Here is a 72,089-nt window from a genome sequence, read left to right on the forward strand (position 1 = left end):
ATTATGAAAAAGGTAGTATAGTAATTGTTTATATTCTTCAAATATGTATTGCAATAATTCAACATGTCCAATTGTAGACATATGAAAACTCCTTTGAAAACTTAATTGAATTTGATTCAACAAAAGAGACTTGTAATGATGAACCATATAAGAAATTAATAGGTTTATTAACATCTTTAGCAGTACTAACTAATCCTGATAAAGCATACTCTGTTAATCTCTTGAGTCAATTTAATAATTATCTCATTATTGAACACTGAAAAAGTGCAAAATTCATTTCAAGATGCAAGTAAAAAAAGATCATTGTTCAAGTTTTACTTCAGTCAGAAGATGTGTTCAGTATTTGAAATGACTGCCACTATTCCTATAACGATTGAAAACTTTAGTGAAATAGGTAACTACATGTTTATACGAGTTTAATCATTCATTCATGAAATGGAAAGTTTTAAAGAATAGTTACTTTTTAAAGTATTTTATACCTACATTGAATTGCTGGAAAAGTGATACCAATTTCAAAAGTAACTGCCATGTTGGAATTCTTCATATACTGAATGATCCTTTAAATTTTATTTCTGTCGTAACATTTTGACTAGTATTTCAACTGATTTTTTATATGTATATCCTAGTATATATAGTTGAAATTATTCGTATTGAAGATTTCACAACGATTTGACTTATTCATTATAAATTCAATAGCACTGCACTCAAATTCTTCAAAAACGGATTGATCATTTATATTTTTGCACTCTTCTGTCGTAAAAGTGTATATTTTAGATATTCCAAAAACACATGGAAATTTTTGAATGTCATCTGACTAACTTGGCTCTTTTTCCAGTAATAAAGCCAATTGTGAATTATCTATAAGGAGTTTTTCTATCTGTTTAATACATGATCAGATGAAGCTTCTGTTCTCTTTTGTAGTTCCATCTTCTGTCGCAATAGATTCAAATTCTCACGAAAGAGAATGTAGTTTTATAGTTTGTGGAAAATAAACGAAAAATTCCTGAAATAAAGTAATATTCATCCAATTGAATTATACAAACACTTAAAACAAACCTGAACTGAAAATGCATTCGATGATATCAATGTTCATTTCCAAATTTTGACAAATATCTATCGAATTTTCGATTCGCCGAAGACTTTGCATTTTATCTGTCGGCATTTATTTAAATATTGAATAACAATTTTGGAAACTGCAAACTTTTTCAAGAACTTTCATATATCGATATGGAATATTTATTATTAACATGACACTGACAGCCAAATTGTCCACAGATACCACAGAAATATGGGACTTGAAATGTCAAAATGATCCGAAACACCCCGTATACTCGAAAACCGCGGGGAGAATCGAAGGTTTGGGATTTTTCCCGGGATCTCCAGACGATTTTGAGGGGGGTCTTATTCTTGTCATTTTTGCTCTAGATGGTCCCGTTTGGGCTGTGATTTTACGTTTAAAGTTTGACGTATATGTGCAAGCGGTTTTATATATACTTAGATTTATATTTTTTGAACACACAAGAATAACTCAACTAAACCTTCTAATTACTTATCTAAGACTTTCTAAAATTATTATTCGTTCGATGTCCTTTCGAATTAGGTTTGTTTCTATCCAATTGCTCTTTATCTTGGGAGGTACGAGGTACCTCTTGCCCTAGAGCTCTCGCAATTGATGAGCGTAATTCGTGAGACGATTTGTCATTTTTTAAACGACTTTCCATGTAAGGCTGGGTCAGCTGCTTTGCAAAAGTTTTCATGAACTATAGTCGTGCAAGGTGATGTGATGTTTGTATGGGATTGATGAATTATGAAGGCATTCACAAAACTCATGTGCAATATTCGGAGGAATTTAACCATTGGCCAGCGCCTTGAACGACGACTTGTTGAATAGTTACTGCATTTTTGATCCACCGAATCCACGCCTCCTTCAGTATTATTATAATACATCACAATTTCAGGCTTCCTTGTATCATTATCAACTTCACTTGTGTGATGCATCGTTGAAATTAGAAACACGGCCTTGTTTTTTTTTTTTGGGAACATAAGATACCATAGTAACATCTTTAGTGAATCCAAAAAGATAGGAGGGTACTGCTCGTTTGGGTGATGTCAGAAATTTCTTAGGAATTTACTTCTCATTTTTCCAACTAAAGTGAGAGCTGCTTTTCCCTGAGGATATTGGCTAACTCTAGGGATGTGTTCCAGTTGTCAGTGGTTATGTTCCGATGAGTTCCAAAAATGGGTTAACATAGCCGTAAAATAGATTGTGAAGGAAAACTGTATTTCATCTCATTCTCAGAAAGGGACAAGCCGTCACTACCTTTACCACAGTACAAGTAGGTATTATAAACGTAACAGGTGCGGGCATCTGTCAAACATTGCATCTTCAAACCATATTTGGCAGGTTTAAAAGGCATATTATACATTTTAAACTTACAACGTCCATGAAATGCCACCAACATTTCATCAATAGTTGCAACTCACCACGTTTATTTATGTTGAATAAACATTATCCCCGACTTTTGCCTATACGCGTAGGATTTCTCCTCGCCGTCGGCTTCTCACTCCATGCTTAGAGGAAACATTCACTCAATCCCAGATATTTAAAATATCAGAAGGGTAGAGCTCGGTCGTTTTCGGTTCTCGTCGAACTTCTGGTCCTCTTACACGTGATAATTGGACCTGTCCTCTGCTTCCTAGGAATTTTCTCACCGTCGTTGCAGTACCTAAAAGATCAGCTTTTTGCATTATATTACATATATACTCACTAAGTCCCAGTTGCTTGATATTCCTCTTGAGATTTTTGCATCTGCTTTTTTACGCTCATCACGATCTCTAATATTATCGAATCGCAAACAGTTCAGTATTGTGGCAAAGCGTTCTTCAGAAATGGCCAGTCTGTAAATTTCTCTACCAGTTCCATCGGTCGCAAATAGGAAGATATATCCTCACGATTGTATTTGAAAACAGCAGTATAACATAAAAGGCCCAAAAAACATTTGAGCTCAATGAATGATAGGTTAGGTTAGAATGAATGAATTGAATGTACACTTGACTTACCAGTCATAGATATATCATAAAACCCTATGGCTATGTTCTGTAACAGTATAAATTATAACTAACCTTTAATATAATATTCATTAAGACACAGCAAAATGTGTTGCATTTTGAAGATATTGTTGGCCACAGTCTAGCAGTCAATATTCTAAAATTACCCAACACATTTTTGGCTTTATGATTAGTTGAAATAGCTTGCAAGTTTCTTCGTCAAAAGTTGTTTTTCTTAATGGCATTGTTAACTCCCTTAGATATCTTCATAGTAGTCGTGCCGTGAATATTATCAGTATCAAGAAGTTTTTTATACAATTCGAAACTTTTATTTCATTTCTTTTTATACCCTTCGAATAGAAATCAACACTGGAGCCATATCCGAAAAATCTGTTTACTTAGAGAAAACTACCAATATACTCCCATTCGTGCAAACGGGATCACTTCATAGTTATCGCCACTTACAATATTTTCTTATCGAAACTTATTTTTTACATATTTTACTTGAATAGCCCTTCAAAAAATTACAAAAAGGCATGAAGAGAATATCAAAAAATTTCTTTTTATTAATTTTTTTCATTTTTCACTTATTCTTTCATCAATACTGGATTTCATCTGTTATAAAAAATCATCAAAATATGATCAAAGATTCAACTAAAATTAAATTCTCAAAGTTGAACATGAATGTATCATGAAAAGATATAAAAAAAAACAAAAATTCATCAATCATCTAAGGATCCATTCTATAGATGCCTCCTCAATATAAAAATTTTGGAATTGATCTTCAGACAAAAGTTGATGAATTTTCGATAATTTTTATTATAACAGGTAAAATCCAATATTGATGAAAACATACTATCTTACAGAATTGGCATTGAATCATTAATATGGTGTTTTGAGTCATAGAGAAAATTCGGAATATTTTCGAGAGAAGGAAGATATTTAACATCAATTACAATCATCTTCTTGTATGTAATTCCTGTAATCATTGATTGAAAGTACGGATACATTCATATAAAGTTGGTAAGAAATGTAAAATTTGTTTCAATTTTTATAATAGAATTTCATGAATTTGACTATATAAATTCCGAAAAATCATTCCCGGGATATATAATTTCAAATTTTTTTATAGAATTCCTGGTTGGACAGTCGATCAACTTAACACATATGCGAATAATAATAATGAATTCAATTAGACCTCTGAAAATTTTCTTTTCTTTCTTTAGGAAAGAAATGAAAATTACAGATTATGAAGTGGTATTTTGGAGGTTAATCGATTTGAAAGCAATGAATTGTTAATTTTATCACATTTGATAATAGACCAATTTCTTCACTAAAATTTTTCGACTTATTTGAAAGTTTGTAGATGTGTCCAAAACTGAATAAACTATAAAAATATAGGAATAGTTGTGTGTGCTGCTGTTGAAACCATTGTACCTTGTTCTAATTGAATGATTACATACTAAATATGGTTAGTTTATTAGATATAAAAATAAACTTTCTTCTCAAATTAATACGAATGAATGAACTGTTCGGAATATTCTGAAAAGGAATTGTTTACGCTGTTATGAAGCAGACAGCCCAGTATATTTTTCACGAGGACCCTATTAGACGGATGGGATTTGGTGAGACAACGTTGAAATAAAGAATGAAAATAGTTTTTTTTCGAATGCAGATATTTTCTGATTCTGGTACTTTGAACAGAAAACCCAATCCATCCGTTATTCGATATTGGTCCCGGAGAAATCAGCATCGACGTACTCAATATCCCTAAAAACTAATTAAATACTTGGTTTTTAATTTCCAAATGGAAAGGGATTTAAGGAGAGCGTAATATAGTTCCATTTTTATTTTTTGAACGAATCCAAATATTTGGAACCGTTACGAAACCGAATTATTCCTACAGTTCAGTAACATTTCATTAATTTTGAAGATATTTGGTTCAACAGGTTAGAGTTGTCTAAGTTACAATACACGTGTAATATCTACTCATAGAACGATATTAAACAGGAGTTATTTTAGTTCCTTCTGTTATTATTTAAATAACGATTGTTTCGCTGCGCAATGGCTTCTTCAGATTTTGTACATCTTAAATAACTTAAATAACAGTAACTACCAAATCAATCAAATATTTATGGTATAATTTCGTGACCCCCCAAATACCTCTAAATAATGTTGAAATGTTAAAATGTGTGGCAATATTATGCCAGATCAATATAGCTGTTGTTTAGGGCAACAATGAGGTTTGGTTGAACAAACTATTATTTTTTTTAGTTACGTTTTTTATCGTTTATATTATATTCCGCGAATGATTTTTTTGAATCGGTACTTTGCTTTTTAATTTTCGAATGAACCAATCAATTTTTTTTTTCAAGTAACTCAATGGTCGTACTACTGATCAACAGGAAAGTGCATGACCTGAAGATTTTTTGTGGTATTAATATTTTCAAGAATCTGTGATTTGATCATTATCCTCTAATATTGTAGAAGATATTTATTTGTTGGCGTAGCACCTGAATTTATTAAAGACATTTTTCATTTTCAATGAAATGTATAATAAAATTCCTGAAAAGGAATAATATGCCATATAAGTATATGAAATATCAACTAGATTATTCCGAAGATTTTTTATTTTTTTTTCATGGAAATTTCAACCTTCATTAAAGATAAACTCTTCTTGCATTTTTGGAAGCATAAACGTTTATTAGTTTTTCCATATTTAAATTCAAAAGAGATGATTCATAGATTTGTCTCGAGCGTTACAGCGCTATTGTCGACCTTAGATAATATTTAACGTTTTTTAATTTGAGACTCTTCTAAACCGACTCAGAAATTGATTAAAAAAATATTCTGAATTATATAAATAAAATTAAGAAAACTAGAAAGTAAATTGTTTTTTATTATATGGGTTACAATATTATAATATAACATTTCAACAGAAAATAAGTTTCCGAATAGTGTAATCTTGTTACCTAATTGAAGACCATAGAAATCACGTAGCGTTGAGGGTCCTGCATTAAAAATTCGGATGACGTGCTGGGCATCTAAAGAGAGCATCGGCCATATTGGTAACTGGAGTGGGGGTTATGATAGGGGGTTCTCTAATCCATTTAGGCTTGGGAGTCCCTCCGAGAAGATATGTGTCAGAAATTAACTGGTCATCAAGCTTTCGTCTCCTCTGTGGTGCATTCACTTGATCATCTGGTATAACAGGAAGCATTTGTTGATCGTTCCTGTCGGTAACCTCACTCTCTTTTCCGTTTCTTCGTTTTCTTGGTGATCATTGGAAAACACCATATAACCCTGCTGCATATTATTCGGCGTCTTCTGTTTTTGCCGAGATATTAATTTTTTATTTGCTTTTTCTTGGGAAACTTCTTAGTTTGGAGTGGACGTGATTATTTGAGCATGCTGCTTTGCACCCTTTTACTGTCACCAGTCTTAGGTTATGATGGTCCTGCTATTGGTAAAATTTCGGGAAATGACTTTCCAACGTGAGAATTTTGTGAATCTGAAGGATCCATTGTTTCATAGTGTGTTTTGCATGGAAGTTGACTCTGCTGAGGGGGTGGCGTGTTGCTCCTTTTGGGAGTTTCTAGGCGTTTATGAGTAACAGGAACGTCGTGAATAGAACCAGTAGAATCGTTTAAACTGTTTAGAGTTGTCTAAAGTTCAACTGGCTCTATGTCTTCCTCAGTGAACATATCCCAGTGGGCACACACACGTAGAAAATACGTTGAGAAGATGTTACATAACCAAACGTTGGGAAACAGTAAAAATGTCGCGGGAAATAACGTTTCCTTGCATCGAGAATTAAATTATTTATAAACGTTGTCTTTCAACGTATTACTATAATATATCTTGAGCGCAATCTGAACGTTTATATATAACGTGTACGTATACTTTTCTGCCATAGAAGTTTACATGTTTAATCAATAACGTATAAATAATGTTTATTTCCACTATCACTTATACCCTTGATATACGTTGTCTTTCAACATCATATTATAATGTTTCTTGAGCCTGATCACAACGTTGATATAGAACGTGTACGTATAATATACGACCATGCAAGTTTATATGTTTAATTATTAACGTATTAAATATTTTCAATTATTAACGTATTGAATATGTTTAATTATTAACGTATTAATAATGTTTATTTTTACCATATCGTATATACTGGATAAACGTTGTCTTTCAACGTATTATTATAATAGATCTTGGGCTCAATCTGAACGTTAATTTATAACGTGTAAAAATATGTTACTACCATACAAGTTTATATGTTAAATCAATAAAGTATAAATAATGTTTGTTTCCCCCTTAATTTATATCCTTAATTAAGGTTGTCTCCCAATGTATTGATTTAATATATTTTGAGCATTATCTGAATATTGTATTATAACGGTGACCTGTTGTGTATGTTTCTTGAGCAGAAAGTCATTACCTTGATAAACATCTTCCAACAGAAAAATATCAATGTTGGATAAATAATTCAAATGTTGAACTAAAACGTATAGTTATGTATATTATACATATATATCACATAACCTATATAGAATATATAGCATGATGAACAAATTATATGTTGTCTCAACCTTAAGTTTTCACGAATACTGATGAATTATAATTGTATCAAAAGTTACCTTGTGTTTCCAAATTGGTGAACCGCAAAGAAGTAAATATGTCTGGTTATTATAAAAAAATATATTAAAAATAAAATATACACTCTACAAGGTGTCAGAGATAAAAAACATTCTAAAATAATTATTTGCTGTCCCTTGATGTTTTCTTCAGCCGGGCTGAGGCGAATTTCAACCATTCTTTCATTACGGTACAAATTCTGTATTCATCTATTTCTTTGGCAGGAAAGGTGATCTTAACAGCCTCTATAAATTTGAAGAATAAACTTTAGACGCAAGCATTTTATTATATCGAAATAAAAAAAAAAATTATCAGAAATCTACTTTCCTGGTTAACACAACGATATCTGATAGATTCTCAATTTTTTTTCAAGAAAAGTATTATAGAAAACTAGGAATTTTATACCAATACCACTCATGAAAAGAGCAGGAGGAGGAACTGTATATTGATATTTCGAATAGACTCGCCCAAAATCAATGAACTTCAATCTAATTCAGAGTCAGAGATTTCAATTTGACCCAGTTTTCGAAGTGAATGTGAATGCTTTTTCGAAGAAATGTTTTCGGTTTTTTTGTCTGTGGTGATGGCAGAAGCATGAAATATATTTTTCGTCAACAAAAAATTTATTGAAGGCTGATGTTGATGCATCGAAGTGATTGATTTTGGGGCCAGTCTCTTCAAGGTATCAATCAATAAACAGTGGCTTCTACTTTTATTCATTGGTGCCTGAATGTAAGTGAAAATTTCACAACAGTTTTCTCAAACAAATCATATGTGATTCAATGTTAGTCGAGGTGTTAAACAGGAGAATCATTATTTTCTGAAAGATTTTATAACAATTTTAGATAGTTTCATGTTGAGTTCCTTAGAAGAAATTTCTATATTCTTATCCTCAGGTGACTGATATAAGTTCTTCAAATGAAAATGATAATATTGAATTCATTTAAGAACATCCCTTTTCCATTATTTCAATGGTTGATTTCTCTGTGGGCAAACAACGCAATATTGAGATTTCAATAGAAATACTGGATTATGATACTAAAATATATACTTTACCCAGCAACAACTCCTTTGTTCTGTAATTTTCAAATGCGATCTTATCTCTTCCTTTCCAATTGAAAAGTTTGGCCACATTGTCTGAAAGAATGTATCGGAGCATTCGTCTGGTTAGACTCACTGTCCCAGATCCTCCAAGACTTGCCAATCTCCTCATCTGGAACAGATATGATTTTTCACTAGTGACAGGAAGATTTTCACACAAATATTCAGTTAAATGTGATTTCTCAGAACAGTCCTACTAAAACCTATATCTTTCCAAGCTCAAAATGCACTAGAGAATTAAGTGAACTTATTTTTAAAATATACAAAAGGTTATTCCAACCTATGGAGATGTCAAGTATGAAATCTCGGGCATCTATTTGAAAAAGAGTTGTTTTTCTCATGTTTCAAAAATATTTTACAGAAATGAACATCCAAAAAAAATTGTTGACTGGTTTCAGGAGTTTTGTGAAATATATGTTAGTAGATATTGAATTAGTTTTGTACAATGTGGAGCACATCAATTCATATGTCCAACATTTTTCATATACCTAGCAGAATATTCCAAGGTTGGCTCTGCAATTGATAATTAAAATAAGTGGACAGGCCTCTGAAATAATGTTTCACATTGTTTCACAGTAGTGACACATTTTTTTTAGTTAGCTGCCATTCTCATTTCCTGATGTGAACATCTATTCAAAACAAATTTCAGGATCAGATTTTATCAGGTTTAAAGTTAGGGTTTTCATAATGTCTATAAGGTGTACTTCAATGTCCAGAGTGCCATAGTGGAAAGGAAGTAGTTGTTGTCTGTTAGACATTACAAAGAGTGAATTTAAATTTTTAGTCGTACATCTTTCCAAACAAGAATGTTTCCTTGTTCAATTTTGTTTATGAATATTATTTTCCTTGAAATGGCAATTCTACAAATATTGTTAATTGTGTACTTACCATATAGTCCCATACCATCTTATCAGTCAGTTTGTTCTCAAACTCTTGAAAACTGGAAAGCGTTTGAAAAGGAAAAGAGTGTGACATTATGGACTCCGGTGGATTTAAATTTTCTGAGCCTGCCAAACTCGCTCGTCTATTCATTTCAGCCAAAATAATTGAGTGTTGGTCTATACATGTCGATATCTTTGACAGGGTACTCAGAACAACACTTTCAAATTCTGATAATATAAAAAATAAGTGATTTTGAAATGCAATGTGTTATTGAATAAAATAATATTTTTTTGTTACGAAGTATCAGCAGACACATTATGAAGTCTTGGTTTTTCAGGTATAAAACTCGAACTTGATAGAAATAATATAAAATGGAAGCACCCTTATAAATCATACATTTTTCGATGGATTTGAATGGTTTTTTTTTCACTAACTACACATTCCAAAGTCCACCAGAACACCAAATTTCACGGATGTGTCTGAATATTCAGGGCCAACTATTAGTATTCAAAATCAAAAGTAGAAAAAAATTAGATTTTCAAGAAAAAAAACTGTCTACACCACTGAATTCACGATGGTTCGAAATGAATCATGTCAAAATGTCGTTGGCATGGGTTTATCAATAAAAAAGTTTTGAATGAATGAAGTTCAAAAACTATGTAGTTTAATCCATCCACCAATTCAATTCTATAAATTTTATTAAAATTTTGATGACACCAAAGTTTCAGAATGAATGTATTGGATAATCACTGACCAGAATTTCATCGGGATCTGTTCATCAATAAAAAAGTTATAAGAGAAAAAAATTTTAAAAATATGTTTAATAGAATTTTAGTAACATTCAATGAATAAATGAATTAATAAATATTGGGGATGATGAATTGGAATGCAGTATAATTATTGCATTGAAACAACTAAAAATTGAATGGTAAAATAAAAATTAGCATATATAGGTATTTCTGTGAGTGGAGTTGATAGACAAATAAAATAAGGAGGAAACTTCAAGTCAATCTCCACAAAAACAAATTCTATGTAGCTTTATTGTACTTCCAATAGGTATTACAACAAAAAGAAAAACAATGATATAATTTTGGTCGTCTCCAGTGTATGCCTACTGTCAAAGAGGAAAAAGTTTTTCCAATTTCGACTGCATCTAGGTATTCGTGTTTTGAATTCAGAAAACATTCATGAAATGTACAAGTAGGCTGTGACTCCCAGTTCATCATCTATTCGTACATGAACTGTCATTTTGTGATTCACCATTAGCAAACCGAGTTCATTCTCCAAAATAAAAATAATGGCTCAATTGTCAACTGAAGAAACAATCCAAATTATATGTATTTCTGGAGACAATTTTCGGAGTGAGAGAGAAGTTACAAATGTATTCAATGAAAAGACACCCAAATCATCCAGCCATAACTTACAGCATGGCACATGAAATAAACCAAGTATTCAATCAGACTGGATGTAACCACACAGATTTTGAAGATTGACTGAAGAAAATATTAGATCACTACAGAAATAATCCAAATTAGAGTTCGATGATAGCCAGCTTAATTTTAAATTTACCTAAGGAAAATATTAGAGGAAAAACAAATCGAAGCCATTCAGACCAATACACACTCAAGAAGAAGATTCAGTAATGAAAAACACTAACATTTCTCTTTTTAAGATAGTTGATGATGCCTTCTATCTTTTTTCATATTTCATATCTGAATGTACACAGCTATCTAGCTGTATTAAATTCAATAAATGTATTCAGTTGGAGGACTTCATGAAATATCAGTACCACAGAGTTAGTTATTTACGAGTGATTGTACAATTATAATTCTTTATACATAGCATTTACAAAATCGAATTGATTTTTATATCATTTTGTTGTCATACTTTATTGGAATAATTTATATCTGTGATTAGAATATTATGAAGTCGCACATTCAATTTACCTGCGTTTCGTGAAATTGAGTCTTTTCTACCACCATCATCTGTACTGAATGATGTAAATGAAGAGGGTACCGGAGACTTTCCTGTACCTCCAATACAACTTGTTGGAACTCCTTCATTTCCCAAGGAGAGTGTGGAGCATGGAGACGCTGACGCACGTATATCATCCTCCCAACGCATTTTTTTAGCATTAACGAATTCAATAGATTGATCTTGTTCAGAATCAGTGCTGGAGTCATTCAAAATACCTTTTTGGGTCAAAGTTCTGACTGATTCTGCTGATTCGTAATTGTCTGCTATGATTTTATTTAATTGATGTTCTGCTAGTTCATAAGTTTCAGAAAACAATTTATAATAGAAGTGAACAGAATTTTACTCGTTTCAGGAAAATCTTACCACATGTGAAGCGGGTATTAACCTAATAAGTGGGCCAACTTTTCTTGAAGGGGGTGAGGTCCTCCACAAATTTTCTAAATGGTACTTTATTGGTACGTATTGGCCAATAACATTTTGTCTGATTTTTCATCAGCCAAATTAATGGCACTATAGAAATTTCACCCGTGGATTCCATTTCGGAATTCAGAAACTCCACAACCGCAAACATAGTGCTTCAGTGGTGGAAATCAGAGAATTTATAGTGGTTCAGAGAAAAAGCGGCAAAACCTTCTTTGACAGGCATAATCATGCATTTGTTTGAAATGTCAACTAAACTGAATGCTTTTGCTCTAGATTCATCAATTTTTTTAACATAAAATATGTTTAATTTAGAAGATTGCAATGGTTCACTATATAAATCGTCATAATATGTGAAAGGCTCACCACCAAGTACATATCCGTCCTCAATGTATCTGATGAATTTGATTATATAAATTTTTTTGGAATTCAACATAACTCAATTGTCAGGCTTGTAAATAGATAAACAGGTATCCTTGAACTGCAACTGTTCACAATTGAATGAAATTAATTTACCCTGTGCATTATACAATTTCTTACTGAGATTTTTCGGTTCAAGTTTAGAATATTGTTCAAGATTGCTAGGTTCTGATGGAAAAAATTCATGTTCATGGATTCTCCTATGCAGCTGCTGTAATGGATTATTTGAAGAGTGCAATGTCCTTTTCAAAAATGTCATGTAATTTTCAAAAGGAAAACAAGAATATTGATTGATTGTACCATACAAATTTATATCATCCACCAAGTGCACCAAATTATGCACATTAAATACCACGAAATCTCTACCAAACACTTCAGCAGATTCGATAACAAGTTTCTTTAAACTTTCATCTGCAACAAGAATATATTTTTCGATCAAGTTCTCATCAGTCAATATAAAAATAGCGCAATGTAACAATAATACTAATCTGTATTGAATAGTATTCACAGCATTATAGAAAAGTGTACAAAATGAAAAGTTTGAATTCTGTAGCTTTCCACCTTCGTAATTCTTTGAAAGTTCTGCATTTTCTAGGGAAATCTGATGTAATATATTCATACAAGATGAAAACTCTATCATCAATTTCTTTCATTATTTTTTGGGATAACTTCACAGGAGAAGTGGCAAAAAAATAGTTCACTAACAGTCGCTTCACTACACCCAGGAATAGTAGATGCATGGGATCTATAGGAAACTGTGTAACCATTTTAATGTTTGCTCTTAGAAGAGGACTTTTTTCTTTGATATATGTAGGAAGTGGTTCAGCTATGAAGTCTTGGTCCAACTTTGGATTAAACAACTTAAGATTCTTTTGAGCATATATAATTCTGTGATTTTCATAATCACCTACAATGTGACATTTTTCACACCCCAATTTTGAAGTATGACCTACAGTTTGGCGCAGATAGCTCCTTGCAGGAGCATCACAAATGAAGCAATGTATATCGAATGTGTATACTTTTCCATTGTAGTTTATTCCACGTTCTTTCAACGAATTAATTTCATCTATGATGTTACGTAAATAACTTTCTAAAGGATCTGGTTTGCCATTACCACAAAATAAGGCAATTGTGAATGGAGAATCTACCCAGCAAACACAAATACGTATCATAGACATAACATATATATTACAACGATCTATGTTACATAACAATGTAACATACACGCGCCTTTCTAGTACCGCTCAACGACCGCTCTATGTCCGCCTTCCGTTACATAACATGTAACAAAATTGCCATGTATCATGTACAGATCATGTAACATACATGATACATCGCTGGTATATTACATCTGTAATATTAATGGTACATCCTTTATGTATCATATACGTAGCTGTTACATTTCATGTAACATACATGGTACATCGCTGGTATATTACATCTGTAATATTTATGGTACATCCTTTTTATGTAATATAAATATATACAGGCTGGCTCAGTTTTTTGTAGAATAACAGTTGTGAGAGTTTTCAGTTTTTAAGATGAAAACATAATATGAATATGGGTCGTAATTTCATAATAAGGAAGTTATATCGAGGTTGTTCAAGTTACCAGATTTATCAATAAAATCTTTAATTTTGAACAACCTGATGTCAATAACCTCCTTATGTTTTTGTGAATTTATTGACCTATAAAGTGACTATGACGCTTTCATCCTAAAAGTGAATACACCAAGTTACTCTACAAGAACTGGGCCAACCTATATATGGTTATATTACATAATATATACTCAGTAAAAAGTTCACCATGCAATATAAAAAAATTTATCCGTTCTATGTGATATAACCAAAAGAAATATATCTGCTACAAACAAGAGACATAAGAAAAATGTAATAGTTATCTGAATGTTTATATTACATATAGGTACTCAGAAGTAAATTCTCTATGCAATTCAAAAACAATACATACCTGTACAATTCTTTCTGGAGGAAAAACTAATCAAACTACATATAAAAAATCTAAATATGCCGACACCACACAAATTATGTTTTAGTGAATTTGTTGGAATTTTTTTCAATACCTTCCAAACAAAAATATAACAAATGATACACAATACCAATTGAAACTAAAACTGCTGGTATCTAGCCAACATCAATTAATAAGAGATATATCACTTATAAATTACATGAAAAGAGATACTTATGAATTAAGGTGCATTCCAAAAATATATATTTAAACTCCATCTTTCATTTTTTGCTAGAAAGATATTTTTTAGTCAACAATATTATTATTTTGAACCTAGAAAATTCAACAAAAATCAGATTCCTACGTTTGGTATGCCCCACATTTGAAATATTACAAATAATTTATGAATAGTAAAACAGGATTTAATAATTTAACAATTGGGTGTTTGTTAAATGAAAGATCATAGAATTATTGAAAATTTTTAATGTAATCAAACTACCTACATCAACCAAAACTTATTTTTGTCTCTTGATCCTCAATGTGGCCAGCCTTATCCACTCGGCTGATATCTATCTTCTCAAAGTCTGCACATTGGATAAAAGATTGAGATGCAAAACCTAAACATATTGGAATGTTATTAAAAAATGGTATTTACAATTAAAATTCTCAGTAACGAGGTTTCCTGATTGGATAAATAACAAATTTCTTACATAATAGAAAGTTTTGAATACATGAGTAAACTTCAGGAGGTGATTCCTCACTCTGAAACAGCAAAATTATTTATATCATACTAAAACATTTGATTTAACTTATCAGAATCTATTTCTCAAAAAGCATCCTTATGTGATCTGACATTGGTCATTAATAATGATGGAAGAAAAGTGTATTGTGCATATATGAAATCTAGATGTTTTAATTTCACGAATAGCAGAGAATAACATAGGTATATACATCACAAACATAAATAAAGTATAGCAGAAAAATAGTCTAAGTAGTAAAAACTAGCGCACTATTCAGATACTTCTTATTTAGATGATAAAACAATTGTGGTATTACTTCAGAACTATATACACCCAAATGCAAATTACCATAAAAAGGAAAAATATCAAAATGCATCTCATTTGAATGAAGAAGACAGAAACCATGCACACATTCCATTAACGATCCACAAAAACATGCAGCAAATATACCTATGCTATTAACAGTCATGCAAGTACAAAAGCAAAATGAAAGGCACGTACAACAGCATTTATATATCTAAATGTAGTTACGTTGTCGAAGTATACTTATATTCACTTACCTCACATATTTTCACTATGAAACTAATCTGGAATTGGTGAAAAATCATCGAATGTTGAATATTATTATTACAGTTTTTCACTTCTTATCTCACATATTTCCACGATGAAAGTAATCCGGAATTGATGAAAAATCAAAGAATATTGAATATTATTATTATTATAGTTCATCACTTCTAACTAACAATCAAAAGTTAGAAAATGCATATCACTTTTCACTGCACTAGTCCTGGCAAAAATCTCTAAACAGTTCAACTTTAATAAAGGTTATGTATTATAAGAGTACTTGTATAGATCTGAGTAATATATCATGAATATGCTATATTTACATAGCTTTTACATAATATTAGCAATGTAAAATATATATTGCGAATGTTACATATATGATATGTAACTATATTACACACTAGTAGATATCAGAGTTATATTGTTTTTAGGGATGCTGGAAGATGTATCATATACGTAACTTCAGTAATATAACAATGTTACATATATGATATTTGAATAAGTCAAATAATTTCATGGATATATGAAATGTTATGTATCAGATACATTAGTTTTGAGATGTATCAGGTATATACCTCATTTCTTAGGGATGTTATGTAACGGGAAGGCGCATATAACAACATGGTTTGCTGGGTAAGTATATATAAAACCGCTTGCACATATACGTCAAACTTTAAACGTAAAATCACAGCCCAAACGGGACCATCTAGAGCAAAAATGACAAGAATAAGACCCCCCTCAAAATCGTCTGGAGATCCCGGGAAAAATCCCAAACCTTCGATTCTCCTCGCGGTTTTCGAGTATACGGGGTGTTTCGGATCATTTTGACATTTCAAGTCCCATATTTCTGTGGTATCTGTGGACAATTTGGCTGTCAGTGTCATGTTAACAATAAATATTCCATTTCGATATATGAAAGTTCTTGAAAAAGTTTGCAGTTTCCAAAATTGTTATTCAATATTTAAATAAATGCCGACAGATAAAATGCAAAGTCTACGGCGAATCAAAAATTCGATAGATATTTGTCAAAATTTAGAAATGAACATTTATATCATCGAATGCATTTTCCTCAATTCAGGTTTGTTTGAAGGGTTTGTATTATTTGGAATTAATTGGATGAATGTTACTTTATTTCAAGAATTTTTCGTTTATTTTCCACAATCTATAAAACTACATTTCCTTTCGTGAGAATTTGAATTTATTGCGACAGAAGATGGAACTACCAAAGAGAACAGAAGCTTCATTCATCAATTCAGTCTTGGATTGGAGTAAAAGTTATGCTACTATGAAACAGTATTAAACAGATAGAAAGACTCCTTATAGATAATTCACAATTGGCTTTATTACTGGAAAAAAAAGAGCCAAGTTAGTCAGATAACAGTCAAAAGTTTCCATGAGTTTTTTGAATATCTAAAATATACACTTTCACGACAGAGGAGTGCAAAAATATAAGTGACCACTCCGTTTTTGAAGAATTTGAGTGCAGTGCTGTTGAATTTATAATGAATAAGTCAAATCTTTCATACTAATAATTTCAACTATATATACCCTGTTATATTATATCCCGCTCAACTGAAACATGTATTAATAAGCCTTGGAAATTAGAGACTCTCAAGCTTATCACCTGATTTCTCAAAAAGGTTTCACCAAGATAAGATATTGTAGGTAATTGCTTATGAGGTAACATAGGCCATGGGTATTTGAAAGGCAAGTCTATTCATTATGTCTCTTTTTAGTTGGTTTATTATAGCTATACTGAATATTTCTAAAAATAACATTCACTTCAGATGTGAATTAATTAAATTTGGACTTATGCATCATATCATATATGACTATGAAATTGAGAAAGACATATTTTTCTAAATTCCATTATAAGTCTTTCGAATAGTACTTTGAAGATATTGATTTCAATGACGTATGGAATATATCAGTTGAAATACTAGTCAAAATGTTACGACAGAAATAAATTTTGAAGGATCATTCAGTATATGAAGAATTTAACATGGCAGTCACTTTCGAAATTGGTATCAATTTTCCAGCAATTCAATGAAGGTATAAAATACTTTAAAAAGCAACTATTTATTGAAAATTTCCATGTCATGAATGAATGATCAAATTTGTATAAAAATGTTGATACCTACCTATTTGTTCACTAAAGTTTCCAATTTTTTAATCGTTATAAGAATAGGTGCTATATGGCCATTTCAAAAATGCTATTCTACTGATTTATTCATTGCTTTTCATTTTGGTAAGAATTAAATTATTCATTGATTCAGATCCTAAGTTAACATTTGAAAAAATCAAGTCAATGTAGTTATTCGAACCCACTAATATGGGTCAATAGTATTGGCCGATACAATTTTAGTACCGATTTCAAATACTCAGTTCCTTTTGACTGAAGTAAAAATTCAACAATTATCTTTGTATCTTGAAATGAGTTTTGCACTTTTCCAGTGTTCAACAATGAGATCATTATTAAATTGACTCAAGAAATTAACAGAGTATGCTATATCAGGACTAGTTAATACTGCTGAAGATATTAATAAACCTATTAATTTCTTATATGGTTCATCATTACAACTCTCTTTTGTTGAATCAAAATTCAATTTAGTTTTCACATGTTCACAATCAGACATGTTGAATTATTGCAATACATATTTGAAGAATATAATCGATAGCTTTACTACCTTTTCCATAATTTCTAGTAATATTCATCCCTAATCATTTTTTAGCTTCTCCTAATTTCTTTATCATAAAATTTTCTATCAGAAAATGCATTCAGAATTAACATTAGTTAAAACAAAAAAGTCATCCATGTACAATGCAACAATAGTAAGCCAGTTATTTTTTGATTTATGTAAATAGTAAATACTATGATCAATTGTTGATCTTTTGAAACTTTTATCTATCAAAATTTTATTTACTATATAGGACATAAATTGCCCTGTTTAATTCACTTCTGAGTAAAACCCAGAGCCACAAGTCTCGTTCTATAACATAGCATCAATACAATCTTCAGATACTAATAAACTCCTTAGTTCGTCAGGAATTTCCAATAGGACCTTCAAATTGTTGCAATTATATTGTATTTCCTCACAAAATATGGAATAGAAGAATAATTTGCTGCTCAACTGAAAAATGTATTGATAAACCTTGGAAATGAGGGACTTCTTATAACCTGATTTCTCAGATATGGGTATCCGAAAGGTAGATCTATTATTCATTCTGCCTCTTTTCAGTTTGTTTGTTACAGCTATACTGAATATTCCTAAAACAACATTTCACTGTAGGTCTTTTCATAGATCTTATCGAATGATTATGTAAATTCAATATTTGTCAAAACTGAAAATAAATATCAATGTTTATTTTCAGTTTATGCAGTTTCTTTATTTCAGGTAGTATTTCTATTGACTGATAATAACTCTCACATTTTGATTATGCATTTTTCCCAAATTTTTTAAATAAGAAAGAAATTGCCATTTCTAGAGAAATGAGAATTTCAGATTTCAAAATGTCTCATTTCTCCAAAAATGACTAATTACTACTTCAAATATATACACCCTATATAATAGTTGATCAAATATTGTGTATTTCTTTACAAATTAGTTAATAATTTGAAGCTTTAATCTCAATTTTCAGACTTCAATTGGTCCAACATCTCTAGATATTTCTAATTGATATTCCACAAATAAAAATCCTGTATAATTATCCATCCAAATCCTGTATAATAATCCATCTTCTGAAAAGAAAAACAGGTGAATGTTTACTATATAGAATTAATTTTAAGGTAAATGTTTACTATATTAATTAATTTTGATAATGATTCAAAAGTGATGAAATTTTGCTTACTTACTAATTTTGGGTATTAGATCACGGTGACATAAATTCTTCAATCCTGCTGGTTTTTTTTTAAAAATTTGTAAAATTGGCTTGATGAAGGTAAGGTTATCCACATTAATAGCTAGTTTTCTTGTATTTTATCCACTGATTCTCGTTAGAAATGATTAATTAATCACATTTCAAGCTTTTCCCTAAAAAAAATGGCTTTTTCTCGTCAAAAACTACTATTTTATTCATTGTTTATATCCGGTGGCGGCAATTATGTTCAATACGTAACGTCTGTCAAATGCCAAATAATCTGCAACGTTGCCAGTATGCCCAGATCTTCTTGATGGGATCGGTCTTTACTTGGTAGAAATTCATATTAATAAATTGTTTGAGATTATGACGTATTATAAAACTGTATGGAAACTCATAACATGACAAGTCTACAGGGTGGCCACTTTTTTAATGGGATTGTATTGGTAACTTTTAAACCATAAGAGTTAGAAAGTCGGTCAAATGGAAAAAAAGTTGCATGCATAGAAGCATTATTATTGAGATATAAGAAAAGAAAATTATGTCATTTTGATTTTTCTTTTTTTCCCACTTTATTTCAAATATCATCAAAAAATGTCACAGGAATTTTTTATTCGACAGTAAATTATCCTCAATTTGACGTAATCAGATTTCGTTTCCAACGTTTCGTACTCTCTGGGACACCCTCAACCTCAATTTTTTCAATAAGGACCTGCATATTTTATGACATTTTTCGAAATAACTTTTAACGCTGAATTCAACGATATATCATTCAAAGTAGATTTTCAGGTGATTTTGACCCTTATCCAATTTTCTTTGGGTCGGATCTGTATTAGGTACCTTTATTCAGTTTAATTGGCAACATGCAATATGCAATAAATTTCGATAAGAAAGTCAACTTACCCATCTTGAACTAAATGGAACATATTAGAATCAAAGCAAGAAACCAGTATAATGGTTTCTTGGTTCTTCTTTTATAATAATCATTTAAATATTTCAATTCATAATAATTAAACGAAAGTATCATTTAACGAAAGAAAAATCAGATGATTATTCGAAAGTAAATGAAAATTAATGAAGTAAGTGTTTGAAATGTCCACCATTTTGTAAAATAGCTACACTTTACGGTTCTGGAACCCATACTTCTTATACATTTGCTTGTTTGGTCTCCTTGAATACCTTTCGAAACATTCTCAATTTTCTCGCGAGGTATCACTATTGTTGTATTTGTCATTTGTTCCGTTGAAACAAATTACAGAATCGAACTTTATTTTGAGATCATTACGATATAATTTGTGCAAGGCTTGGTATTCAAATTTGAAATCATTGTATTCGCGTCTGTTGACTATTTTATTAACAGCAGTTTTTGAAAAATTCCATTCACTGGCCACAGTTCTCGATTTTTTTCTGGGTTCGATTGAATTTGGGTCAGAACATTGATATCGTTAATAAACTTATTTTTTCTTACATACACACCATTAAATTTGGATGAGGGTCAAAATCATCTGAAAATCAACTTTGAATGACATTGTGTGATATATCGTTGAATTCAGCGTTAAAAGTTATTTCGAAAAATGTCATAAAATATGCAGGTCCGTATTGAAAAAAATGAGGTTGAGGGTGTCCCAGAGAGTTCGAAACGCTGGATACGAAATCTGAATACGTCAAATTGAGGATAATTTACTGTCGAATAAAAAATTCATGTAACATTTTTTGATAATATTTTAAATAAAGTGGGAAAAAAAGAAAAATCAAAATGACATAATTTACTTTTTTTATGATATCTCAATAACCGGCCCTGATAATCTCGATTTGTTTGAACTGCTTTATAATGCTTCTATGCATGCAATTTTTTCTCCATTTGACCGACGTTCTAACTCTTATGGCTTAAAAGCTACCAATACAAACCCATTAAAAAAGTGGCCACCCTGTAGACTTGTCTTGTTTGGTTTCCGAAATAGTTATCTTCCATTCAACTCTTTCTTAGTACCTATCCTCTCAATTAATTTTTACTTTAATCTTTAATAACAGTAATTAATGATTTTTCAATACTTTCAATCGGTTTGTCAATCAGAAATGCTTGACTGTGTAGAAATAGAGTATAAAGTTCTAATAAAGAGTCAAAAAAAATCGGTTACAGCTTTTAAGGCCTTTTTTTCAGCTAAGAAATTTTTTTTCAATGGCACCCATAGCTTCAGCAAGCGTTCAATAGCTAGAACTAGTGAAAGCCATCGAATTCTAGAATAAGAAAGAACATTGCTGTAAGTTGTTTCTGCATACTCACGAAAACCTTTCATCGTTCGACCCTTACAAAAAATATCGAAAAATATTTGAAAATTTTAAGACCAATAGAATGCACAGAAATTAAAATCATATCGGCGGAAGTGGAAGCAGTATTGTGAAGTCTATGCGCTGGACAACCGATAGTTTCATTGTCGAATTAAAAAAAAACTCGCCTTTATTTTACTTCGAAGTAAGTACCGCACTGACAGCGAAAATATTTTATATGGAAATATTAAGGTACTCTAAGGATTCAATATAAAATAAAGTGATTGCATAAGACTATTTTTTTGAACAATTTTAATAATTTTATTTTCAATCCTTCGGTTTCTGAAAAATAATGTTTGAGCAACGGAAACAGCATTTCAGATTTATGATTACTGGAATCCGTTGAGATTCCATGAAAACAAATTTTGTCTCACCTACACTATATAAGGAAATATGAATCTCATAACGGTCAAATTACTGACCGGGACAATTGAATAACTAACCGGGACACGGGGACTCAATGGTCCAAACCGGGACATGTCCCGGCGTACCGGGACGTATGGCAGCTAATCGTGAATAACTTTATGATGCAGATACAAATCGACTAACATGTCGATGGCGTTATGTTCACAAATACCTAAACTTATTGTGTGACATCTACGTTATATTTATTTCTACTACCACTTACCGTTACAGCCATCTATTGCAAAACGGCGCGCCGTTGCCGCGGCGGAAGCAAAGTTGTACGCCTTATATAAATATTCATATGAATATCTAAATATAAATATTTTTGAGAGGTTAGGCTTGATATCGGTGTAATATGGGATTTGGTCCCATAGAAAAACTCGAAGCCCAAAATGGCGAACCCCCTCAAAATTTAAGGCTAGGACCGCCCTTGATTTGTCGTCATGAAAAGTTAGGATTTGCATCAAATATTTTCATGTGAGCAAGGGCGAAACGGTATATTCTAGGAAAAAAATCATATAGAATTCCAACCTAGAACCAGCATAGTATACCGAGTGAATCGTCTGAAATCAGCTAACGATACAAGGTTTCGGAAAAAAAGCTTTTATTTTCTAGCCGGATACCCAGTGAAGGATCTACCGGCATAGTGACGGGGTCCAAGGGGCGGAGCCCCTTCGGCGAGCAGAGCGAGTCATCTTTTAAAGCCCGACACATGCCCAAAATAGGATAGAACTCTGTAGAACTGCTTTTGAAGAGAGGTAATCCATCAATATTGATTTGTAATGAAATTTTCTTCGCATTTTCTTTGATACCATATTGACATTTTTTCGAAATTGCATTTTCAATTCCAAAATAGTGCATGTTCCTATTATTTAGTTTAACGATTTCTGTGTGTCCCGGAGTGCCCATGAGTGTTCGAAAATCTATAGGTAAGAAATGTAAAACTGGTTTTAGTATATGTAATAATGAAGTTGTAGAATTACGGGTTGCATTATATGTATTGACCCGTTCCCTTAGTTTATTCTTCAAATCGATAGCAACATCTACAGATTCTTCTAGGTCAACATCACTATCAGAATCAAAATTAGTTTTGTCTGTACTGGTCTCCAAAAGGTCAGTATTGCTACTCACAGTCTCAAACCCACTATAACTATGTGAATCCAATTGAAACCTGATTAATGGAATTTTCATATTGTCTATTTGGTTTTTTAACAGTTTGGTTTGGTGTTTTATTCTACGCTGCAGCTGCCTTTTCCCCACTAATTTATTTTTGAACATTTCACCTTATTAATGAGTACCTTAAAAGTTACCGCTTTTCGTGAAACCACTAAAATCTATGATAGAAAAGAGTTCGCCAACGTTTTGTGGATCCTAAAAAAAGTCGATATCATTGTCATATTCACATGAACAAATAACTACAATCATCGAATATCTTAAAAAATGAGATGCCCATCAACATTTTCTGCATTATTTGGAATAAAAAAATCTACTGGAAGTAAGAAAAGTACGTTGGACATACGTAAATTTTTAACGTATTCATATTGTTAATTGAAGACGTATTTTAAACGATTCAAATTAACGATAAATTGTAAAATTGTTATTAGACAACGATAAAATAACATTTATCATAAACGTTTTCGTACTGTCGACTGGAAACGTATTTGAAACGATTCAAATGATCAAGAAGTTGTGGAATCCTTATCAGAGAACGTTATTATAACATTCATCATAAACTTTACAATAATTTCGGAAGTTAACGTATAACTAGTCTATATATATTGGATATATGTTATTCTAACGTACTGAATTAACGTTATAAATCATAACTGAAATGACAACGTTGAAAAATCAACTGGTAACGTATTTTTCTCCCAATCAACGTTAAAAAAACATTTGTTCAACGTTTGTGTGTCCACTGGGAGGAAGCATTTGTTGATTGTTCCTGTCGGTAACCTCACTCTCTTTTCCGTTTCTTTGTTTTCTTGGTTATTATTGGAAAACACAATATAATCCTGCTGCATATTATTCGGCGTCTTCTGTTTTTGCCGAGAAATTAATTTTTTATTTGCTTTTTCTTGGGAAACTTCTTAGTTTGGGGTGGACGTGATTATTTGAGCATGCTGCTTTGCACCCTTTTACTGTCACCAGTCTTAGGTAATGATGGTCCTGCTATTGGTAAAATTTCAGGAAATGACTTTCCAACGTGAGAATTTTGTGAATCTGAAGGATCCATTGTTTCAGAGTGTGTTTTGCATGGAGTTTCTAGGCGTTTATGAGTAACAGGAACGTCGTGAATAGAACCAGTAGAATCGTTTAAACTGTTAAGAGTTGTCTAAAGTTCAACTGGCCCTAAGTCTTCCTCAGTGAACATATCTGGATTACAAAGACAGATCCCTGTTGCTCTGAATCCATTCAGAGCTTTTTCTTTCAGTAGCTACTCTAATGAATGCCAATTTGAAAAGTTCCGCAATTTCAGAAGGAGCTATTCTTTTCATGAGGATGATTCCTCAAATTTGGCTTCATTCTGAATTGAATGCTGTCTCTAGCGGACCATAAAATGCGACATCGAGTGGCTGTATTTTGTGTGAGGTGTGTGGAAGGATCGACTGAAGAATAATACCGTTAGCCCTGCAAAACTCATGAGCTTGAAAAGTGGAGTGGGTGGAATGGTTATCCAATACAAGGAGATGAATGACACGTGCTAATAATGAATAATTAATAGTGCATATACGTATACAGGTGAATGTGAATTGATACATTATATTGAAAAATATATTGATTACAATTTTGACAACAATCAATAGCAATTAATGTGATCAATTGAATTGAACTGAATAATGAATTTATTATTATTTTTTCTTGCCAATGACCTTTTCCAATACCGTTGTAGTATTCCTTGTATTCATCATGTACCTATTCAGGGTTGGCAGGAACACATCGCTCAGCGATATGCCCACCCATTGCACATTTTTATACACACTTCTGTTATATATTATGAATTTGCAATAAAGAATTCTAATAATAATAATAATCCCCTTCTTCTTTCGCAGTTTGAGTAGAATTTTTATTTTGGCAATATTCCAAATTCTCCAACGAACTCAGAGTTGTGCCAATCATTTCTACTGCTGTATAATTTGTCTTTCCGCTGTTTCTTCGTATAAAATTATGTAGAACGCTCCAACCTAGAATGACCTTGTCAAGTTTTTTTTCTATGGATGAATTCCTTTCCGTAAGAAAAGTTCTGAATCTTAATTCGAGGATATCAAATGCATTCTCAAAAACTCTTCATGTTCTTGAAAGACGATAGTTGAATATATGTGGTCCAAGTTGTACGCTGAATAAGGTTTAATAAAATTTTCAGTTAACGCAAATGCTTCATCTCCAATGATTCAAATGTTCCTCTATTCTCTTGTCGAGTGGGTAAATTAAGTTCATTCTTTTTCTTTTACACCCCGTCTCAGATTTTCCATCGGTTCTAGTAGGTACATATATGAATTCATCATTTGCATTGACAATTGTCAAAAATACAACGCTGAAAATTTTTTTGGAGTTGTAGAAATAAGAACCAGAATTTGTCGGTTTTTTAAGTGGAACATGTTTTCCATCGATAGATCTGCCACAATTTGGAAAATTCCATCGTGTTTCAAACTCTCTTGTGATTTTTTACCAATCGTCAGTTGTTTCAGGAAACTGTAACATAAAGGTTTATTTACTATATAATTCATTTGTTTACAATAGAATTCTGAGAGTAATGAAAATGAGGATCTGGAAGTTGATGCATCTGCAAACAGGGCAAGTGATATTCATGATACACCTACTCCAATAAAATATAAAAACAAATAAAAGAGAAAAAGCACTCGCAAAAGCTTACGAAGTACTTTCAGCGCCAAATGATGAAAGTATGATATATTGTGAGGACCTGGCCGTAAAATTAAATAAACTCAGTGATCCAATATTTCGCTTGCACTCAGTTGCGGATTGAGACAACTGAGGTCCCAAAGCGCAAGGCAAATCTGGGGCCCCCTGATCAACACTTGTTAATGTGTGACTATCATTAACCCTTTAAGGGGCATAATAAAGGGGGTAGTTTAATTTCGCCAAAAATTATTCAAAATAGTTCGAATGCACTGTAGCGTTTAATTGCAGCACCAAATACAATGTGTTGTAATTTTGGTTGCCTACTGATGAATTTGATTCGAATTATATTCCTATATTGTTTATCACTTTTTTGTTTACATATGTGCCCGATACTGGAATTTTCTTTCGAGAAAAACGCATTTTGTTACTTATGAATTTGGAAAGTAGAAGTCTTGTTGATTGTGAAAATCCAAAAATGTTGGGATAACGTTATTTTCCTTATTTCTCAAGAATATATTGCGTATTGGTTTTTTTGAAGAAGCAATATATTACCCTTATTAGGGGATTATCTAAGTACAAAGAACGAGTTTCTTTCTTTTAAGGCCGCCCAATAACCAAAGTGAGTGTAATTAATATTCTTTATGTATGATTTTCGTTCAATAACATCAAGAACGATTATCTACTGCATATTTTCGTTATTTTAGGGCCTTTTGTTTTTTTGCCTTCAATTTTCCAACATCAATTTACGTTTTGAATAAAACGTAAAATTCAAGTTCACCGACCATTGAGAAATTGCCTAACACCCTGCAACAGTTAGATGGTTATATGCTGCGGATCTTTGGATTGTTCTTTCCATTTTTTAAGTTCTGGACACAGGATTTTGAATTGGTGAAGTTAATTTGAATAATACATTCAGCCCTTCTGATTCTTCGGTTGGTATGTACAGAATTAATTGCTGATTCCAGTTAGAAATATCGGTACAGGGTGAATTTAATTTTGTAGTTTTGAACTCATTCGTTTAACAAACAATTTCGTGGTCATAGTTTGAAATTGCTAGAATAGATTATATTGTATGTTTTTCTTTCCTTTGAATTCAGATTGAAGGTATCAATTAATCTCATATGAGTGCAAACATTTTGTTACATTCTCTTTAAGATTGTATTTGAAAAGTTTTCATTCGGTCGTCTGAATTAAGAGTAGGTATTTGATTTCTTTCCATAAATATAAAAGTATAGTGAATCCAAAAAGTTCATGTAAATTCAGCCATTATATATAATATACATAATCTATTGTTATGATGTGAATGATATTGATGATATGAAGAAATTTGTGAGGTGATCTTGATCAAGTGAGGTACCCTTTTTTTTGGATTCACTATACTTTTATATTTATGGAAAGAAATCAAATACCTACTCTTAATTCAGTCATTAAATATCTTTTTTTTTATTTTTTTTTTGCTGGCATTTGAAATAACTGGTGGTACATATTCGTACCAGAGATCATTTAGGCAAACAAAATACTTTACTTTACAGTGGTACATATTTGTACCACTAGTTTATATGGAAAATATATATTTATATATATGTTTATTTGAATGTAGTCGAATACATTTGAATAACAAAATAATGCATTGGGTAACTGAAGTGAAATTCTATAAAATTAACCTAAAAAAATAATAATAATAATGTTAAAATATAAACATTGTGGTTGCAACATGATGGAGCTAATGCGCACTAAGCAAAAAAAGTGCGCGAATATTGAGACTTTTGAAAACAGATGGATTGGCAGAGTGGAAATGTGGTTTTGTCTCCTTGATTCATTTATCTGACACCTATGGATTATCTATTATGCGGTAAAGACTTACAGTAGTAAGCAACTGCTACAAAGATTTTTTTTATTTAAATTAACGAGTCTCAGCAGCTAGGCCATTGACACAAGGTACAATGTACTTATCCTCTAGGCACAACAAATAATACAGTTCATAAAATATTCACAAAAAAAGGAAACATTGAACTGAAATGATATCAATCAAATTTGATTGTACAGTTGACAAACTTTTAAAATAATTTGAGAAAAATTCAGAGAGGGTATTCGTAAGGGGTGTAAAACTGCAAAGCTCGAAATAATTCTACCGATAAATTCAAGATATCTAGAACTATGAAATTTCTTTCATAAGAGGAAATGTTTATTGATCATCCTGTATGACAATACCAAACAGAGATTTAAAATTTTTATTATGAATTAATTATTTGTGGCTATGAAAAAGGACAAAAAATCATGATATCAACGTATAGGGTGATCCATGAAAATAAAAAAAATTCCAAAATTTTTCTAGTCCGAATCTGATATATTCGATTTCAGAAATTTTTAAGGATTGCAATAGTAAACGGTGACATAACTTCAAAATTTGAAGTTATTTGGTGTATTAGTTGAAGAGTTATTGAACTAAAATAAATTTTTATTGTTCACCCTGTATGACCGTGCCAAGTAGATATTTAGAATTTTCATTATGAATTAATTCTTTGTGAATGCGAAAATAATAATGGGCGCCAGATAGATATGTGCCTGTCTTAAGAACAAATGGTGTACTCCTCTACCAGAGTAGCAATAAAACGAATAACTCAATGTCAAACGTTCAACTCAACTGAATCTCAATAATTGAAGTGACTTAATACCAATTAACACGTTAAAAGCCACAGGGGTCCCTAGGGACCGCTGATGGACTCAGCTGTGGGCTGATAATACTACATATTATTTTTATAAAATATCATTTTGAATGAGATGAAGTATATTATATTTAGTTCCTATTTGTGGCTTGAATTAAAAACAAGGCAAACAATAATGAGGCTGATCTTCGCAATCTCCACAGAAAGTGTTCACTTTTTTCACTTTATTTTTTGGCAAATTATCTACTTTCTGTTTGTATAGCAACCTATATTTCTTGCTTTTATGGGATGGTCCACCAATGATGGGTATCGACTTGTATTATTATTAACTTCATTCGACTTGTAAAATAACTTTTATTTTCTTGAAATTTACTACATCGATCTGCTCTGTCCGAGCTCGTGGATTGTACTATTCTGATTTTGCACAGGCGCAGACTCTCCTTATATGATTTTATAACAGTAGCGTAGTGGCGCAGCAAGGTTGCCAGATCGCTAACATACTGCCGGCCTCGAATAGGGTAATTGTGTGACAGTTTCTCAATATTTCAACTTTGATTCGCTCTACGATTGGAAATAATGTGAGAAATAAATTTCAAAATTTATAGTACATTCACAGGTTCATAACTCACGAGGAAATATATTGTAGATGGCAAAATTGATAATTTGTGAAAAGTGTCTCGTATTTTTTAAAAACATGTCACTATAACTATATGACTATAACTCCCGATAAGAATATAAGTATGGAGTGGCCGGGATAAATGTGATGAAACTGTCTTTAATGCAAAAAAATATTTGGGTTTCATCAATTTATCTTGAAAATCAGAATTTTCGTGAAATATATTACTGTGCGAGAGATAACTTCTCGATATGAAACAAATCCATAAATAAGATATAGATGGAGAAATACGTTTATTATCACTTCCTATAACATAAAACAACATTATTCACTTCGAAAACAAAAACATCTCACAAAAATTCCATTATGGAACAAAATAAATAGTATATAACATTACTAGCAAGGTAAGAGGGTTTTTACTGGCGAATGGAGGATATAATTGACGAGCCGCAGGCGAGTCAGTTACCTCCTTGAGCCAGTAAAACCCGTTACCTTGCGTGTATTGTTTTATATTTTATTTGTTTCTCATTTGTTAAGGTTAGATATATTCCAAAAAAATCTCAATAATTTGTCTCAAATGTCGTGAGCTATCATAGACATATATTTATATAAGTCTATGTAAGCTATGGAAGCGTTGCCATGAACATTTCTGTTTATTTTTCTTTACATTTGTTTTGGCGAAAGCGAGAATGAATGTATCAAAAGAAATTATTGAGGCAGCCAGTAGTGTAGCTTCAAGTTTATTACCTGCAAAATCAGCTTCAAGGTACGAGCGAGAATACGACGACTTCAAAAAGTGGCAAAACAAAAATAGTGTGATTGGGGTAACTGAAGATGTTTTGTTGGTCTACTTGAATCAACTATCAGCTAGATTCAGCCCTAATACTTTATGAGCAAAATGGTCTATGCTGAAAAGCTGCTTGGAAATGAAAGAAAATGGCCCTGTTCGCAGGTTTGTTTTCCTTAAAAAATTCATTGGAAAATATGACGTTTAGTTGTCATTTGCAGATTTCAAAAGATAATAGCGTTTCTGAAACGAAAAAATGAGCGTTATACGCCAAAAAAGGCAAAGGTATTAAGTAAAGAAGAGGCTGAACAATTTCTTTTACATGCTTCTGATGACCAGTGGTTGCTGGCGAAAATTGTAAAACAATATTTGGGATTTTTGAATGTTGTCGATGTGACGAAATTCTCTCATTAAACATGAATGATGTAGAAGATATGGGAAAATACGTTATATGACGATAAAACAAAATTTTCTAATGTAAATAATACTACTAACTTGTAAAAATTTTGCAAGTTAACTGTCAGTTTTACAAGTTAGTGACTTGATAAAATAAACTTTCTTGATTAATATTGTATTTTTGGAAACTGACGTTTACAAATGAGAAACAAATAAAATTATTATAATGCATTACATGTTATAGCCTTGGAATTGTACATTGAATGTAAGACTTCTGCCCCCCTTGTCAACAACTGGATCTGGCAATAATCTGACTATGTCTTGTTCAGAAATAGTATCCACATCGTCCTGAAGTGGCCAAACAAATTAATTGTTAGAAGAAAACTTAGTGAATTTTACATTCCATTCAAAATCAACTTTTTCAAAAATTCGACCAACAAAATGTTCGACATATTTCTTGGAACAGTATCTGACCAAAACCCATTTACCCACTTCAATCGTATCATTTCTAGCATTATCCTTTGAACTTTCATCTGGTATCTCTGAATGCAGATCATCCAAGTACTCCTCATCTTCATCGGATTCTGTGTAATACGGAGAAAGACTTCTTTCGTTGTTAGCACCTCTGAACCAAAACAAACCCTTATTCTCTTTGATTTTGTATCAACCATCGAAATTTGCCGGATAGTTGCCAATAACAAATCTTCAAATGAAACAGTATTATTTTGTGGTGATTGAAGCGCAGGTTTGACAGCTGTAATTTCATTTCTCTAATTCTGTGGTTATTCCGTTCATTCTTCCACATCTTGTAGAACAAAATCGTGCGAGAATATATCAGAAACGCACAGTTTTCATGGTTATATTTCATTATTCTATGTTGGTACTCCGAACTTTCCGCCACGGCTTTATCTGTCAATTCATCAATTTGCCTTAAAGAAATCAGTTCTGCCAACCAACATTTTTCAATGCAAAAATCACTAAATTATATTTATGGAAATATTTCATCAATTTCAATGAAAATGCACGATTTTGTTCTACAAGATGTGGAAGAATGAACGGAATAACCACAGAATTAGAGAAAATAATGTATAATACTCGTACAGAAGGCTCATTCTACCACCGTTCTTTCCAAAACTCGCCACTTCGTGGCTCGTTTTTGAATTTTGAACTCGTGGAAGAATATCAATGCCTTCTGCACTTGTATTATAAATAACTATTCCAGTCACATTGTTGGAAGTATAATTTTTTTGGAGGGAAGACGTAGTTGCCTGAGGTTTGTTAATAGTAAAATTATTTTCCTGCGACGTTGAGGCTTCTTGATTATTTTCATTTTTGGCATATTATTGAAATGTTCCTCAAATCTTTGAAGGTAGTTGGATCATATGAATCGTAAGGAATGACTTTTTCATTCAATGGGTGAATTCCTGCTTTCTTGAAACCATTTGAAATTACTTCAGGGCTTATGGATTGCCATGTTTCACATAAAAATTGCGAAAAAATATTTTTTGGTAATTTTTGCCCCACATGTTGTCTTTGCCATGCAATTAGTTTTGCATCCCATTTACTTTTAAACGACTTGAACACTGACAAGTCCAGTGGCTGCAGTAGATGTGAACTGTGCGGTGGGAGTTTGAGAATAGTTATATTTTCTCTGATAGCATGTTCTATAATAACCGTATCTATGTGAGTGTTGTGACCATCGTAGACTATCAAGAGGGGTCTCTCATCACCTTAGGAAGGAATGATAGTTTTCATGAAGTAATTTCGAAATACGCCACCCTCCATCCATCCTTTTTTGGTAGCCGCATAGACTGTGCCTGGATAGCTCATTCCTTCAGGAGCAACCCATTTATCCCACAGATATCGCCCCTTGAAAATAATTAAAGGTGGGGCAACCAGCAGCATTGCACATCACTAGTATCGTCTCATCCAAATTCCAAATTTGTGATGGTTTGTCATGCAGTTTAAGATCTCCAGGGTGGTATTCAATAGTGAGAAGTAATTGTTAATTGTAAAAGGATCCAATGGTTTCTTTCTTGCATATTCCACATTTTGTGGTACTTTCAGACTCAAACGGTGTCTCTTTTTGAATCCTAGAAACCACTCTTCACCGAGAGTTCCATCCTTAAAATGATTGACAATATCATGCTTTAAAATTTAAAATTTAAATGCTTTTGATGCAGCGTAGATACTCTGCCTCTTTGCTCTGACGGAGTCGAATGCATTTTGTAGATTATCTTTCGTATACGTTGGCTCAGCAGACCCTTTCTTTTTATAATTGCGCACCATGACCACAACTAGAACCATAGCCGGTGTAAATGTGTTACAGTGGGAAAAATGTGTTATTTCTTTCACAATCACCCCAAACAATATATCTCACATTTGCCCCATACTCGTTTTTTCTGGAGAAAATGTGATATAACTCAAATAACCTTGTAAATAATAATATTTAATCTTGATTGCCTACCTAATAAACAGCATGCAATGTGTATGTTGTTGGTTTGGAGTAGCAGAGCGTGGTTTGAAATTGAAAAGAAACGAACGCTTCGAGTTTACAGAACAGACTAACTTTATTCTAGAAAAGAAGTGATGCCACAAAAATTATACCTATGCAACTAACAATACACAGAATGTTTTTCTCTACTACTAGATGGAGCCAGTTATTTTTGGGCATAAACTAACATATGTAGGCATATTGAAACGTTACTCACCAAGTTGGGACTATGAGAAAACAATTTTTTGAAGTAACGGTTCGTATTCGTATTTCAGGTTATGTAAACGACGTGCGCGTAATAATGACGTGTTCACTTATGAGTCGATGTTGTACGTTTCTCTAGTGAAGTTCGGATGAACTAGGGTATTTAGAACATTAAACGCTAGATATCAGATTCTCTAATACATTCAATACAAATATAACTATAACGCTCTATTACGATTACCCCTTTGTCACATTTACCCGCATTCACCTTACATTTTCTGTGTCATTGCAAATAGATGTCGTGAAATTTTGTGAACTGAAAACAGTTTAATCTATAAAATGTCTGACATCTTCATTATAGTTTATTCTACTTGTTGATGGCTCATTGATTTCGAAATTGTTGTCATCATCGGAGTTTTCATCTGAAACAAAATTGCTTCTTTGCCCAAACATAGTAACAGCATGTATATAACTTGCACAATATAGTTTTGATGCTGTTTGTGGAACACTCACATTTATATTTGTGCAAGAATATTTTACAATGACTACAATATCCTAATCGACAATCTGGATAACATGATGATATTGTACATGATAATATTTATCATCATATACAGATCTCACCTTGAAATGTTGTCCTTTCACATTCTCTATCAAGTCCTTCATTGCTTCTGCTTTTTTATGAGCTTCTATAGTCTTTTTATGTTGATAGTTGTTGGAGTTTGGTCTTTCATTTTTCATAATTTTCTTCCACATCTTCTCATCAACTATTTCTTCCAACAAATCTAATAGCTTTTCAACTCTAGAACAATGAATATTTGTAAATTGTTAATTGCAAGAAAATAATTATGTTTACACTATAATACCTTATTTTTTTTCCTTTCATTTAATTATATTTCAGGTATTTATTCAAGCTCTCTATCGCCATATTTGTGTTGATACCTGCTTCAATTATATAGCAATAGGCCCACATCATTACTCTCTCTTTGTTTTGGAAGTAATATCTTAAAAATATGCATGATTAATTTCATTAGACACGATATGCCTAATTCTGCTCACTTTTTCAGATAATTTAGGAAATCAATTTCATTTTCATGTTCCAGATATTTAAAATAACTCTCTTTGTATTCCAAAAACTTTACCTCATTTAAGGCTTGGTGTATTTTTCTCATTTGAATTTTCATTCCTTTTCTTATATCCAAATTTTTGATTTTCTTTCTGCCTTGTATTGTCCATTCACTACATGCCACGAACAAAGCAATTTTCTATTCTTATTCAGCTTTCACCTATGCATTGAAGTATTTTGGGACATCATCGCTCATGATGAATTCCGCTTCTAAAGTTTCTCCTTATCTTGATTTGAGTGGGGTGAAGAATATTTCCTGTATTATTTAATTAAGCTTGTTGCTTGATAAAAACGCAACAGGAAATCCACTACCCGAATCATCTTTAACAAGCACTATGGTCAATTCCCAATTTCTTCGATTTGAGCCATGTGTTCCATCTTGCATATAGTCTTAAAATTGTCTCTAATTTTTTTTTTTTTCATGATTCCATTCATAAAAGCTACGGCAAAATGTTCGTCTCTCAAACCCTGATAACTATCTCCTACAAAAACACACATATAACTACTATATACCAGTAACAAGTACCATCTACAACATTATCCATCAATTATTAACTTGGTTATATTATTACTAGCATTATATCTAGATATTGCTAACATACAGAATTCCCAGAAGATGAACTACATTGTGGAATTCTAAACTTACCAATCTTTTTAAACCAAAATGCATCATTTCTGCCAAGTCGATTCCACTCTTCGATTTTTAATGCTGTTGCAATCATATCGTCAGTATGTCGCCTGTTATCTTTATTGTATTTATTTCGAAGGTTTGATAAGTCTTTAGCATTTAACACGTTCATCCTACTATAAATTCGCCAATATGTCCGGCCAAGTGCCCTCCCTCCAGTTAGGGGCAAATCCAACGAGCCGTTCGAGAAACTCCTCCTGGAGCATGCGCATGGGTCCTAAAGGAAAGAGCCGAACCCCAGCTCTCCAATGAGCCCCATCTTGTTCAAATCAGTCCAGCCGTTCCTGAGTTATTGAAGTTTTCATCTGCGCAAGCGCAGATGGAAAAATTTCTGTGAGGGTTAGGTGTCGATTTTTAAGTGTTTGCTAACGCACCTAACTAATCCTACCAAATTGGAGAGCATTCTTATTTTTTGTTGCTGGTCCTCCACATCCGGATTATAGTTGATTATCGCTCACTCAGGTCCTTATGATGTTGTGGACTGTCTCCCAAATTGATCCAAGAACTGCAACGACCATAAATTTGACAATTTGATATTTTCTCCATTGCGCCGTCGCAGAACGCCAGGGCATATGTCCAATGATCTCAGCGGCAAATAACATGCGTATTTTAGAAGTAGGGACAAATCCTAGAATATATGAAAATTTTCAGTTTTATTCCAAATTTATATAACTTATAGAAGACATACCTTCTGAATTGCTCCTATTGCATCTATAAGAAATGTACTTTTTCCTACGATAAGTCGATGTGCGGTGAGTACAATAGTCAACATCGCGATTTTCGATACTCTTCCATTCCAAGAAATCCTTAAAATTTGGGATTTTTTTTTGACGATTGAATTATTTTCAACATCATGATGATCCGTCAAATGTTTCATCAGTTGTTTAAAGGTCTGATGTCTTTCAGTGTGGCATAAAGGACAAATTATTCTATTTGCATTAGAATTTGTCTTTTTATCTTCCGAAGACATCGTCGCTTTGTTTGAGGGTGAGATGTTATATTAACAGCATCCCGCGTGAAAAGGGAGAACGTTCATGAAGAGAGTGATAATGCCTAGGTAAACTGAGCAAATAACCTTTCCTTGTAGGTTAGGTGTGAATATAGCAGCGCCTGAGAAGTCTAACCTTCTCTAGATGAATGAAAATGAGAATATAATATATGTAAATACAAGGTGCATATTATGAGCAATCAAGACTGGTCTTACTGAGTCTCTGGAATTGACGCCGAAAAGCAGTCTCATTATACGTTTCTGCGTCAAAAAAACATTTCTCCAGTTGACTGCCCGCCCCCATAGAAGCAGGCAAGGTTTCTTATGAACATTATGGAATTCAACTACAGTAGTTTTCTCTGTATTTATGAGCAGTTTATTTCGGAAGCACCAGTCTTCGAACTGACATAGTACGGTTTGACACTTGAAAATCAATCCTTCTCTACTTTTATCCCCTACAACTACGTATCGTCAGCATACAAGAATAGAATATATATAGAATAATCAGGAAAGTCATTAACCAATGTCAAAAACAATAAGGGTCCTAGGAAGCTGCCTTTAGGGGTTCCTATAGCTACGTCGAACGGGACGGATTTCTCATGTTCAATACTCACGATTATTTTTCGTTTTTCTAAGAACGACGTGAACCACTCATTAAGGAAAGATCTTACTCCGAGTGTATTCAGTTTGGCTGATATGAAACTGGCCTCAAGGCAATCGAAGGCCTTACGCAGGTCGAAGCAGATCATTGCAACGTGCTTACCACTGTCCATCTTAGAGGAAATACTCGGAACAATCTCTGTCATTGCAGTGTTCGCTGATCGATTTGGTCGAAAACCATGCTGAGCATTTGCAAGTAGATCACGTCCCTGCAAAACAGAATCATTCATAGCATCAGTCAGGTAAGGGCTGATTAAATCTGCAGAGTATTCAAGCACTGATATTGGGATCTCATCTACACCAGTCGTGCTTTCATTAGGTAAGCTATTAATAAGCTTTACAATCTCACCAGGTATAATGGGATCAAAAAACATAGATCCGCTGGAACTTCGCCTCATAGTTGTGCAGGCATTATACTCAGAATTCCTAAAATACTCAACAACCATATCATTGGCCGAGTTGGCGAAGTAATCACCAAAGATATGACAGTCTACTGTCAATCCACTGCGCTAACGAGGTAATTGTCTAGCCAAACCATGGGTTAATGGAAGAGAACCAGAAATCCTGCAAAGTGTAATTGATGTTACACTTTGTTCTATATTTCAGTGAGGTTTTCCATCCAAGTTAATTTTTACCTAAGTAATAATACTCAACGAGAATTGAAATTCTTTTTATTATATATAATAATAATAATAATTCTTTATTGATCCCTTTGACATTACAAAGAATGTATGGAACAAGTCATATATAATGAAGTATAAATTAATGAGCTATTTCTAAGAAAATGAACACAAAATATAATATAATCTTAAAACATAATAAATGAACAAAGATTATCTGAATTGACCATCTGTCATGTATTCCCCCACACTGTAATACGCTTTTTCAATCAATAAACGCTTTATTGCATCCCTGAATCTGAACTCATTTAAAATATTAATCCTCTCAGGTAGATCATTGAATATTTTAATGCCCTTATAAGATGGGGACAGTTCAAATTTTGTTGTCCTATATTGAGGAAGACACAATGTTCTTTGGTTTCTCGTGAAATAATTGTGATAGTTCGACAATCCAACCAAGTTTCTCAGATTACGTCTTGTATTCATAAGAGATTTGTATATATAAATACAAGGAACCGTAAGGATGCGATGTTCAATAAAGAGCGGCCTGCAGGAGGAAAGTGGGCTGACATTGAAAATCATACGCATTATTCTTTTTTGAGCTATAAATATTCTGTTTACGTCGACAGAAGCTCCCCATAATAAGATGTTATATTGTAAATGACTGTAAACTAAACTGTAGTATACATCCGGAATAGAATTCAATGGCAGATATAGTTTTAATTTATTTATAGCGTAATAGGATGTATTGAGTTTTTTACTCAATACATCAATGTGTTTGCACCATTTCAAATTACTATCGAGATGTACACCTAAAAATTTTACAGTTTCTGTAGAAGAAATTTGTACATCTCCCAACTGAAGGGTCAATGGGACAGAACCCCTTATGCCAAAAGATATAAGGTTTGTTTTTTGAATATTTACAATAAGCGCATTTGCTCCACAACAATCAATGAAGCCCCTCAATAGACTGGTACAGCATAATTGGAGCTCATTAATATCTCTAGATGCTACGGCAATAGAGGTGTCATCCGCAAACAAAATTAATTTAATCAATTTATAGCCATTAAGATATTCAGGCATATCATTCACGTATAAAATAAACAAGAGAGGCCCCAACACCGATCCCTGAGGAACACCGATATTGACACCATATTTACTCGAATATGAGTCACCCACCCTGACAATCATGGATCTTCCCGCCAGGAAGCTATGCAACCATTCTAAGAAAATTCCTCTAAATCCTAAATTATATAATTTATCCATTATAAACGGTATAGTTAGGCAATCAAATGCACGCGATAAGTCGAAAAAGATACCAGCGACACATAGGCCATCATCCAACCATCTTTAAGTTTTTTCAACAAATGACACAGCGGCGGTCTCAGTTGAGCAACCAGCCCTGAATCCGTGTTGACAACTTGTGATGATATCGAATTTATTCAAATAATCCAACATTCGCTTCAAAACTAATTTTTCAACAATTTTGGAAATAGCACTGAGATTGGCCTGTAATTTACTATTTCATTTACATCATTTCGCTTATGTACTGGAATAACAGTGCTTATCTTCAGTGCAGATGGAAATATGCCGGTTGTAACTGACAAATTTATCAGGTGCGCAATATGACCCGCAACATACACTGCCGAAACCTTTAATATTCTTGAAGAGATGCAGTCGATACCAGCACTTTTTTTGTTTTTCAAGCAATTTATGGCACTTATGACTTCTTCCATAGCTACTGGTCGGAAGTAAAAGCTATGGGGCACCAAGTTAGATGTTGTGCACATGCGAGATATGTCATTTCCATAACATTGTTGCAAGCTAACATTTGCAATACTAGAAAAATATTCAGCGAAAGCCTCAGCAATCGCATGGGACCCCGAACAGCCAGTTCCATGCAAATTGAGGGACATTACACTTTGATTCCTCCTACCTGTTTCCCGGTTTACAATACCCCAGACAGCTTTGTTTTTGTTTGTCGAATTTTCTATCATATTTGCATAAAAGGTTGCTTTTGTGGCTTTTAATAGTGAATTATAATGCTTTTTGAATTTTTTGTAAATCTTAAAAGAATCTTCGGATTTTAATTCAGAATGTAACCAGTGCAAATTTCTCAAATGTAGACTTGCCTACCTAACTTCACGTGTTACCCAGCTTTTATTCGGGGAGGTTATGCGCCTGACTGGAAAACTCTCGTGAATCAAATGAGTAACAGTATTCAAGAATGCCACAAAACACGAATCTACATCGCCGCTCTTATAAATTTCATCAAAGCAAACCACAGAGAGGTCTGTCACGTATTTCATCATTTTATGTTCAGAAAACGATCTGATATATTTTTCATTAGACAGTTGACTGCTTGAAAATTTCTCTGGAATTTTGAAGACCACTGAGAGAACTTTATGATCACTGAGGTTTGCTTCAATTACTCTTGCCTCACAATAATTCAAGGCAATATTACGTAAAATATAATCTACTTTCGAGGATGATGTTCTTCCCGATATATTTGTAAATTATTGCACATAATAATACAAATTGATATTTGTGAACAGAAATTAATTAAATAATTGAATCCGATTAGATATATCGTATTGTTAACCTAACTATTGAAGAAGAAAACATTTCATTTGAAGATTAATGGTGATCCTGTAGAGATCTTGATTGAAAGTATGAAATCAACAAATATGAAGTGAAAATATAGCTCTGTTTTCTTCAATTTAGAGATCTGCTGTCTTTGACATTTAATGATATAAAAAAATCACTTTATATGTCAATTGACTCTATCCTTTCATATTAATTTGATTTGAAATGCCTGATCTTTTCTTAACCCTTAACCGCCTTCGTGGCACTTAGGGACATCATCAGTGGTGTGTGATCCCTGGAACCGCATTGTTTATATATATTTTTTTACCACTTATCATTTGTTGATACCACATTTCATGGGATGGGTCAACAAATTGATGTTTTATTTCATTGTTCAAGGCAAGAAAAAGCACTTCCAAATCAGAAGTAAGTTTTGAGGTGAAAGAGAAATTGGAACTCATTTTTCGGCAACATTTTACTAGAGTGTGTTATAACATGAAAAAGTATGACAAAATACAGAAAATTAACAATTTTTTTCTTATCAAAAAAATCATTACATATCAAAGCGAGAAACAAACTAATATTCGTGAGATGAGGTTAAAAAAACAGATAATTGAACAATGGTATTCACGGTTCATTCTTTCCTTATGCAGTTTCTGCAAATTTTTCTCGTGTATTCGAGACAAATAGGTCCTTTACAATAGCAACATAAGTAAACGGTTTTTCTTTTTCTTTTGTTTCTATACAATTGCTTTTTATCTTGGGAGGTACGAGGTACCTCTTGCCCTAGAGCTCTCGCAATTGATGAGCGTAATTCGTGAGACAATTTGTCGTTTTTTAAACTACTTTCCATGTAAGGCTGGGTCAGCTGCTTTGCCAAAGTTTTCATGAACTATAGTCGTGCAAGGTGAAGTGATGTTTGTATGGGATTGACGAATTATGAAGGCATTCACAAAACTCATGTGCAATATTCGGAGGAATTTTACCATTGGCCAGCGCCTTGAACGACGACTTGTTGAATAGTTACTGCATTTTTGATCCACTGTATCCACGCCTCCTTCAGTATTATTATAATACATCACCATTTCAGGCTTCCTTGTATCATTATCAACTTCACTTGTGTGATGCAACGTTGAAATTAGAACCACTGCCTTGTTTTTTTTTGGAAACATAAGATACCATAGTAACATCTTTAGTGAATCCAAAAAGATAGGAGGGTACTGCTCCTTTGGGTGATGGCAGAAATTCCTTAGGAATTTTCTCCTCATTTTTCTTCAGAGTTCCAAAGAAAGTGAGAGCTGCTTTTCCTTGAGGGATATTGGCTAACTCTAGGGATGTGTACCAGTTGTCAGTGGTTATGTTCCGATGAGTTCCAAAAATGGGCGTAAAATAGATTGTGAAGAAATACTGTATTTCATCTCATTCTTAGAAAGGGACAAGCCGTCACTACCTTTACCACAGTACAAGTAGGTATTATAAACGTAACAGGTGTAGGCATCTGTCAAACATTGCATCTTCAAACCATATTTGGCAGGTTTAGGAGGCATACAGGGTGTCCGGGGAATAACTGTACATACTCTTACCAGAGATAGAGTTGGACTAGCTGATTACTGATTGACTGTAAAAAATTAATTTCTGGATTTCCCTAGAAAGATACAGGGTGATTTTCCAACTTCATGGAAATACTTAGACCATCATAAAATCCAAACTTATTGACGAATAGAATTGAAACTTGGGAGATTATTGGTACATGCTAAGGTCGAGTCAGAACGATATCAATTATTTCATTATTCCAGGGCCGGACTCATTAATCTTCATTTAATGTGTTCAGGGTAAAAAAAACACTTTGTATTTCGAATTACAAATAATTGATTCGCTTTTTAGAAAGAAGCTAAATTATGCTTCAATTTGCGGTATCGCTTAAAGTTGTCACATCAACAATTATTTTTTTATGAATTTTTGAATTTGGATAAAGTTCGAAAAATTGAATTTTTCACCATGAAGAGAACTGAAAATCTTATGTTTGAATATAAAATGCGAAAGTATTAGTAGAAAATTTTCAAAAAAGTTCAGAGCTTTAATAAGCACATTCGATAACGAAACAATAACAAATGAAACAAACTAAAATACATTGAAGAGTACCTAATAAAAACGAAAATAGAAACGAATGAATTGCAGAGTCAACGTTATTTCAGAAGTGGTTCGAAATGAAAACCATAAGCTTGTATACATTTCTCTTAACGAATGTTCAAATTGGATACAGCCTTGCGAATCATATCGCCATTATTTCTTAAAATATCGCAACAGTTGATAATTCTGTTCATCAGTTGTTCTCTTGACTGGATTTCTTCAGAATATACCATATCCTTCAATTTTCCCCATAAAAAATAATCTAGCGGGTTGAAATCTGGAGATCGAGGAGGCCATGGAATAGGTCCTCCTCGACCTATCCACCTATTTGGATAGGTATTGTCGAGGTAACTTCTCACTTCCAAACCAAATTGAGGTCCAGCTCCATCATGCTGGAAATAAATTCCTCTAATATTTATTCCTTGTAGCATGCCGGGTAAAATATTTTGTAAGAAATCTAGATAAATCGCACTTGTAAGGCGACCGTCAAAAAAATGAGGCCCAATCAAATGTTTGTTTATCACAGCACACCAAACATTTACTGAAAACTTATGTTGTGAATTTCTCAGTCTTATACTGTGTGATTATTTTCGGCCCAAATATGCGAGTTATGAATATTGAACACACCGTCTCTGGTGAATTGAGCCTCATCACTGAATATTGTTCTGTACAAAGTGACTCTGTGATTTGCTATCCAATGTGCAAAATTCAGTCTTAAGACATTATCGCCAGGTTCCAATCGTTGTACCTGTTGTATGTGGTATGGGTACATATTTTCCTCTTTGATTATTCTGTGCACCTTATGCTTCGGCAAATGTAATTGTGCACTTACTCTCCTTATAATAGTTGAAGGTTGTGCTTGAATTAGTTGGAGTACTTCATCACTTCTTTCTAGATTCCTTTGGCGATCCTTCTTCCTATCTGGCACTCTACCATATTGCGCTATACAACTAAATACTGCAGAAAATGTTTGGTGATTGGGAATTCTGCGCGACGGAAATCTCAGACTATACTCTCTCACAGCAGCTCGACTATTTCCCTCACATTTACCATACACGAACATCATATCAGCATATTCTCTATTTGTGAAATTGGCCATTTTGATAATTTCACTATTTTATAATAATCAAAGCACAAGCAACAAACAACAATCTCAAATTTCAGTTGTCAAAATGTTTGAAGTTTATCACAGAATATTTTTTAGGAATTCATATTTTATCTTGTAGGAAATTTTATTTCTGTGCATTTTTGATCTTGAATCTTTGAATCTAGTAAGATATTTTGCAACATTCTCCCAAACTGAGAATCATATCTCCTCTTTCTCAGAGTACTTCTGGGGTGGCCACCCAGTATATCAATAAATTATTTTAGTCTTCCTCACCTTCAGTGACTTTTTAAGAAAATCTATTATTTATTTTCGAACTCCGCAAGATGACAAATCCTGTTCAGGTGAATAAATTAAAATTTTCGAACTTTATCCAAATTCAAAAATTCATAAAAAAATAATTGTTGATGTGACAACATTAAGCGATACCGCAAATTGAAGCATAATTTAGCTTCTTTCTAAAAAGCGAATCAATTATTTCTAATTCGAAATACAAAGTGTTTTATTTACCCTGAACACTTTAAATGAAGATTAATGAGTCCGGCCCTGGAATAATGAAATAATTGATATCGTTCTGACTCGACTTTTGCATGTACCAATAATCTCCCAAGTTTCAATACCATTCGTCAATAAGTTTGGATTTTATGATGGTCTAAGTATTTCCATGAAGTTGGAAAATCACCCTGTATCTTTCTAGGGAAATCCAGAAATTAATTTTTTACAGTCAATCAGTAATCAGCTAGTCCAACTCTATCTCTGGTAAGAGTATGTACAGTTATTCCCCGGACACCCTGTATACATTTTAAACTTACAACGTCCATGAAATGTTACCAACATTTCATCAATAGTTGCAACTCACCACGTTTATTTATGTTGAATAAACATTATCCCCGACTTTTGCCTATACGTGTGGGATTTCTCCTCGCCGTCGGCTTCTCACTCCCCGCTTAAAAGAACATTCACTCAATCCCAGATATTTAAAATATCAGAAGGGTAGAGCTCGGTCGTGTCCGGTCCTTGTGGTCTCCCTGGTTCTCGTCGAACTTCTGGTCCTCTTACACGTGATCCTTGGACCTGTCCTCCGCTTCCTAGGAATTTTCTCACCGTCCTTGCAGTACCTAACAGAACAGCTTTTTGCATTAATTACATATATACTCACTAACTCCCAGTTGCTTGATATTCCTCTTGAGATTTTTGGGCACTATTCCAGTTGTTGAGATGATAATTGGAATAGTTCTCGTTGATATCATTCCCCACTGACGCTTTATCTGAAATTCAAGGTGTTAACCTTTATGCACTTTTTGCAAGTTCATCCGCTCTTTCATTTCCTTCAACCCCCACAGTGCCCTGGTACCCATAGTAGAGTCACCTTATTTCCTCTGGCCAGTTGCTTTATGGTGTTACAGCACTCCCAAGTCAGCAGAGAACCCTGTCAGCACGATTCCAGGGATCTCAGCGTGATTTGGCTGTCCGTGGTGATATAGATATGCGCCCCCTTGAGGTTCATTTTGAGACACTCCTGGGCGCATACATAAACAGCCATTATCTCGGTCTGTAGAATCGAAGGCTCACTTCCCAGGGCTTTAAAGATCCTCAGTCTAGGTCCATATATCCCAATGCCGGTGCCCTTCTCTGTTTTTGATCCATCTGTGAACCATATGGATGACTTTTTGTCCAGACGATTTATGAGACTTATTGCACTATGACGGTCATTTATAACCGTTTCAAAGGGCGTTTCAAAATCGTAAGTGGTTGGCATAATATCTGATGGTTTTGCGATGAGATTTGAATCTAGTTGATTCGATATCCTCATATGTCCAACCCAGTTTCCATGAAAGAGCTTTCCATTAAGGGAAATTCTTATTGCTTCGAGCAGGCTACATTTCCTCAGGTGTAAGAGAGACAAGTCTAGTAGACTTTATAGACTTTATGACCTCCAGCGCTGCCGTGGGAGCTGTGCGCATAGCTCCTGTGACACCAATACACGCCAGCATTTGCAGTTTCTGAAACCTGATGCGTGTGGTGACCTCCTCGGTTTTTGTCCACCATGCTAGAGATGCATAGGTGACAATAGGGCGTACCACCGCTCTGTATAACCACAGTACCATTTTCGGTTTCACTCCCCATGTCTTTCCAAAGATTCTTTTGCATGCCCACATAGCCGCCGTGGCTCTGGGAAGAGTCTTATCTATATATTTCCCCCAGTTCAGTTTACTGTCCAGTATAACGCCTAGATATTTACACTCACTAGAGAAGAGCAGAGTCTGACCATTTAAGACCATAGCTCTGAGGTCGAGATTCCTTCTTCTAGTGAACAAGATTATTGATGTTTTCGAGGGGTGGACAGTAAGCCCCTCTTCCCCGCACCAATTTTCAATAATTCTGAGAGCATGTTGCATTCGGCTACTTATTGGGCCCCCATGCTTGCCTCTAACAGTCACCACTTTGTCGTCGGCGTAAGACTGGACGTTAAAAAGGGCTAAAACAGTCAGGAGATCAGTAGAATCCAATTTAAGAACATACTCTGAGTACATATTAGAGGCCCTAGAACTAACAACTACTCCCTTGGCGACTTCACTTTGTGACCAAAGCATTATTTTTGATTGAATCGTAAAAATTATTTATTGTAACTCACTTCTGCAAATATTTGAGAAAATCATTTTCACCTTCTTCCTCTTTATTTTCGAAATAGTATTCCTTCAATTGTATAAATCTTGTGACGTCTGTTTCTTTTGAAATTTCTCTCATTTTTCTTTTCATTTCTTGTTTAATTTCTAACTTCCTAATTTTCGATCTTCCTTGAATGTTTCAGTTTTTAATTTTATGCCATGTGCAAGTAAGTATTCTGGGTTTTGAGTCTAAATTCATGATCTTGGTCCATGCATTGAAATATTTTGGGTCATGATCATTCATGAAATAATATGCATTGATTGGTCGACCTAGTCTTGTTCTTCAATTATTTTCGTATGTCATTGGCTCAGTGATGAACTTCTCCGAAAGGTGAAGGATGTTGTGAGTTTATCTCAATTAAATAAACGTTAATACTACAAAGATGTATTTCCAATTCAGTACCAAAATATACTATGTCAATCTGACTTTTCTCAACGAACCATCTCCCCGGTTACATCTCTACTGAATAATATCATTACATCTTCCCCTTTTCAAATAAACAAAATTAAAACACATTTGAACATTTACATTTACAACATCGGAACTGAAACTAAATATAATCCTGAAGGTGGCAAGGTTTTCTTGTAATACGACCAAAACGAGTTCTATATATGTAGTATATATAGAACTCGTTTTGGTGTATTTCTGTATTCCAGAAGTGTTAAATGTAAATCTTTACCATCAAATAAAGCCTTTTTAAACATTTTTTTTACTGTTTGTACATGTCTTTCAATGAAACCATTAGATTGCGAATATGTTGGCGAATTAGTTTTATGAATAACTTCCCACTTTCTGAGAAACTGCTGAAATTCAAAATTTGCGAATTGTGGACCATTATCACTATGGAAAATATCTGGTTTGCCATGTTGTGAGTTTATCTCAATTAAATAAACGTTAATACTACAAAGATGTATCTCCAATTCAGTACCAAAATATACTATGTCAATCTGACTTTTCTCAACGAACCATCTCCCCGGTTACATCTCTACTGAATAATATCATTACATCTTCCCCTTTTCAAATAAACAAACTTAAAACACATTTGAACATTTACATTTACAACATCGGAACTGAAACTAAATATAATCCTGAAGGTGGCAAGGTTTTCTTGTAATACGACCAAAACGAGTTCTATATATGTAGTATATATAGAACTCGTTTTGGTGTATTTCTGTATTCCAGAAGTGTTAAATGTAAATCTTTACCATCAAATAAAGCCTTTTTAAACATTTTTTTTACTGTTTGTACATGTCTTTCAATGAAACCATTAGATTGCGAATATGTTGGCGAATTAGTTTTATGAATAACTTCCCACTTTCTGAGAAACTGCTGAAATTCAAAATTTGCGAATTGTGGACCATTATCACTATGGAAAATATCTGGTTTGCCATGTTGTGAGTTTATCTCAATTAAATAAACGTTAATACTACAAAGATGTATCTCCAATTCAGTACCAAAATATACTATGTCAATCTGACTTTTCTCAACGAACCATCTCCCCGGTTACATCTCTACTGAATAATATCATTACAAAGGACAGTATTCAGCTCAAAGAAACTAATATAAGGAACTGCATTCAACCTGAGCTGAGGCTGGCAGTACCATTGAGGTATGTAAAATTACCAAATGAGCGAAATTTCGAAAAAAAAAATTACGTATTTGTATTTTTGCCGATTGTCTTAGGTTTCAAGAAATTCTCTCAGAAGCTTATACACACCAAAAATATTAATATCGTTCACGAAACTATCGTTCAAGTTATTCATGAAAAACAATATTTTCATATCATTCAAGTTATTCATAAAAAATACTTTTTTTTATAGCGATTCATTCCAATAAAAATATCCAACTTCTTGACATTGAAAATTTAGAATAGGGATGAAAATTTGAAATCTTCGATGGATTACTCTTCGTACAGTATTTGAGATTATTTGAAACAAGAAAATTGATTTTCTTGGATGAAGAAAACGAATTTTATCTGATCAAAAACACCTAATATTATCTTTTCTTTCCTACTCCCGAATATGAAAAATTCGAAATCTTCGATGGATTATATTTTTCGTACCAGTATTTGAGAATGTTTAGAACTACAAATTTGATTTTTTTCGGATAAAGAAAATGAAATTGATCTGATCAAAATCACCTAAATTTTTATTTATTTCCTAGTCCCGAATATTGACAGGAAATAAAAGTCATAATTTCCACTTTACAACGCTTTTATTGTAATGAGGAAGAATGTTGTTTTTGAAAGAAACACTGAATTCTGAAATTATGTGAAATTTTATTTCAAAAAATTTATTAAAAGAATAGGAAAAATTTGAAGAAATATATGTTCTGGAGAAATAATCTAGAAAAAAATTATGGTATCATATCATGTGGAAATGGACTTTCAGATGGAGTCGGGATTGTGGTATTGGTTGAATTGGGAGAGGTGAATACATAGGATCTAGGGCTGTAATCATGTTGCATGTTTACTGAAGTAGCGTTCGGAGTTGTTGCCATCGGATTCGAGTAGTAACGTTCTCGAGAAGTACTGGGCTCTCCCCATCCTTAATACTGAATGGTCTGATTTGGATAGAAAGACCGTTCTGGAGTTGAACTAGCTTCATTTTTTCTTTAAGATTTTATTCTTTGGGCCAACTGAAGAACGTCCGTTTGAAATGCCAAGACTTCATCGTCATGGAAATTTTCAAGTGTGGGCAAAAATTCTTGAATAAAAGCTATGTGATTCGAGTAGTAACGTTCTCGAGAACTACTGGGCTCTACCCATCCTTAATACTGAATGGTCTGATTTGGATAGAGAGACCGTTCTGGAGTTGAACTAGTTTCATTTTTTCTTTTAGATTTTATTCTTTGGGCCAACTGAAGAACGTCCGTTTGAAATTCCAAGACTTCATCTTCATGGAAATTTTCAAGTGTGGGTAAAAATTCTTGAATAAAAGCTATGTGATTCGAGTAGTAACGTTCTCGAGAAGTACTGGGCTCTCCCCATCCTTAATACTGAATGGTCTGATTTGGATAGAAAGACCGTTCTGGAGTTGAACTAGCTTCATTTTTTCTTTTAGATTTTATTCTTTGGGCCAACTGAAGAACGTCCGTTTGAAATTCCAAGACTTCATCGTCATGGAAATTTTCAAGTGTGGGCAAAAATTCTTGAATAAAAGCTATGTGATTCGAGTAGTAACGTTCTCGAGAAGTACTGGGCTCTCCCCATCCTTAATACTGAATGGTCTGATTTGGATAGAGAGACCGTTCTGGAGTTGAACTAGCTTCATTTTTTCTTTAAGATTTTATTCTTTGGGCCAACTGAAGAACGTCCGTTTGAAATTCCAAGACTTCATCGTCATGGAAATTTTCAAGTGTGGGCAAAAATTCTTGAATAAAAGCTATGTGATTCGAGTAGTAACGTTCTCGAGAAGTACTGGGCTCTCCCCATCCTTAATACTGAATGGTCTGATTTGGATAGAAAGACCGTTCTGGAGTTGAACTAGCTTCATTTTTTCTTTTAGATTTTATTCTTTGGGCCAACTGAAGAACGTCCGTTTGAAATTCCAAGACTTCATCGTCATGGAAATTTTCAAGTGTGGGCAAAAATTCTTGAATAAAAGCTATGTGATTCGAGTAGTAACGTTCTCGAGAAGTACTGGGCTCTCCCCATCCTTAATACTGAATGGTCTGATTTGGATAGAAAGACCGTTCTGGAGTTGAACTAGCTTCATTTTTTCTTTTAGATTTTATTCTTTGGGCCAACTGAAGAACGTCCGTTTGAAATTCCAAGACTTCATCGTCATGGAAATTTTCAAGTGTGGGTAAAAATTCTTGAATAAAAGCTATGTGATTCGAGTAGTAACGTTCTCGAGAAGTACTGGGCTCTCCCCATCCTTAATACTGAATGGTCTGATTTGGATAGAGAGACCGTTCTGGAGTTGAACTAGCTTCATTTTTTCTTTTAGATTTTATTCTTTGGGCCAACTGAAGAACGTCCGTTTGAAATTCCAAGACTTCATCGTCATGGAAATTTTCAAGTGTGGGCAAAAATTCTTGAATAAAAGCTATGTGATTCGAGTAGTAACGTTCTCGAGAAGTACTGGGCTCTCCCCATCCATAATACTGAATGGTCTGATTTGGATAGAAAGACCGTTCTGGAGTTGAACTAGCTTCATTTTTTCTTTTAGATTTTAATCTTTGGGCCAACTGAAGAACGTCCGTTTGAAATTCCAAGACTTCATCGTCATGGAAATTTTCAAGTGTGGTCAAAAATTCTTGAATAAAAGCTATGTGACGGTTCGGATTTTGAACCATCTCCATTAATTTGAGCCCAAATTCGCCAGGTTGGCTTGTAGAGGATTGTTTCCTCTGTTTTTTTGTTGAATGACGAACACTTTCCAGATTTGAAGATCCTTCACCTCTGGAGAACTGCTGTTGATCCTCATGCTCACCTTCTACACTTTCAACGTAGCTTTCCTGATCACTATTTTCACTTGCCATCGAATCTTCAGTCGCTTTCGCATCAAAAATTTTTCTCAAAAAATCTAGTTGATCGTGGTAAATGTACTTTTTAATTTTTGAAGCGGATGCACCAGATCTCGTCGCCTTTTTGTTTCTTTCGAGAGCTCTTCGGTAACCACTTCTGATAGTTCTCCATTCTGTTGTTAAGTCCTTTTCTATATCAACAAAGAAAGAATCAATGTGACAACATGGTAGTAATGATTAATTGCGTGATACAAATATAAATACTGCTTTTAACTATTTTGAAATTTGTGTGAAAACTTTGTTTTGTAATTTCATCATTACCATCCTTTTTAGGTACCTCGAAAGTGGTTGCACATTCACCGAGCTACATTATATGTTACGAATCGTGATTTCAACTGCATCCAAAATTGTGAGAAGCGTATGCCGAGTCATTTGGTCTATTTCGAAAGTGGAAGTGCTTCCTGTACCAACAAGAGAGCAGTGCGAAATTGTTGCAGCAGGCTTATTTTTTATTTCAAATCAGCAACCTTGCTGGTTGGGTGTAGAACATTAGAAATTTAAAGAATGATAGTTTTTTTCTGGAAACATCTAACATTCTTTTAATTTCTGCTTTTCCACTTCAATCTGCAACATCAGCACCTGACTCTTCAAATATCCCGTAAAGCGTTAGAAAGGTCCTCCAGGTCATTGATCGGTTGTTCTAAGGTTGACAATTGTCTAGACATCTCAGACCAGACATGTTTGATGCAATTCATGTCTGGAGAGCGAGCTGGCCAGTCCATCCTATCAATAGCATGAGTTTCTAGCGCTTCATTAACCAGACGACTACGGTGTGGACGGGCATTATTGTCAATTAAAATGAAATTCTCGCCCACGGCAGCCGCAAACGGAACAATTATGGGTTCAATAATCATATCGTGATATCTCTGGCTGGTCATGGTGGTGTTCTGCAGAATTACCAACTCTGTGCGTTGGTTCAAACAAATGCCTCCCCATACACATATAGAACCTCCACCAAAAGCTGTTGTGGGTACCATAAACTGTTCTGCATACCTTCGACCTCTTTCCCTCCAAGCAAGAATACGTCCATCTGAGTTGACCAAACGAAATCTAGAATCATCCGTAAATAAACATCGGCTCCAATCTTCAAGTGTCCAATTGCGGTGCTCCTCAGCCCATTGCCGTCGATGAACCCGGTGTTCCCTATTCAAACGGGGATGTTGTAACCTCCTACGCGCTCTCAAACCACGAACATGTAGTCGTCGTCTTACAGTCTGGTTCGATATTAGAACTCCTGTTGCAACTCTCAGTGATCTATTGAGCCGCGCCGCCGGGTAAGTGGGATTTCTCCTAGCATTGAGGATCAAAAGACGATCTTGGGCAGCTGTTGTACTGCGCTGCCGACCTCCCCCATGAACATAAGCTACTGAGTCGTTTTGGATGAACCTATTCCAAGCCCGACTAACGACACTTTGCGAAACATTCAACCGCCGGGACACTTCTCGCTGGGACAAACGTTCCTGTATCCACCGTATGATTTGGTCCAGTTGCACAGGAGCCAAACGTCTTCTCGGCATGACTGATAAGCTGATATTGTTCTCATTTCTTCAATTATTGTCACCTTATGTGTTTGAACGAGAGAAAAAAACAGATTTAATAACAAATACCACATTGCTTTTCACTCCATCTGTAACAGCCTACAGATAATAATCGATTTTGTGAACAAGAGCCGATGAAGTGAGGAAGACTTTGATATAATCAACTCAAAACATCTTACTTTTTCCTTAGAGAACATATAATGTACAGATATTCACGAGATAACTTGAAAAAAATACAAATGAAGAGAAGTTTATAAGTGATTCCTAGCAACTGTTGATCAGTGTATGTCTTTCCCTCAAGCTTATTTCCTCTAGGTGGCTGTTGCTGCAATGCCAGTTGCTGCAACCCTCCAGCTGCTAATAGCTGTATTTTCTCCGAGATATTGTCTCTCTTGCCTATCTCCCTCTTTATTCTCCAAAGTCGCCTTGTTCCATCAATGCCCAAACGCAGTCTTATTGAAGCTCCTATAGGATTGGTCGTGAGGGTCGTCAAAAAAGTAGCGGTTTCTTTAGCTACTGAATAGAAATCGTCGTGCGGATTGACCTCTTTAGGTCTCAAGGTTGATGTTTCTGTTCCGAATTGCGCTACGAACTTCTTATCCATGTACCATGACGTGTACTCTCCGAAGCTTTCCCTAAAAAAGAAGGATTTGTCAGGACTTAGATTGATTCCCAACATCCCAAGATTTCTCCTATTCATTTCAACACAGTTTTTGTTTTCGTCTCTGTTTCTCCCCATGTACAATGACATAGAGTCATCACTTGATCTTAAGGTCATTACTCGCATGGTGTTTTGTCCATCCTATGATTAGGGGCAAGTAGGCCTACAGTTGTTGATGCAGCGTTCATCATCCCCATCAGCATGCCAGGGCTTGCTCTTAAATGTTCTCGATCATCCGTTATTTTGTCTCGTATCTTCTCATACCATTCTTTGGTCTGTTGATTCATCATTGGGATGTGAGCATCAGTCCATTCCAGTCGGGAGTATTCGTTTTCTGTATATATCATCAGCCCAGCACCTATCTGTATTTCCTTCATTGCCATTAGGAAATTTCCTGCCACTGCTATCATGGAAGAGAGTCTCCCTATCTTTGTTGGCTGTGGTAGGTTCAATCTCATTCTCGCCTCCTTGTCGAAGAAGTATTTATGCATCAATGCGAATGTAGCTGGGGCCAGACACTCATTCCATTTAGTTGCATCCTCCTTGCCTTGACATGATACCTCGGAGGGGCCTGATGGGAGTTAGGAATTTGACATGTTATTGGTGATTTTCTGCTTCTTTTCTTCTCCTCCTATCGATATCGTTGCTCCCTCAACTTTGGTGGATAGTGATAGATGGAAATTCTCTATAATGTATAGGAACATCCTGAGGATCATGTTTTATTATTATTATATTATTTGCTTAATTTTATATGCAACTCGGATATTGTTGCAACTGCATCTGCTTTTTTACGCTCATCACGATCTCTAATATTATCGAAGTGCAAACAGTTCAGTATTGTGGCAAAGCGTTTTTCAGAAATGGCCAGTCTGTAAATTTCTCTACCAGTTCCATCGGTGGCAAATAGGGAAGATATATCCTCACGATTGTATTTGAAAACAACAGTATAACATAAAACGCCCAAAAAACATTTGAGGTCAACGAATGATGGGTTAGGTTAGAATGAATGAATTAAATGTCCACTTGACATACCAGTCATAGATATATCATAGAACCTTATGGCTATGTTCCGTAACAGTATACATTATAACTTACCTTTAGTATAATATTCATTAAGACACAGCAACATGTGTTGCGTTTTCAAGATATTGTTGGCCTCAGTCTAGCAGTCAATATTCTAAAATCATCCAACACATTTTTGGCTTTATGAGTAGTTGTAATAGCTTGCAAGTTTCTTCATCAAAGATTGTTTTTCTTAATGCCATTGTTAACTCCCTTAAAGATTTCTTCATAGTAGTCGTGCCGTGAATATTATCAGTATCAAGAAGTTTTTTATACAATTCCAAGCTTTTATTTTATTTCTCTTCATACTTTTCGAATAGAAATCAATATTGGAGCCGTATCCGAAAAATCTGTTGACTTAGAGAAAAACTACCAATATACTCCCACTTCGTGCAAACGGAATCACTTCATAGTTATCGCCACTTACAATATTTTCTTATCGAAACTTATTTTTTACATATTTTACTTAAATAGCCCTTCAAAAAATCACAACAAGGCATGAAGAGAATATCAAAAAATTTCTTTATATTAATTTTTTTTCATTTTTCACTTATTCTTTCAGCAATACTGGATTTCATCTGTTATAAAAAATTATCAAAATATGATCAAAGATTCAACTGAAATTAAAATCCCAAAATTGAACATGAATGTATCATGAAAAGATATTTAAAAAAAACAAAAATTCATCAATCATCTAAGGATCCATTGTATAGATAGATGCCTCCTCAATATTAAAATTTTGGAATTGATCTTCAGGCAAAAGTTGATGAATTTTTGATTATTTTTATTATAACATGTAAAATCTAATATAAATGAAAGAATACTATCTTACAAAATTGGCATTGTTGTTCTGTTGATATGGTGTTTTGAGTCATAAGAAAAATTCGCCCTAGCAATATTTCCGAGAAAAGGAAGACATTTAACCACAATTACAATCATCTTCTTGTATGTTATTCCTGTAATCATTGATTGAAAGTACGGATACATTAATATTAAGTTGGTAAGAAATGTAAAATATGTTTCAATTGTTATCATAGAATTTCATGAATTTGACTATATAAATTCCGAAAAATCATTCCCGGAATATATGATTTCAAATTTTTTTATAGAATTTCTGGTTGGACACAGTCGATCAACATAACCTATACGCGAATAATAATAATGAATTCAATTAGACCTCCGAATATTTTCTTTTCTTTCTTTACGAAAGAAATGAAAATTACAGATTATGAAGTGGTATTTTGGCGGTTAATCGATTTGAAAGCAATGAATTGTTTATTTTATTACATTTGAAAAGGGACCAATTTCTTCACTAAAATTTTTCGAATTATTTGAAAGTTTGTAGATGTGTCCAAAACTGAATAAGCTATTAAAATATAGGAATAGTTGTGTGTGTGTTGCTGTTGAAACCATTGTACCTTGTTCTAATTGAATGATTACATACTAAATATGGTTAGTTTATTAGATATAAAAATAAACTTTCTTCTTCTCAAATTAATACGAATGAATGTTCGGAATATTCTGAAAAGGAATTGTTTACGCTGTTATGAAGCACACAGCTCAGTATATTTTTCACGAGGACCCTATCAGACGGATGGGATTTGGTGAGACAATGTTGAAATAAAAAATGAAAATAATTTTTTTTTTCGAATGGAGATATTTTCTGATTCTGGTACTGTGAACAGAAAACCCAATCCATCCGTCATTCGATATTGGTCCCGGAGAAATCAGCATCGAAGTACTCAATATCCCTAAAAACTAATTAAATACTTGGTTTTTAGTTTCCAATTGGAAAGGGATTTAAGGAGAGCGTATTATAGTTCCATTTTTATGTTTTGAACGAATACAAATATCTGGAACTGCTACGAAGTCGAATTATTGCTACAGTTCAGTAACATTTCATTAATTTTGAAGACAATGGGTTCAACAGGACAGTTGTCTAAGTTACAATACACGTGTAATATCTACTCATAGAACGATATTAAACAGGAGTTATTTTAGTTCCTACTGTTATTATTTAAATAACAATTGTTTCGCTGCACAGTGGCTTCTTCAGATTTTGTACATCTTAAATAACTTGCGTATTTAATATCAATTATCTGGATTTACTCCCAGTAACGACCAAATCAATCAAATATAACTTCGTGACCTACCAAATACCTCTAAATAATGTTGAAATGTTAAAATGTGTGGCAATATTATGCCAGATCAATATAACTGTTGTTTAGGGCAACAATGAGGTTTGGCTGAACAAACTATTATTTTTTTTTAATTTACGTTTTTTAATCGTTTATATTATATTCCGCGAATGATTTTTTTGAATCGGTGATTTTCGAATGAACCAACCTAATTTTTTTTTCAAGAAACTACTGATCAACAGGAATGGGCATGACCTGAAGATTTTTTGTGATATTAATATTTTCAAGAATCTGTGATTTGATCATTATCCTCTAATATTGTAGAAGGTATTTATTTGTTGACTTGCACCTGAATTCATTAAAGATATTTTTCAATTTCGAATGAAATGTATTATAAAATCCCTGAAATGGAATAATATGCCATACAAATATATGAAATATCAACTTGATTATTCCGAAGAAGTTTTATATATATTTTGTTTTTAAACGTGGGTTTAGTGGATCGAATAACTGTTTTAACACTTTTATAATATAAGTTTTATTCTTAAACAGAACAGGAGAACAACGGCTTCCAAGTTTTTTTTTTTTTTTTTTATTCAACTTATGACGTACTACTCATAGACAAGACAAGACTATATGCGGCTGCGCAATACATGTCATTGATACAATCATAGAATATGATCAGTGTTACCACTAGGATAAATTAACTTGCCATTGTTCCCTAAACATAATAACAACACTCCCCCTCAATGGTAAGTTACCCAAAAAAATTTCTTAAAATACATTGCAGTTGATTGTAAAATTATTGAATGAACTTAGAGACAGCGGTTTCGTGAACAAATTTGCGAGTTGCAGTTTGGTTGGAATATACTTTAGTGAAACTGTTTTATCATTTATTTTGTCTCGAATGAAATGATAACGAATATCAATATGTTTGAGTCTCTTGTGGAACTCTGGGTTCCTACACACTTTGATAGCCGATTGATTATCTTCATAAATCATGACATTTAAACTATCACAAATTTTTAAATCACTAATTAAACTCTTAAGCCAACAAGCTTCACTTATGGCTAAGCTTAAAGCTATATATTCCGCTTCTGTTGAAGACAGAGCTACGGATGATTGTTTTCTAGAGCACCAACTGACTGTGCACCCAAAAACTTTAAATACATAACCAGACGTAGATTTCCTGTCTGTTCTATCCCCAGCCCAATCTGCATCAGCATATCCTTCAATTTCATTCTGAAAATCAGTTTTTCTAAAAACTAAACTTAAATTTTGTGTTTTTTGAACATATCTTAAAACTCGTTTAATCGATTGCCAAAGTTGTGAACTTGCAGTTGATTGATATCTACTTAGGATACTTATGCTTATACATAGATCTGGGCGAGAGCATAACATGGCATACATTATAGAACCTATTGCTGCTCTACATCTTTCTTCAATTTCTATACTTTCAGAATTTTTGCGTTTAAGATCATCATGTCTAAAATTTGGTTCCATAGGGGTATTACAAGGTTTACAGTTTTCCATTTTAAAAATTTTCAACATTTTCTTTAGATATAAAGTTTGGTTGATTATGATTTCATTTTTCAATACATTTTGTGTGATGTGCATACCCAAAAAATAACTGATACCTCCTAAGTCTTTCATTTTAAAGTGTTGATTCAAAGTAACTTTTAGATCATCAACCTCTTTTTCATCTGATCCGGCAATTAATAGATCATCAACATAGATCAATACAAAAATCTTTGAACAGCCTGAAATTTTGTAGTAAATACAGTATTCATTTTGAGATCTTACAAAGTTCAATGTCATCATTAAATCATTAAATTTTTTATACCAATTTTTTGGTGAGGATCGTAATCCATATAAGGACTTCCTTAGCTTTGCAAATTTTCCTGTGTCAGTATTAAAACCTTTAGGTAATAAAATATATACATCATCATCTATTTCTCCATTTAAAAAAGCACTACATACATCAAGTTGATGTATCCTGAAATTTAAATTATTGCATATAGCTAAGAAAATTCTTACAGAAGTTAATTTCGCTACTGGACTATAAATATCGCCGTTTAATGGAATTGTCTGTTGAAAACCTTTTGCAACAAGTCTTGCTTTGAATTTCGTGACACTACCGAACTCGTCTTTCTTCCTCTTATACACCCATTTGCACTCTATGACAGGCCTTTTAACATCACTATCACACACTACTTCAAACGATTCATTTTCTTGCAACGATTTTACTTCCTCCTCCATTGCCTTCCTCCATTGCTCAGCCTCAACGCTTTTCATAGCATCTTCATAGCATGTTGGTTCGTCATCTTCTGTAACTGTCAACAACAAACTATCCAAATCCATTTCAAAATCTTCAAACCTTGGGTTTCCTCTTAAGTTTCTTCTCAGGTTATATCTTCCATTCACTATTTCTTCACTGATTTCTGGATCCAACTCTTCTTCATCGGTAATTGTCTCTTCATCGTGTACAATATTATCAATTTGGGTATCTTCTAACTCCAAGTCTTGATTTTCTTCAATATTACAGAATTCAGTTATTTTACCTTTTGTTTCTTGAACTTTTTCTGGTAGGAATATTACATCCCTCTGTATGACAACCTTGTTTTTATCAGGTAAATACACTCTAAATCCCTTTGTGTCTTCTCCATAACCAAGGAAGTATCCTTGTTCATTTTTTGTGTCCCACTTCAATCTATTTTCCTTAGGTACTAGTACTGAAACTCTACTTCCAAAAATATTAAAATTTTCCATCTTATATTCCTTTTGATTCCATAATTCAAAAGGAGTTTTAAACTGAACAATGCTTGGACCAGAGCGATTCAGAACATATGTAGCGGTATTTATTGCTTCTGCCCAAAACATTTTTGTCAAATTTTTATTGCTATGTAACATTGTCCTGGCTGCTTCAACCAATGTTCGGTTTTCTCGTTCCGCCCTTCCATTTTGTTGGGGAGTATATACCACTGTGCGTTGGTGGCATATACCTCTGCTTTGCAGACATTCCGTTACCTGTTTGTTCACAAATTCTAAACCATTGTCTGTCCTCAAAACTTTCATCTTTGCACCAGTTTGCCTTTCTGCCATAGATATATAATTTTCAATTGCTTTTGCTACTTCAGATTTCTGCTTTAGGAAATAAACATGTCTATATGAGGTGTAGTCATCTTTAAATAATAAAAAATATCGAGCTCCTCCTAACGAAGGTGTTTCCATAGGACCACACACATCTGCATGAACTAGCTCTAAAGGTACAGTAGCTCGTGATTCACTATGTTGAAATTTTAATTTATGTTGTTTGCCCGATAAACAGTATTCACAAATAAATTCATTGTTTATATACTCAACATTCATTTTTTTAAGGAAATCTTTGATGTACTTAATATTTTGATGTGCTAATCTGTGATGCCAAGTCTCTAAATTTTCTATATTTTTAACTGTCATACATTCAGAAATATTATTAGTTAATTCATTTTCTATTTTGTTTTCATACATTTCCTTCTTGAACTGCATTTTATATAATTTATTCTGTCTTAGTGCCTGGGCTCTAATATTTCCATATTTATCAAAAAACTTACATGATGAATTATCAGATGACATGAAATATCCCTTATCAAGAGCACATCCAGCCGAGAATAAATTAAATTTTAGGTCAGGTATATACAAAACATTCGATAATGACGTTTCAATGAATTTTCTTCCATTATAGGACCACATTTTAATATTTCCATATCCTCTTACCTCCAATGTTTGCCCATTTCCAACTTGCACCATCCTAGGGGTTCGATCCTCGAACATTTTCTCGAACAAGCTTCTATCCCATGTCATATGTTCAGTGGCTCCCGAGTCAAGGTACCAATCACCTGATTTTACACCATCTGAATATACCATAAAAGCGTTGTGTTCCACTTCTTCTTTGACAGGATTCTTATTCGACGGTTCTTCCTTTTTCTTCTTGATCCAACAAGTCTGAACTAGATGTCCTTGTTTTCGGCAGTAACTGCAAAATTTATTTGTTTTATCAGCCTTATCATTCTTAGAGTTCTTAGTTCGAAAGTAACAGTTCTTTGCTATGTGACCAGCTTTTGCACAGATGTAGCATTTTTTGGTTGGATTATTCTGAGAACTCGTTTTGCTTACTAGTGCTGTTGTCGACTCTACTGTTTTGCATCTTTCTTCTTCAAGCAATAATCTAGAGGTTAACTCTTCCAATGTTTGATTTTTATCTGGAACTGACTCCCATGCTGATCTGAAGTGTTTAAAATGTTCTGGCAAGGTCATCAAGATTTTAGTAATTATCATTTTATCTGACAGAACTTCACCTGCAGTCTTTAATTTGGTTTTTATTTCCTCAATTTTGGATATAAATGTATTCACAGAGGAATCAAAGTCGAGCATGAAAAACCTTTGTTGTAGCAAATGCACACTTACAACTGATTCTTTATCATATACCGTTTTTAATTTGGTCCACATTTCTTTCGCAGATTCACATGACAGTAAGTGAGTTAGAGGACCTTCTTCCATACGTGTAACCAACAATTCTTGAGTTTTTGCGTCGTCCTTGAGCCATTTGTTAAGTTCATCTCCTGAACTGGGTTTTATTCTTGAACCATCCGCGATCTCGAAAAGACCTCGTCCTTTTAATATAATACTGGTTTGAAACTTCCATATGGGCCAATTATCACCATTTAATTTTAATGTCGTCGTGGTCGTGTTATCTGCCATTTTACACCACACGTGGTTTTTTCGATTTTACTTTTCACACACTCGAAAAACGTATCGTTAAATTGTTTTTATTCCAGTTGCACGACTGGGCACATAACCTGTTTTTAAACGTGGGTTTAGTGGATCGAATAACTGTTTTAACACTTTTATAATATAAGTTTTATTCTTAAACAGAACAGGAGAACAACGGCTTCCAAGTTTTTTTTTTTTTTTTTTATTCAACTTATGACGTACTACTCATAGACAAGACAAGACTATATGCGGCTGCGCAATACATGTCATTGATACAATCATAGAATATGATCAGTGTTACCACTAGGATAAATTAACTTGCCATTGTTCCCTAAACATAATAACAACATATTTCATTGAAATTTTAACCTTTATTAAAGATAAACTCTTCGTGCTTTTTTGGAAGAATGAATATTTATTAGTTCTGGCATATCTAAATTTTTGGAAATATCGCATTCAAAAGAGATGATTCATAAATTTGTGAAGCATTACAGCGCAATTGTCGACCTTGGATAATATTTAACGTTTTTTAATTTGAGACTCTTCTCAACCTACTCAGAAATTGATGAAAAAATATTCTGAATTCTATATATACAATTAAGAAAACTTGAAAGTAAATCGTTTTTTATTATATGGGCTGCAATATCATAATATAACATGTCAACAGAAAATAAGTTCCCGAATAGTGTAATCTTGTTACCTAATTGAAGACTATCGAAATCACGTAGTGTTGAGGTTTATTCTCAAAATGGCTATAAATAACAAAATGAAAACAGGTCATAATTATGGAATTTTGTGAATCTGAAGGTTTCATTGTCTCAGAATGTGTTCTGCATGGAAGTTGACCCTGCTGAGGGGGTGGCGTGTTGCTCCTTTTGGGAATTTCTTGTCGTTTATGAGTAACAGGAGAGGAACGTCGTGAATAAAATCAGTAGAATCGTTCAAACTGTTAAGAGTTGTCTTGAGTTCAACTGACTCGAAGTCTTCCTCAGTGAACAAATCTGAATTTCAAAGACAGATCCCTGTTGCTCTGAATCCATTCAAAGCTTTTTCTTCCAGTAGATACTCTAATGAATGCCAATTTGAAAAGTTTCGCAATTTCGAAAGGAGCTATTCTTTTCATGAGGATGATTCCTCAAATATTGGCTGCATTCTGAATTGAATGCTGTCTGTAGCGGACCATAAAATGCGACATCGAGTGGCTGCATTTTGTGTGAGGTGTGTGGAAGGATCGACAGAAGAATAATACTGTTAGCCCTGCAAAACTCATAAGCTTGAAGAGTGGAGGGGGTTAAATGATTATCCAATACAAGGAGAACTCGCTTCCACGAAAGTTTTGAAATGCTTCAAATATTGGAATCGCTCTTTTGTGATCCACCCTTTATCAGAACAAGTATAGAGGGCTCCTGTTGGTCCTACTTTTTGGAGCTGCAGATTCATCTCTTTTCACGGGTAAATGAATATTGGTTTCACGTTAATTCCTATAAGCACACACCGCTGTTATATTTCGACCTTTTTCCCAGCTTGTGGAAAATCCAACCTGTTTTAACCTTCTCGGCAAAAATTTTCGCTGGCGTCTAAACTGTACAATTTTTCTAGGTTTGCGAAAAATATGGCAACTTCGTGCTTACTGAAAGCTGTTATTTTATTAATCGATGTTGCACACAGCCAGTTTTCGCATTTTTGTTCAAAGGACATGACAGGTTGTTTCTCAAGGCATATTCATAAGCACATTTTTTGATTTCTTACCAGGAAATTCCCTAAAAAAAATTTGGGAGATGAATGACATGTTGTGCTAATAATTTCTACTGCTGTATAATTTGTCTTTCCGATGTTTCTTCGTATAAAATTTTGTAGAACGCTACAACCTAGAATGACCTTGTCAGGTTTTTTTCTAAGGATGAATTCATTTCCGTATGAAAAGTTCTGAATCTTGATTCGAGGATATCATTCTCAAAAACTCTTCGAGTCCTTGAAAGACGATAGTTGAATATATTGTCGTAGTCTATGTTGTAGGCTGAAAGGTTTAATAAAATTTTCAGTTAACGCAAATGCTTCATCTCCATTGATTCAAATGTCATCTATTTTCTTATCGAGTGGGTAAATTAAGTTCATTCTTTTTCTTTTACACCCCGTCTCAGATTTTCCATTGGTTCTAGTAGGTACATATATAAATTCATAATTTGCATTGACAATTGTCAAAAATACAACGCTGAAAATTTTTTTGGAGTTGTAGGAATAAGAACCAGAATTTGTCGGTTTTTTAAGTCGAACATGTTTTCCATCGATAGATCTGCCACAATTTGGAAAATTCCATCTTGTGATTTTTAACCAATCGTCAGTTGTTTCGGGAAACTGTAACATAAAGGTTTATTTACTATATAATTTGTTTACAATATAATTCTGAAAGTAATGAAAATGAGGAATTGGAAGTTGATGTATCTGAAAACAAGGCGAGTGATATTCATGATACACCTACTCCAAAAAAATATAAAAACAAATAAAAGAGGAAAAGCACTCGCAAAAGCTTACGAAGTACTTTCTGCGCCAAATGATGAAAGTATGATATATTGTGAGGACCTGAGCGTAAAATTAAATGAACTCAGTGATCCAAAATTTCGCTTGTACTCAGTGGCGGATTTAGACAACTGGGGTCCCAAAGCGCAAGGCAAATCTGGGGCCCCCTGATCAAGACTTGTTAATGTGTGACTATCATTGAACATCTCATTCAAATCATCATTACTAACTTCCACGTTTTGAGTTTCAATTGAGTGCAATTTCTTTTTTAAATTAGTTCGCTGACTTTTAATAACCATCCTATTTCAAAATGATTCAACTTATGACAGTAAAAACATTCTTCACCAAACGCTGGATATTGACCTGCATTATGCTTAGTATTACACTTTTTACAATGATAAGGATTATGATCAGAATTATCCTTTTTCATTTGGCTTCTGAAAAAATTTGAATTACTTATCTTAGGTTTAGATGAGTTGATGGAATCCACCCTGGTGCTATTGTTCTCCATATTCATTACCATCTGATCAGGGGCGGATCCAGGCGATGTCTGAGGGGGGGGCCATAGAAAGTCACGGCTGATATCGATTAGCAAAATAGCGGAATTTTTTGTTGGTGCCTACCAAGACACGTGTTTTTTTATAGAAAGATGTATTTTAGTAAATCATATCATATTCAGTTTCCAAAATATTTGTAGAACAAAAACAAGTTCGAACAATTTCATGAATATATGTAGATGTATTTCATGAGAAAACTCGGGCACAAGAAAGTATGAGGTATAGAAAAAAATCATTATTTTTGCATAAAAATCAAGATTTAATTACCACAGTTAGAATGATCCGTTTCCTTTCGAATATGCGCCGTTTTGTTCTATAACTTGTTGCTTTTTTGAAGGTTTGTGTATGCCTCCCTCATAGAAGCCCTAGTCGATATTGGCGAAAAATTGAGACAGTCGAATTTCACAAGCCTCTGTTAAAATGAATTTTTCACCAGCAAAATTGTTCGCCATGGACAGCAAGATATGATAATCCCTTGGTGCCAGGTCCGGATTATAAGGTGGATGCATAAGAACTTCTGGCGAGTCACTATTGATGTGTGTGGCCTTACGTTGTCCCCAAGGAACACAATTCCTCTCCTGGTGGTTGCTTCTGGGCCATTGCTTCCTTCAGAAGGTCTAAATGTTGACAGTACAGATCCGAGTCAATATTTGTGCCTTAGGGGAGCAGCTTATGTAGATAATTCCCTGCCAATCCCACCAAATACACAGCAAAACCTTCCTGACCGTTTCCGACAGCTCACCGCTTTTTTACTAGGACCGTTTTCACTTGACGTTGTCGTAAGTCATTCACATTTCATCACCAGCCACCAACCGTTTCCACAATGGGGTTATTTTATTGCGTTTCAGCAGCGATTCGCAAATGGAAATTCGGTCCAAGAGGTTTTTTGCAGTAACTCGTGTGGTACCCATACATCTAGCTTCTTCTTGAGACCAGCCTTTTGCAAATGGTTCAAAAAGGTTTTTTACGCAATCTTCAACTCTTGAGCAATGGAAACAGGACCCGAAAATGTCCTTGATTTTGTCGATATTTTAGACAATTGGTCTCCAGCATCAAGCATCTTTGACATAAAAATTACCGGAACGGAATCGACGAAAACAAAATTGCGCGTAATTGGCTATTACAGTATCAAGAACATAAACACTATTTAAATTTTCAGCCGCTTGGCTCGCATTTTCGCCTTTATCGAAGAAAAACTCAAATATAACGTATTTTTTCTTTGTTATTTTGTCCATCTTCAACGCGCGCTGAGTAAACTTATCACAAAACTGTCGCAAAAGATTATGTAGTACAAAATCTCATCTTTCTAACGCCATGTTGTGGAACCCGATCGGACTTATTAAACGCGTAATACAGATAACTAAAGCTATCTATTGGAAAAAAAAAATTTAAAACTTAATGAGTGCATATTTTTCGGGAATTCAGGATACACTTTTATAGTTATAAGGTCCGCGAGGGGGGGGCCATGGCCCCCATGGCCCCCCCCCTGGATCCGCCCCTGCATCTGATGTGTTTGATGTCTGCTAGCTTCACCAATTTTTGGCACACATCAGTTGCCTCTCTTAGGGACAGGAGTCGTACTCGCAATTTTTCACCATCGTCTTCAGTTCCGTGATATAATGTAATGAACTCAGCCGCTTCATTCTCTTGTTCTTGCATATTAATTTGGAAAATCACATATTATTATAGGAAATAATATGGTGATATTAAATAAAGCAAAGTAAAATGGTATTAGATAACTAAAATAAATATAAATAATTAAACAAACAAAGCAAAATAATAAAAGTGAAGATATTTGGGTAGGCAACCCAAATTACATATTGGAGAATTGTCAGTAATATACAATTCTTCAACACTATGTACAAAGCAAATATAACATACACTATATACAAAACAAAAAATTGAAGTGTCAACAAGTTTACTTATCGAATTGAAATTAATCAATCAACAAAAATTCGTATTACAATTAGCAATAAATACTATGTTTTGGTTTCATTTTCAACATACATTGGTTTTTGATAGGTCTTCACATGATTCATCATCTTTTCCTTTTCATATTTTTTGTGCAGGGCGAAAGACATATATGCCCAAACTTCTTTAATCTTGTCTTGGAATATATTTTATTATTCTCATCATGGAAAAATAATCGAATAAACGCTAACTCTAAAAATTCCAATTTTTTTTCGACTACAAAATATATATTCAGGGCTTTCACAAATTTGGTTGGTCAGGACCGTAAATCGCAAAATCAGATTCATCGATATCAAACATAACTGACCTCAAATGTTTGTTATTGCAAATTCTAGATAGTGCGAGTTTTCATACAGAATATCTCCAACAACGTATATTCTGAATCGAATATTCTCCTGGACTTGAACATCTTTAATTTTTTTCGACAATTCTCCTCGTAAAGGCTATCCACCGAAATATTGTTTATTGGGCGATCACCAAGTTCAAAGTTTCCTCTGAAATTTGAAAAAATCATACGTTTCAAAATTCTTCGTCTTTTATTCTAAAAATGAACCAATGAGTCAAAGCATGTTCGGCCTCTGTTATCCCTTATATCAGTGTCAGCTCCACCCTTCTGGAGAATGTCAAAAATAGGGATGAAATTCAAACCATCGCAATATGCCCCCACTAATGTGTGCAGAGGTGTGTAACCTCCATAACCCTGTAAATTGGTATCATCCCCTTTTTTGACCAATAACGGATATTTTTGATATATTCTCTGTTATCTTATTATTTCAACAAAGAGATTGGCGATGCTTGAAGGATTTTTCTCGAATTCTTATAATTATCTAGATGCTTTCAATGAGCATCGAATTTGGAACACCTCTACATATTAATTTCAGGTTTACTCCAACAAATGAAGACACTGCATGTATGAAAGGAAAATGTTTGAGATTGCCAAATAAAATATTCCATCACTTTTTGAAGTTTGTATTCAACATTTAATACAAATATATCTAAAATAAACATTTGTATCGAGTGCAAAAATCAGGTACTTATTCTGATGCTTATTAGTTATTATATAAAATATTAAAAACATAATATAAAATTTTAAATACAAATATAAAGTTACTTAATTCCTTTTCAAAAATATATATTACTGATTGGGTTAACACCTAGGTCAACACCAAATTCAAAGATTTCGGTGATTTCTAATAAAATCATTCGTTTCAAAATGATTAGTTTTTTTTTATCACAATCGACCAATTAGCATGTTTTGTTTTCATCTTTCCCTATATCAGAGTCAGCCCCCTTCGAATTAAATTTCTGGTTACATTTTTTTCAATTTGTCGAGAAATATTGACTAATATATTAATTTTGAAAATTTGGTTGTGTATACTTAAATACTCACCTCAGAATTATTCACCGTATCGAAAAATATGGAACTATGGAAAAAATTACATCTTTTTTTTTAAATATCATAATTATTTCATTATAATCTATATCATTAGAGAGGTTTGTACATTTTTCAAATTATCATCTTCTAAACCAGATGCATGAGGTTTCTTGAACACTTATCGAACATGAAATATGAAATAGATTTTTCCAATAAATTTAAATCTGATAACAAAATTCCAGAAGTTTTTAATATTGAATAAATCCATCAGAGTAATATATATATTCCATATATTCTTCAATGTGTTCATTTTTATATTGATTTCAAAGGGCATCAATACGAGAAAACTTTTCAACACAAATTTTCATTTCTAAAAGATGAATATTAGTTATTGAAGCTCAAACATCATTTTCAATAATAAATTTCATAAAAACAAATATAACCAAAAATAAATATGCAGCCTATACTCAAAAATAATATACACTATGTACAAAGCAAAAATAACCACACTATATACAAAACAAAAAATTTAAGCGTCAATAAGTTTTGTTATCGAATTGAAATTAATCAATCAACAAAAATACGTATTACAATTATTGAGCAATAAATACTATGTTTTGGTTTCATTTTCAACATACATTGGTTTTTGAAAGGTCTTCACATGATTCATCATCTTTATTTTTTCATATTTTTTGTGCAGGGCGAAAGACATATGCCCAAACTTCTTGAATCTTGTCTTGGAATATATTTTATTATTCTCATCATGGAATAATAATCGAGCCTTCGGTTCGACGCTAACTCTAAAAATTCCAATCTTTTTTCGACGACAAAATATATATTCATGGCTTTCACAAATTTGGTTGGTCAGGACCGTAAATCGCAAAATCAGATTCATCGATATCAAACATAACTGACCTCAAATGTTTGTTATTGCAAATTCTAGATAGTGCGAGTTTTCATACAGAATATCTCCAACAACGTATATTCTGAATCGAATATTCTCCTGGACTTGAACATCTTTAATTTTTTTCGACATTTCTCCTCGTAAAGGCTATCCACCGAAATATTGTTTATTGGGCGATCACCAAGTTCAAAGTTTCCTCTGAAATTTGAAAAAATCATACGTTTCAAAATTCTTCGTCTTTTATTCTAAAAATGAACCAATGAGTCAAAGCATGTTCGGCCTCTGTTATCCCTTATATCAGTGTCAGCTCCACCCTTCTGGAGAATGTCAAAAATAGGGATGAAATTCAAACCATCGCAATATGCCAACACTAATGTGTGCAGAGGTGTGTAACCTCCATAACCTTGTAAATTCGTATCAGCCCCTTTTTTGAACAATAATTCTGAAAATTTCAGGTTAGGTGTTTCTCGATGCAGTGGAAGCACCTGTAATGATGTGGAGTCTAACCGACCATATGAGTTAGGATCACACCCAACGTCTAACAAATATTCTGCCATTTCTAAATAAGCATCGTATTCGTAGCATGTTATATAAAGGATATTATCCCCATCCATATTCGTTCTTCTAAAATCTGCTCCATATTGAAGAAGATGAATCGCCTGCTCGATTTGGTTGAATCGGATAGCGTAGAAAAATGGTGTATCCAAATGGTCATTCGTGACTTCTACATCGACACCTAGATTTAAAATATATCTAGTGACTTCTACACATGGTTTTGTTACCACCAAATGTAGAAGAGTGTTCCTATGATTGGGGGCTGGATGGAGATCGATCGGTTCAAGATTAGAAACGTCAAGAACGCAGGAAAATATCGAATAAATTGATATCTGGAATCAAACGAGAGAACAAATATTAAAAATAAATCTGATGGCATCACATGTTTAAATTACAACATCTGGTCTCCATTTTTGTATCTCACTATTTTCATTTTCTAGTTTATCTATTTTTATTTTTATTCTTTACGACAGTTTATGCTTGAAAGCAATATCAGTCACATTGATCTTAACAGAAAAAGAAATTGAAAAATGTATTTATTCAAGTTACAAGTTGGTTCTATGAATCAAATGACCAACAACAAGTGTCATCAAGTAAAATATAAGAAATCGGTCAACAAATATGGGATTAAAACGAGAAAATATTCAGGATTTTCAAATTTCAAGTCCAATTAATCCTTCAGATGAAATAAAATATTCCGGAAAGAGAACTGTCTAGTGTCAATCATATTACGACAGACCAAATTAGAAAAGATTTTTTCTTTAGATATATATTCCATTTTAAGTGTGGTTGTCTCACACTTCAAATTATATTTAATGCAGTTAGTAAAACGAATGGTAAGAGGGGATAAACAAAACAACAACAAAATCACACCTCAATTAATTATATTATTTAAGGAATCTATAAGTATCTCTGAAATTAGTCTACCGGGATGCACAGAAAAATGGAAAAACAAGTATTAATTTGATGCCTTTAAACATACAGAGTGTCTGAAATAAGATGAATGACCTTGAGTGCATGATATACTCCCAGTACAATACACCAGATGTGTTGTGCCTAACTGAACATTGGCTAACCAAGTCAGAGGCAGAAGGGATGTGCCTGGATGGCTGGTACATGGGTCACGCATATACAAGGACGAACCCATCAAATGGTAAATCAGAGTGGAACTATCATCGATTGCCCAACAATAATGAAAATTCGCGATCTGTCTTTAGAAATTCACTGTGAGATATCTGCCATAAAGTTGAAATTAAACAAAATTAATTTTATTGTAGTATGTATATACTCCGCGCCCTCCAGAAATTTCAAATTATTCATAGACAATTTGGAGACTTTACTAGATATTATTAGTGTATATAATGAAAATGTTTTTTTATGTGGTGATTTTAATATTAAATTCGATACCGGAACAACCTTCGTTCCAGATAGGGAGGCTAAAACGTTTCTAAATCTTTTGACATCCTTCGGGTTCAAGCAGAAAATTTTTCAGCCTACCAGGAACAATAATTGCCTCGACAACATCTTCACAAATTTTGACGCACAGGGTGAGTATGCGGACGTGATACCGACAGCGTTCTCGGACCATGATGCGCAGATCCTTAGTGCGAGGATTCCCAATAAGCTTAAATCATATAAGTACATAAAATTGCGACCTCTTACTGCCGAGGGTTTTTTCGAGATGCATGGTGCACTCCAAAGAAGGGATTGAGGTTTTATTTATGACAATACTTTGGGTTTTGAGGCACGCTTCAGAACATCGTTGAAGATTTTGTGATGTCATTCCCGGAAAAAAAATTGAGAGTCTAGGATACACGAGCTGATATCGGTTGGTTCACCCGCGAAATAAGACACATTAGAGAAAACTTGTTGCTCATTAACTCGATGTATCAATACTATGCATCGTCTGACCTACGCGCACACAGGAACAAACTACGTCTGGAGTATAGAAAAGCAATAAAGAGAGCAAAATTATGTTATTACAACAGCAAAATCGGATCTTCAGATAATAAGTCAAAAGCGGCCTGGCGCATAATAAATGGTTATATCAAAGACGGCAGTAAACGGGAATTAGCCAACATTGATGCTGACAGCTTCGGTGCGCATTTTGCAACTGTTGCGCAGAAGGCCCCCCGGGGGCCGTCACCGTGACGCGGTGGGGGGGCTTAAGTAACTGTGGAACTCCGAACTGTGAAGGGAGGAGGGAAACAGCCAAACCAAGAACGGCCCACACTTTCCTTATTCTACTAAATTAATTATTGCAATTAAAACACACAAAGACGTCAAGTCAAATCTTTTTTCTCTATTTATCAAACATAAAGTCTTGTCAAAGTGTCTAACATACCCTTTATCCAAACTCCTACCGTTCGAAATTGCGATGACTTCTCTGTCCTAGGCAGTGGCAATCTAGAACAAAACGCACATAAAAACGTTCTGCCGGAAATACTTGCTCTTCCTAGGGGGCATGTACGGAAGGATCACAGAACGTTGCCTCCTTTCCCCACACCTCCTGAAGAACGGTTTGTGAAGAGGCCCGGATTCAGGGGTGTGTCCTGACGATGTCACCTGCTTGTCGGAGTCCGCAGTGCCGTGAGGCGCCCACGGTACTTGCTACGAAGACCTGTAGGTGACCCCTAAGCAGAGGCCGGTGCAGTGATGGGCCCAGCGACGGGTGTTGCCTGGCCACACACTCGTTTAAGGGTTTCTATCTAACACCAACAAGCCTCAGCTGCCACAGCTGCATCGGGGATTTGCCTGACCGATCGCAGCGCACATGTTCCCTCTGCAACCGATGCGAGACCTAGCCAGTTCTTTAAGACAAGTGCCAAGCGAAACAACTCGGTTGTGGATTTTTCCGGTCAGAAACCAAAAGTGTTAGACACTCACATCAATCCGTTTCACTTTTGAACAATCCACAATCCTGACTAATCGTCCAGCAATGGATGAGGCGTCTTTACCTTTCTAGAAACCGTACATTTAAATATCATCAATCAAATTAAACTCAAATTAAATTCATTCATTTAAAAACATCCTTTCCAATCCATACACCCACTGCTTGCAGTGGGTTCCTTTCTGCTCGCTCCGTGGCGGGTACGCCAAGGGATGCAATGATGATATTAAGTGATAACACACTGGCGAAGAGCTTAGCTCACATGTCAGTATAAACCGCTTGCTGAGTGTTGCGCAGAAGGCTCTGCGTGGTCTACCCCAAACCAACGTGCGCTTCGATGAGACCTTCCGAAAACAGATTCCACCGGGGAAAACATTTAGTTTCCAGGAAGTTGGACAAAATGTAGTGAGAGATATAGTACGAAATATTAAAAATAGTAACTCTGCCGATTACTATGGGCTTTCAATTAAAGTAGTGAAAGAAACATCAATTCTATCATATCTCCGCTTACCAAGTTGATTAACGAGGGGTTGATCACCGGCAAGTTCCCTAAATGCTTAAAGGTCTCCAGGGTGATCCCTGTATATAAAAAGGGCGACAAGAATTATGTCAACAACTACCGTCCGATTTCTCTCGTACCTGTCTTCTCGAAAGTGTTAGAAAAAGTTATGTCTACACAGATTGTTGCAT

The 72,089-nt window shown here is 33.8% G+C and overlaps 3 protein-coding genes and 2 long non-coding RNA genes across 5 annotated transcripts; all 5 read right to left on the reverse strand.

Annotated features, from left to right (window-relative positions):
• Positions 1–7,738: 7,738 nt before the first annotated feature.
• Positions 7,739–11,956, reverse strand: LOC123671632. Its single transcript, XM_045605598.1, has 4 exons — positions 11,625–11,956; positions 9,685–9,905; positions 8,752–8,908; positions 7,739–7,940 (listed from the first exon to the last, which is right to left on the reverse strand). The coding sequence occupies exons 1-4, from the start codon at positions 11,800–11,802 to the stop codon at positions 7,819–7,821; spliced, it is 678 nt and encodes a 225-aa protein (XP_045461554.1). The 5' UTR covers positions 11,803–11,956; the 3' UTR covers positions 7,739–7,818.
• A 190-nt stretch (positions 11,957–12,146) lies between these two features.
• Positions 12,147–23,738, reverse strand: LOC123671627. The gene is made up of 2 exons (XM_045605593.1): positions 23,049–23,738; positions 12,147–13,640 (listed from the first exon to the last, which is right to left on the reverse strand). Exons 1-2 carry the CDS (start codon positions 23,631–23,633, stop codon positions 13,008–13,010), a joined length of 1,218 nt encoding a protein of 405 aa, XP_045461549.1. The 5' UTR covers positions 23,634–23,738; the 3' UTR covers positions 12,147–13,007.
• LOC123671640 lies at positions 12,147–23,999 on the reverse strand. The gene is made up of 2 exons (XR_006746142.1): positions 23,654–23,999; positions 12,147–12,230 (listed from the first exon to the last, which is right to left on the reverse strand). It is a non-coding gene; the product is annotated as an uncharacterized LOC123671640 (long non-coding RNA).
• LOC123671639 lies at positions 14,012–16,251 on the reverse strand. The gene is made up of 2 exons (XR_006746141.1): positions 15,761–16,251; positions 14,012–15,222 (listed from the first exon to the last, which is right to left on the reverse strand). It is a non-coding gene; the product is annotated as an uncharacterized LOC123671639 (long non-coding RNA).
• An 11,426-nt stretch (positions 24,000–35,425) lies between the features above and the next one.
• Positions 35,426–36,295, reverse strand: LOC123671635. Its single transcript, XM_045605605.1, has 2 exons — positions 35,879–36,295; positions 35,426–35,818 (listed from the first exon to the last, which is right to left on the reverse strand). Exons 1-2 carry the CDS (start codon positions 36,158–36,160, stop codon positions 35,657–35,659), a joined length of 444 nt encoding a protein of 147 aa, XP_045461561.1. The 5' UTR covers positions 36,161–36,295; the 3' UTR covers positions 35,426–35,656.
• Positions 36,296–72,089: the final 35,794 nt, after the last annotated feature.

Source organism: Harmonia axyridis, chromosome 1 (assembly GCF_914767665.1).
Source record: "Harmonia axyridis chromosome 1, icHarAxyr1.1, whole genome shotgun sequence".
In the NCBI taxonomy this organism is placed as follows: Eukaryota; Metazoa; Arthropoda; class Insecta; order Coleoptera; family Coccinellidae; genus Harmonia; species Harmonia axyridis.

Coding starts and splice junctions, on each gene's coding strand:
- LOC123671632 (XM_045605598.1), bottom strand. CDS start 11,802: ATGCGTTGGGAGGATGATATACGTGCGTCAGCGTCTCCATGCTCCACA. Junction 9,906..11,624: donor CTCAATTTCACGAAACGCAG/GTAAATTGAATG, acceptor TTATATTATCAG/AATTTGAAAGTGTTGTTCTG. Junction 7,941..8,751: donor AACAAAGGAGTTGTTGCTGG/GTAAAGTATATA, acceptor TCAAATTTATAG/AGGCTGTTAAGATCACCTTT.
- LOC123671627 (XM_045605593.1), bottom strand. CDS start 23,633: ATGTTCAAAAATAAATTAGTGGGGAAAAGGCAGCTGCAGCGTAGAATA. Junction 13,641..23,048: donor TGTGTCGGGCTTTAAAAGAT/GACTCGCTCTGC, acceptor GTTTGCTGGGTA/GATTCTCCATTCACAATTGC.
- LOC123671635 (XM_045605605.1), bottom strand. CDS start 36,160: ATGTCTTCGGAAGATAAAAAGACAAATTCTAATGCAAATAGAATAATT. Junction 35,819..35,878: donor CAATAGGAGCAATTCAGAAG/GTATGTCTTCTA, acceptor CATATATTCTAG/GATTTGTCCCTACTTCTAAA.